General features: G+C 39.8%; 8 protein-coding genes and 1 pseudogene across 8 annotated transcripts; 3 read left to right on the top strand and 6 right to left on the bottom strand.

The window, feature by feature from the left end:
* The window catches only part of LOC114553550 (transcriptional regulatory protein AlgP-like), a 4,805-nt pseudogene extending 3,067 nt beyond the window's left edge, over window positions 1–1,738 (bottom strand).
* Window positions 1,739–4,194: 2,456 nt separating this feature from the next.
* Window positions 4,195–11,496, top strand: LOC114553946 (keratin, type I cytoskeletal 50 kDa). Its single transcript, XM_028575426.1, has 7 exons — window positions 4,195–4,539; window positions 6,623–6,705; window positions 6,818–6,974; window positions 7,052–7,213; window positions 7,718–7,843; window positions 8,407–8,621; window positions 11,117–11,496. Exons 1-7 carry the CDS (start codon window positions 4,195–4,197, stop codon window positions 11,139–11,141), a joined length of 1,113 nt encoding a protein of 370 aa, XP_028431227.1. The 3' UTR covers window positions 11,142–11,496.
* A 7,013-nt stretch (window positions 11,497–18,509) lies between these two features.
* LOC114553955 (histone H2A) lies at window positions 18,510–19,102 on the bottom strand. Its single transcript, XM_028575435.1, has one exon. It carries the CDS (start codon window positions 18,975–18,977, stop codon window positions 18,594–18,596), a length of 384 nt encoding a protein of 127 aa, XP_028431236.1. The 5' UTR covers window positions 18,978–19,102; the 3' UTR covers window positions 18,510–18,593.
* A 254-nt stretch (window positions 19,103–19,356) lies between these two features.
* Window positions 19,357–26,858, top strand: LOC114553549 (histone H3). Its single transcript, XM_028574754.1, has 3 exons — window positions 19,357–19,767; window positions 22,177–22,210; window positions 26,487–26,858. The coding sequence occupies exons 1-3, from the start codon at window positions 19,363–19,365 to the stop codon at window positions 26,807–26,809; spliced, it is 762 nt and encodes a 253-aa protein (XP_028430555.1). The 5' UTR covers window positions 19,357–19,362; the 3' UTR covers window positions 26,810–26,858.
* Window positions 26,859–32,700: 5,842 nt separating this feature from the next.
* LOC114553957 (histone H2A) lies at window positions 32,701–33,144 on the top strand. Its single transcript, XM_028575437.1, has one exon. The coding sequence runs from the start codon at window positions 32,709–32,711 to the stop codon at window positions 33,090–33,092; it is 384 nt and encodes a 127-aa protein (XP_028431238.1). The 5' UTR covers window positions 32,701–32,708; the 3' UTR covers window positions 33,093–33,144.
* A 670-nt stretch (window positions 33,145–33,814) lies between these two features.
* Window positions 33,815–34,266, bottom strand: LOC114553952 (histone H3). The gene has a single exon (XM_028575431.1). It carries the CDS (start codon window positions 34,242–34,244, stop codon window positions 33,834–33,836), a length of 411 nt encoding a protein of 136 aa, XP_028431232.1. The 5' UTR covers window positions 34,245–34,266; the 3' UTR covers window positions 33,815–33,833.
* Window positions 34,267–36,673: 2,407 nt separating this feature from the next.
* Window positions 36,674–37,833, bottom strand: LOC114553948 (histone H1). The gene has a single exon (XM_028575428.1). It carries the CDS (start codon window positions 37,816–37,818, stop codon window positions 37,201–37,203), a length of 618 nt encoding a protein of 205 aa, XP_028431229.1. The 5' UTR covers window positions 37,819–37,833; the 3' UTR covers window positions 36,674–37,200.
* Window positions 37,834–41,446: 3,613 nt separating this feature from the next.
* Window positions 41,447–41,891, bottom strand: LOC114553959 (histone H2B). Its single transcript, XM_028575439.1, has one exon. It carries the CDS (start codon window positions 41,872–41,874, stop codon window positions 41,497–41,499), a length of 378 nt encoding a protein of 125 aa, XP_028431240.1. The 5' UTR covers window positions 41,875–41,891; the 3' UTR covers window positions 41,447–41,496.
* A 19,931-nt stretch (window positions 41,892–61,822) lies between these two features.
* LOC114553945 (uncharacterized) lies at window positions 61,823–70,130 on the bottom strand. Its single transcript, XM_028575424.1, has 12 exons — window positions 70,039–70,130; window positions 69,783–69,809; window positions 69,348–69,629; window positions 68,899–69,195; window positions 67,217–67,291; window positions 66,800–66,853; window positions 64,945–65,019; window positions 64,796–64,849; window positions 64,278–64,352; window positions 63,341–63,442; window positions 62,566–62,606; window positions 61,823–62,484 (listed from the first exon to the last, which is right to left on the bottom strand). The coding sequence occupies exons 1-12, from the start codon at window positions 70,070–70,072 to the stop codon at window positions 62,392–62,394; spliced, it is 1,209 nt and encodes a 402-aa protein (XP_028431225.1). The 5' UTR covers window positions 70,073–70,130; the 3' UTR covers window positions 61,823–62,391.
* Window positions 70,131–70,837: the final 707 nt, after the last annotated feature.

Below are 70,837 nucleotides of genomic sequence, written 5' to 3'. Positions count from 1 at the left end.
ACATGCTAACACATGCTAACACATGCTAACATGGTAGGCAAGGCAGGGCAGGGACATTATCCCTCTACTTAATCACAAAGCTGCGTGAAAATGTGTGAAAATTTGCACACACATCAAAATCCAGTTAAAAATCTGATATTTTATAGATCTTATTCAAATATGTAGCCCCTGTAGTACATTTCACCTAGATAGATAAAATTTGGAAGGCATTTGTATCATAACCAGACCTACAACAATGCCTTTTGGAGCCATCCTCCAAACCCAACAGAAAGTCATCCATTTTAAATTGACTTTGCCTTTTTAAATGTTTTTGTCCATTTACAGGGATTGTACTTTAATGAACTCCTCCTACAGATTCAACCCAATTGCAATAAAAAAAAAATATATTGTGTGAGCAAAGAGAATCAATAGACTTTATTTTTATTGAAGAAACTGAGAACGACTCTGTTTAAACGTTACAGCAGTTGGTTCTGGTTTCCTTGTCATGCAACTGCTGCTGATAATTTTACTGTGTTTGTCCACTTCCTCCGTGATCACCACCTTGGAGGTCATAGTGCTGGTCATGGTGCTGGTCTTGGTAGTGCTGCAGAACAGAAAAATAAAATAATTCATTTTGTTTTGACTTTTTAATTTCTTTATTTATCTGAGACTTAAACTGATGACTTTTCTTACTATGAAGATAAAGTAAGTACATGACTTACATGACTTTGAAGTTGTTGCCGGCCATCAGGGCGTCATTGGCAGCGAGTACGAGGCTGGCGTCTCCACAGGCAGGAAAGTTAATCTGAAAAAGTTAAAAACTTTAAACCAAAATGAACTAAACTAACGTAAACAGTTTAAAAACCCAAATGTTAAAATGTTAACCCTCTGAGGACGAAGTATGCGCCTAACCCTAACAGACAACACTCCTACTCAAAAAGTGATTTTACTGACTTTAATTTTATTCTTATATTACATACTTTTGTGAACCTAAGACTATGATATACTCATGTCAAGCACCAAAACAATTCCTCCACACATAGGTGTCATTTACAAGGGGGGATGGGGGAGTTACAACCCCCCCAATAATCAAAACTGGCCAGTTTTGAATATAAACAATCTATTATAATTTCCTTTACATAAGTAAAGACATTTGAACCATAAATTGATGCAGAAAAGGCACAAAATGTTGCAGAAAATGAAGTGTGTACATGGACATCTCAACCCCCCCTCATGTTGAACCCAAAGATACGCCCTTGCCTCCGCATGAGTAAAGGTTTCAACTTTTCAGGGCCATATTATCTCTTTACACATTGCTCAGGGACACATTCAGGCCTCACTTTACAAAAAGCTGAGATTGTTACAAACATTTTGATATTAAACATCAGTTATATGCAAATACCCTTAAAATTTGAATTTAAGAAGATATGTAAATACGACAAAATGCTCTTAAATTTGAAGATTTCTGAGTTTCTGTGCTTACATGATCCTGCAGGTTCGTCAAGTCGTGGGCCTTATCCAGGTAGGTGGCCAGGCGGTTGTTAAGGTTCTGCATGGTGGCCTTCTCGCTGACATTCACATTGATGGTGTTGGCCAAGTTGAAGGCACCACTGGCAGAGGAGGAGTAGGAGTCCTTTGAGACAAGATTTCCAGTCCCTCCGGCTCCTCCATACACGCTGCCGACCCCCATGCTGTTGACCCCGCGGGCGGGGGTAGTAGCTTGTAACTTGTAGCTGCTGTGGCTAGGGAAGGAGTTCATGGCTGAGGGTTGGTTGTTGGCTCTGCACGGAGAGTGAAGAGCTGATGGGGCCGAGGCTACTTTTATGCCTTAAATTGAGGGGGGGGGTTGGGGCGGTGGTCGCAGGGCAGGTAGGGATGCAAAACATGGCAGGTGGGTCACATGAAAGGCCAAAGAGCAAACCTGTCCGAGCGGAACAGGCGAGACACTTTCTTTCATGTCTCTCTTGCCTTGGGAAAGGAAACAGTTGGATGCAGAAAAAAAAGTTCATCAATCAAATCAAATGATTTTCTTTGACAATAAAAAAGGTAGGCTGATGCTTAGTACTTACTTTGATTCTAGAGGACTAAAAAATTAGAGCTGCAACATATAATGGATTAATTGTCAACTATTAAATTAATTACCATCTAATTTGATTATAGATTCATCGGTTTGAGTCATTTTTAATTTAAAACAAAAGTAAAACTTCTCTGATTGCAGCTTGTTAAATGTGAATATTGTTCTAGTTTCTTCTTTCCTCTGTGACAGTTAACTGAATTTCTTTGAGTTGTGGACAAAACGAGACATTTGAGGATGTCATCTTGGGCTTTTGGGAAACACTGATTCACATTTTCTGACATTAGTGATAAAATCCCAACATACCACGGCTGTTTCATAATTGCCTTGCCTGAGGATAGAGCTGTGAGCTGTGAGGCGTTTGTGGTCCGACTGGATTTCTGGTCCTCTGGCCTCCGTGTGGACTGACAGGACCGGACAGTCAGGTCATCCAGGGAAGGACAGGAGGAGCCGACAGGCGAGGCCCCATTCCTGCTCCTCCATCCATACGTAAGAATTCAGTTTAAATAAAGCCATACATAAATAAAAAGCACACAGGGCAACTTGTGAGAACGGGATGCATGGTAACAAATAATTCTATTTTACTTTTATTCAGTATTTCATGGGAAAATGGGGGAAAAGTAAAAAAATATTATACATAATTTTAGCATTAAAAAAAATATTTTTCTCAATCTTATATGAATGTATTTCCAATGGACTTGTGATGTTAAAATTAAAAATGAGGGGCTCCAGTCTCAAATGTTTTCTCAGCCCTGAATAATTAAGTAGCTCTAGCAGGACCCATTTTAAAGCTACAGAGAAACTATATTGGTGTCATGTGAAACTAAACTTGTAAAGCTACATTTTGGCAAGGGAACAACAGGCATGGCCATTTTCAAAGGTGCCCCTTGACCTCTGACCTCCAGATATCTGAATGAAAATGGGTTTTCTGGGTACACACAAGTCTCCCCTTTACAGAAATGCACACTTCCAATCAATTCCCATTTTTCCTCGGCAACTTTGCCGCCACGGCATCACTATTTTATGAATGAAACAAATGGCGGAGAAACGTAACAGTGCTGATAACTGCTCTGTATCAAAAAGGAAAGTAAGGCTCTATCTTGAGAGTTACCTCAACTTCGGTTTCGACAATCGGTTCGGTTTTTACAATCAAAATCTAAAGTTTTTCCAAACAATAGCTCAGTTTCCTTGTTTGACTAATACCTGGAACAATCATTCCCATCACATAAGGTTCTTATGCTATGCAAACGTTGTTCACTGCTCCAGGAAATAGGAAGGACCGATACCACTTGCCACCCTAAGCAACGGGAGATATTTATAGTCCACTCAGCTCATAGAACAATTAAGTTCAGCTATGAGCCAGAAAGCTAACGCTATGCTAGCAAGATCCAAAGTCAATAAAATTGTGTAAAGTCGGCAATCAGTAAATATAATTTGACAGCATGTTGAACATCAAGACAAGCTAGCTATCCAGCCATGTCATTGTCCCCAAAACAATATAACGACTTTTACGAACAACTTTATCCGTGGCGTGTAACGTTACTGTCGGCCACAGCCTGAAGTAACGACCTGAACAGTGAATGGTTTGTGAGATAAGTTATTCGCTGTGAAAGAGAGTCAGTTCAGAGAAGCAGGGCAACTTACTTCGTGCAGCTTGTGTGTTAGTGCCAAAACCACAGTTTTAATGAAACAGATTAATCGATAATCAAAATAGTTGATAGTGATTAATTTAATAATTGACAACTAATCCATTAATCATTGCAGCTCTAATTTTTTAGTCCTCTAGAATCAAAGTAAGTACTAAGCGCCAGCCTTCCTTTTTCATTGCCGCAGAAAATCATTTGTCTTTGTGTAATTAATTAACTTTTTTTTCTGCATCCAATTGTTTTCCTTTCTCAAGCCAAGCGAGACATAACAGAAAGTGTCAGAATGCAAACCACCCCAACCTGCTAGACCTCGCCTGCTCTGCTCAGACCGGTTTGCTCTCCAGGCCCCGGGGCTAACCCACCTGGCATGTTTGGCAACCCTACCTGCCTTGCAACCACCGCCCCGTCCCAGCAGCTCAGAGCCGCCGACGCTCAGCCATGACCTCCCTCTCCAGCGGCAGCAGCTACGTGTCTGTCCCCACGAGGAGCTCCGCCATGTCCTCCTCCTCCTCCTGCCGGGTCAGCGGCATGGGGGCTGGCAGCGTTTATGGAGGAGCCGGAGGGACTAGAATCTGTGTCTCCAAGGCCTCCTTCTCCTCCCCAACTGGTGGGGCCTTGAGCATGGCTGGCGTGAACGTCAGCAAGAAGGCCACCATGCAGAACCTCAACGATCGCCTGGCCACCTACCTGGACAAGGTGCACAGCCTGGAGAAGGCCAACGCCGACCTGGAGCTGAAGATCAGACTGTTCCTGGACAACAAGACCAAACCTGCGGTCCAGTCGTGCTCCGCAGATTTGGGCTTCGGAATCTTCATCCGCATCAAAGACCTGCAGGACAAGGTGAGCACAGAAACTCAGAACTCTTTGTTTTTGGAATATTTTTTTGATGTTTACATACAGTATCTTCTTAAATTCACCTTTTAAGGGTAATTACTATGGAGTTAGAATCATGCCAAAACCACACACACACACACACACACACACACACACACACACACACACACACACACACACACACACACACACACACACACACACACACAAAACGTGTTTTACTCACACCCAACGATTCACAAACAAACTCAGTGTGGTTTGCAAATACAAAACATCATTCACAAACTAGTGCATTTTGTTCTGCAAATAAGAAACCTACCTATCAAACAAATACAGTATGTTTTACATATACAAAGAAACGTATTTCTTCAATGACAAAAAATATCCTGCAAGTACAGGTGAAGCTGGGTAACTGAAATAAATCCAGCATGTTGATCTTGCTTTGTAGTAGCCTACAGGCTGCCGGTCTCACAGAATTCTGTGAAATGAACACGGCCTCTTAACTCAAAAACTGTGGCAGTTTCACAGATTCGCCGAAAATTCTGTGACGGGCCCACGGATGCAATGTATGTAGGTCAATGACAGGCATCATCCGTGGTCCACGCACAGATTCCCTGATCACAGCACGTTTCTTTCTGTACAGAGAAGCTGTATACAGCTTTGCTATTATTGGTATTTTTAGCCCAATAACCGCTGTTTTAATCAACATTTATTCACCAGATCTTATCATGGTTTAATTGCATTTCTTTTAATGTTATTATTTCGGTCTATTTCGGCCAGGGAAGCTGGATTGCTTTGTTGTTTTGATATTTTTTAAACTATAATACTACATCTAGCAACATATATGTAGATATTATCATAGTATGCCTTTCTTTATTATAATAATATTATTTTGGTCTTATTACTAGTGAAATATTACAGTATGCTGTAAGACAGAACAGATATGATTAGAGTTGGGCGCATGCAAAGCCGATTTCCCACAATGCAATGCCGGCATTCATTTCAGAGAATCAGACAACGATCAGCGCGTCTTTAACGCCAGTATCGCTACAATATACATATATATAATCAGTGGTTTTGTCACAGCAACAACACGTTGGTCAGCTTTGTTCCAGTAAGTTATGAACCGTAATAACATTTTAAAAAATCTGCGTGTATCTATGGTCCTGGTAGGCTTAAATTGACTTAACAGCGCCACCTGCTGTTGTGGAGTGCAAATTACAGAACATTTGTTAGTAAATTTACCTGCATTTGTGTGTGGATCAGCAGGCGGAAAATTAGTGCCAAAAGTCACGTGACAGTTTTTTGTACTTGTAGAATTTGTTTTGTACTTGTAGGATTTTTTTTTGTACTTGAAGGATTTTTTTTCTTCGTACTTGTAGAATTTGTTTTGTACTTGAAGGATTTTTTTTTGTACTTGAAGGGTTTTTTTTTGTACTTGAAAGATTTTTTATTGTACTTGAAGGATTTTTTTTCTTCGTACTTGTAGAATTTGTTTTGTACTTGAAGGATTTTTTTTTGTACTTGCAGGATATTTTTTGTCATTGAAGAAATACGTTTCTTTGTATGTGTAAAACATATTGTATTTGTTTGATAGGTAGGTTTCTGTGTGTGAGGTTTTGGCATGATTCTAACTCCATAAATTTCATGTAACTGATCTCGATGTGTTTTATACCAAATTGTCCAGAACAAACTCAGCTTTCAGCAAGAGGAGGCCAAACAAGCAATGTGTAAAGAGATAATTTGGCCCTAATGCTGATAAGGTGATAGTCACTTTTTGGAATTCCTTAAAATCTCTTTATTGTGAAAACAAACCTTTAATCATGTTAAAAATATTTTTTGGTGCTTGAAATGAGTAAACCAAATTTTTAGGTTCACAAAAGTAGTGTAATATATATTAAACAGATGGTGTATAATAAATGTCTAAAATAAAATTTTGCAATCACTTATGAGTAGGAGTTGTCACGTCCTTTGTTGTAAGAGGGTTATCATTTTTTTAACATGTTGTTTTTTAAGTTTTATAACTTTTTGTGTCTTTTTTTTTTTAATCATTTTAAGTTTAAAGTTTTTAACTATTTTAACTTATTAGATCACCTTTGCTGCTCATGAAAACGCCGGCCTTGTTCTCGCCGTCGACGATGCCCAGCTGGCTGGCAACGACTTCAAAGTCAAGTGCGTGTGAGACTTTGTTTCCTGTAAGATCGAAACATCATCAACTATCAACCAAGTCATTTCAACATTCCGGCGAGTCTCTGGAAGTCATTGTCGTGTTTTTTTTCTTCAGGTTTGAGCACGAGCTGGCCACGCGTCAGTCGGTGGAGGCGGACATCAGCGGGCAGAAGAGACTCCTGCAGGAGCTGACTCTGAGCTGGAAGGACCTGGTGAAGCAGATCAATGGTCTGAAAGTGGAGTTGATTGAACTCAGGATGAACCATGAGGAGGTGAGACCACTGAAACCACACAGAAAGATAAATTCAAAGCTTAAAAAGACAAAAGTTTAACCGCCGTCTTCCTGCAGGACCTGCTGGCTCTGCGGGCCCAGGTGGGAGGTCAGGTGAACGTGGAGGTGGACGCTGCTCCTCAGGAGGACCTGTCTGCCGTCATGGCCGGAATCAGAGAACATTACGAGACCGTCGTCAACAACAACCGCACAGAGCTGGAGTCCTGGTTCCAGGCCAAGGTAAAACCACAAAGTCCTGTGTCCTGCCCTGAATGGGCTCATCGCTGATTTTTTATCATTCAAAACTATGTGTTTTTTTAAGTTTGATAATTTCCAGTTTTTAAACTTTTTAATATTTTAACTAAATCTTTGTACTATATGTGTAAGTGTTGTTTAACTCTGTGTATTTATATTTTATCTTGTTTTTTAGTGGAGCAGCTTGGGATCGCAAAAGGAATTTCAGTGTATTTCATGACTTATGAAGTTTTTATACTAGTTCTTTTGTTGTTTTACATTTTTTTAAACGTTTTATTTTCTGAAGTTCTGTTGTTCCAGACCACAAACCCTTTTAGTTTCTTTCATTGTTTTAACGTTTTTTTTTTTAAGTTGTAGTTATTAACTTTTATAACTTAAAGTTTTTGTAAAAGACATTTTTCTAGTTCTAGTTTGGCAGATAACGCTACATCACGCTGCTGTCTGATATCCTGATATGTGATCGATATCATCATTGATTGTTCTTTACAGTCAGGCGAGCTGAACAAAGAGGTGGTTGTGAGCACCGAGATTCTGCAGACGACCAAGACTGAGATCTCAGAGCTCAGAAGAATTTATCAGAGTCTGGAGATCAGACTGCAGGCCGAGATCAGCAAGGTAAGAAAACACTAAATCTGTCAACGTCATCGAGTCATCAAATGTTAGATTGTTTAAGCGTTTTGGGATCAATTTCCAAATCGGAAACAAAATAAAAACCCCAAAATGATCTGAAAAGGTTTCCCTTCAGTCTGTTGTTGACAATTGAATTCTGATATTTAAACCATTAAAGTTACCCATTCTTGAGCTAATCAACAAAGCCCATTTCTGCCAGGAAAAGAGAGAAAAGTGAGGAAAGGTTAGAACTAATACAATAAAATAAATGCTTGAATGACTTTGATGATTAGTTTTATTTTTAACTTTTCAATTCAATTTTCAATTTTATTTATTTATAGTATCAAATCATAACAAGAGTTATCTCGAGACACTTTACAGATAGAGTAGGTCTAGACCACACTCTATAATTTACAAAGCCCCAACAATTCCAACAATTACAGTAATTCCCTCAAGAGCAATTCATTTTCATTAATTTGTTAATGAAAAGTTGTTTTGGGAAGTCAAATTGACAGTAAAAGAGTTGAACACAGCTGACCTGACTGTTCCTCCCTCTTCCTCCTGAACAGAAAGGAGCTGTGGAGATGACTCTGGCTGAGACCAAGAGCCGCCACGCCAACATGCTGGCAAGTTTCCAGAGGCAGGTGGAGGATCTGGAGGCGCACCTCGCCCACCTCAGGGCCAACCTGGAGAACCAGAAGGCCATGTATGGTAAGCTGCTGGACATCAACACCAGACTGGAGCTGGAGATCGCCGAGTACAGGAGGCTGCTGGATGGAGAGAGGTGAGCCGGGGGGAAAGTTCAATGAGCTCAGTGTGTTTTTGCTGCTGCTAACTCTTTTGTACATAGAATCAGAATCAGAATACTTAGAAAAGAGAGAGTCAGTAAGTGTATAAAGTAACATAGCTAGAGTAAGGAATACAAATAAGTAAAGGCTAAACAGATTGTTTCTAAAACAATGGATTATATTGTAATCCAGTGTGAACATAAAGTACAGTGTCAACATAATTACAGTAGGCCCTACAATCATATATAAGTACAGTGTGAATATACTGTAAGTAGCAGTGAATAATAACGAATATAATAATCGAGTCCACGGCAGTGACAGGATAAAAAAAAACTAAAAACTTTGTCAATCACAGATAAGTTATCTTCTTATTTAATGTGGCCAAAACACAAACGTGTTTCAGCCATCATCAGTGTTCACGATTTCTTAGTAAATAGGAAGGTTACTTAAATAATAATGCAAGAAGCTTGAAACACGTTTTACTTAATGTTATGTTTGTGAGGGCCAGCACTCAGACAAACTCCTCTCTCGCTGATGGGCTGTCAGCTCCGCTGGGGAAATGTCTGCACATGCTGCTGAAGAGCTTGTCCTTATTTCCACTGGATTCCATCCAAGAAAACGGTCCATACCCTTCAAAGAGAAGCCATTGTTGTCGCGGTAACTTTTAACAGTACATTGCTTAACACATCCATGGTACATTGTCTAAAAAGCCAGCTAGCTAACGTTAGCTGCTGAAGGTAGCCCGGAGAGTCTGCCTGTTGTTACCATAGCAACCAATTACATTCCGAAGGCTTCCTAATTGTTTGATCCTCAATCTATGGTTCAAACCATAGATTAAGAATCAGAAGAGAAGACACATTAAACACTTTTGTTACTATTTCTTTTCTTTTTTTTACATGCTTTTGAATATTTTTCACAACAAAAACATATTTTGATCAAACTTGGCTGGACAGGGCAGTGAGTAAAGTGGGCGGGCCAGTGCCGCCCTGGCCCATTACTGACTACGCGCCTGGTGCATCGTGGATGTCTGAGACTCATAGTTGGTCTTGTTGGTCACGATAATCCCACCCGCAGCCCCTGACGTAAGCAGGACTTTGTTGGAGACCAGCAAAGAGTTGGTGCAGCTCTGGAACCAGTTTTTGGCCGAGAGCCGGTTCTTTGGCCGTTGAATCTCAAAGAACTGGTTCGAGATTAGGCACCGGCTCCGAACTGGCCCTCAAAAATGCTTTGGTGGAAGCAGGGTAGTTGTAAACATAGACAGTATATAATGGACCAATAGACTCCGTTCCTCTGGAAGGAGACCAGTGAAGGATATTAGAAGCACGTTTCCAGTGATCTCTTGCTTTACTGCGCAACCTCCAACTGAGAGAGACAACGTAGATGTGACGTGAGCAACGTGTCTGAAAGTTGTAAGTCTTCTGGTAGCTGTGACAAGAGAAATCTCAATCATTCCCAATCTTACAGAGACGGAGAGTGTAGGTATATGTAAGGAGATAACATGGGCACAGGCTAATTATTATTGCTAACTTAAATGCTAGTTAACATTAGTAATTAAACCTAAACAGCTCATATAAGTCGAAACTGCCTGCAAGGTTATCCTGTACTATACGGTAATTCCTCTACTATGTGACACAATCGTTAGCCTATTTTTACAAAAGCGTCTGCTACGGAGCCATAACGTGAGGTACAAGGTAATGGAGCCTTTTATACATTGTCGTGTTTCTTTAGAACTAAACAATGGAATAATAGAGTCTTTAAACGCTTCAAATGTAAAGTTATTTGCTCTCAAGTGACGTCCAAATGAATGCTAGTCAGTGGAATGCTAACGTGAGGTGATGGCTAGGTAGCATCAAAATGGCGCCATAGGAGGTTCGAGGTCTGAAGCGAAGCTTACCCCCTTGGTTGTAAACCGGGGACAAATACTCACAAAGTAGCTTAGCTTAGCCTGTTAGCATGCTAACATTAGCGAAAAATCCAACTCTAAGAAATGTCTGTAAAATAAGAGAAAAAGTTCTGGCAGCTCATTACACGGACTTTGACTCGTAATTAAAAACAGAAAATGTGCGTGTAGCTACCGTAAAAATACAGAACATAAAGTTCTCTCATACAAAGCTGCTCAGTTACAAAAAGCTCTGAAAGGATATCTGTTCTTGAATCTCCCTAACCAAGTGCTGTTGATTAATAATTTACGATAAAGGTATTGTGAACAGCTCACTACGTTAGCTAACATTAGTAAAACCAACACATGTTACACAACATAACTAACCCAAACAATATAACATTTAAACTGCTATACATCCAATAAAACTGCACTTTGTTAATTTCCCCGTACAAGCTACTCTTTAAAGCACGATGTCAAGATAGTTTTATCCACTTTGTCAAAGGTTACTTAAGTTATCTGCATAGTAAGAAATTAAAAAGTCAAAATGAACTGAATTATTTGTTATAAATAATTTTTATAAATTCAATTGTTATAAATATTGTTTTGCAGCACCACCAAGACTCCGGTGTGGTGACCATCACACAGGAAGTGGACAAATACGGAAATGTGATCAGCAGCAGATGAATCAGCTGAACGGATCAGCTGCTGCTCTGACTTTATTAAACAGAATCATCTCTGATGTGTACGTAACTGATGAGGAAAGTTTTTAAATTGACTTTCTTGGCTAAATAAAGGCTACATGACCATATCAGCTGACCGATGCAGCACTACACACAGTCTTGTATTCCAGATCATTTCCCTCAGAAACACATCCAACAACGATCATCGGAGAACTTCTGGATGTGGCAGTGGGTGGTGTTGTGAGTGAAGTCTGAGGTGTAGAGGGTGAAAAGGAACTAGTGGGCCTAAATTATGATAACTCATGGCTAACAAATAAGTTTCTTTGTGAAACATCTCCTTCCTGTCAGGTCATCTTTCTCTGTAAATAAAGTCCTGATAACAGTTTGATATGTTTCAGGTTTCTTGACTTTAGTTCACAGCTAACTGACTTTTTCAGTCTAATTTCAGGATAAAGACTTTACATTACCCTTAGAACACAATCAGTTTAAAAATGTGTTATTTATATATATATATATATATATATATATATATATATATATATATATATATATATATATATATATATATATATAATCACACAGAGGTTCATAATGTATTGTTTTATTGAAATAACTCAAACCAGTAAGGAAAACAAATCTTAATTTAACAAAATAGAGATCCAGTAAAGAACACACATATTGCTCCAAATTTAAGATCAGTTTTATTAAGGATACAGAATTATTTGTCTTTTGGATAATTCAAAAAAGTTTCAGTATAGATTGATGGGCAAATTTTATCAAATTAAACTGACATCTATATTTAAGTCAAGGTGTCAATACAAATAATGGTTTAGAAACAGTAAATATACTTCCATGGATGAATTGTTTGACCATTAGAATCACACTATTAAACATCTATATTTAAGTGAAGGTGTCTCAATAGTTATCATGGATACACAAATTTATTCACATTTTAAGAAGAGTAGTAGCCTAGAAATCTAGACGCACCCTATTGGCAGCAAATTTATTTTGCAGCCAGGGGAGTCTAGGCACTCTCCATTGACTTGTGAGCTGGAAAAACCAAATTTTGGTCAGGCCAATCACATCGTGTATAGAGTCGGTGGCCGGGGCTTATGGCTGCTGCTGCGAACAGCGGTCTTCTGGAAGATTAAGCTTTTCTTTGAGAAAAGAACAAAGAACGGCACAGAAATCATTCTTAAAAAAGGAAGATGTGTTCGGAGTTTTGCCAACCGGATACGGCAAAAGTTTAATCTATCAACTAGCTCTTCACCTTCTTCGTTGCTCTGCCTGGTTGTAGCGCTATCCTATTACATGCAAAGGGAATTTGAAAGACAACCGTTTATCCCGCCCCTCGGATTGAGCTCCGTCAATGGTGAGTTCCCAGACCCAACATCTTGACCTGTTTCAGCACCTTGTACATGTAGATGACGTAGCTCTCCTTCCTGTTCTTCCTCTTCTTCTTGCCGGTCTTGCTGACGGCCTTAGAGACGGCTTTCTTGGAGCCCTTCTTGGAGAAAAAAAAACACCATAACAAGCTTTTGCCAACTTAAAAACCACTAAAACAACGTTGGGTCAACCATTTCTTTAGACTGTCAGCGATCTTCTAACAAAATTAAAAATATAGCCTATTTTAACCATCTGCCAACTTCATAAATAGTAAACCAATCTTCTGCAAACTTAAACTTATAGGCTTTACTATTGTGACATGGCCTATTCATTGTTTAATTGCATTAAGAGACGGCACAACAGATTATAGTTATAAAAATGAACCTATTTATTGGTAACAAAATTAATTTATTTATTGCAATTTAATGCAGTTAACAGCGTGTTGTGGTGCTGTAGTTGGAAAAACTAGAGCAGATTATAGATAAATAACACTCCAACTGTAGGCGTTACTTACAGGGGGAAGGAAGGGGTTGCAACCCCAAAATCCTATAATTTCCTTCACAAATAAAGACTTTTGCATCATAACCTGATGCAGAAAAGGAGAAAAAGAATTGGTGCTCTTTGTCGCCAAAGGAAGTAAGAAAGAAAGTTAAAAAGTTAAGACCGGTGAATGAAATGAGTTCCACAGAATTTTCTGCGGATTTGAAACATATGAACAACATTTCAATAAAACTCAGGATGTTAAAACATCTCCACCCCGAGCAGAACAGTCCAAGGATACATTCTGCAGATTTTCATTCTGGATCTGCAGCGGTGAGTCGATCGACACAACAATAACCGCCAAATGTGAAGGCAGGAAAGGCAACAAAAAGGCAGCGTAAAAAATGCAAAGAAAAGGCAAAAAAAAATTGAAATAGGCGGAGAGAAAAAGCGTAAAAAAGCAACAACAAAAAAGTGGAAAAAAACGACACAAAGGCAGCGGAATAAAATGCAAAGAAAAATCAAAAATAAAGGCAAAGAAATCGACAACAAGGCAACCAAAAAGTGACAAAAAAGGCAGCAGAGAAAATGCAGAAGAAGACCAAAAAAGGCGGCCAAAACCCCCGCTGAAAACTGAGAAAATTAGCAGATTCTCATCCGTATTCATCCGTTTTTGGCAGATTTGAAGCGAATAAGCGATTGTGTGTGGCTCTGATGATGACGACGGAGTGGAGGAGGAGAAGTAGCAGCATAAACATCTCCTGTAAAAAAACAACAACCATAAGGGAACATTTTAGAACATTTAAGACATGTCTTTATATTTAATTACACAACCCAAAACAGAAAAAGTTGGGGTGTTGTGTAAAATATAAAAACAGCAAACAGAAAAAACAAAATGTGATCATTTGGAAAAAAGGACATATAGTAACATTTGACATATAACACAAATGTTGAAAATTACACATTTGACTATTTCATGGTACATTTTTATGTCCATTTTGAATTTGATGCCAGCAAGACATTTCAAAAAAATGTTGGGACATGTTGGGGTAGCAAATATTTTGATACATCTTATACATCTTCGGTGAAGATAAAATACACATCTGTTTAATGGTGGGTTAGACAGAGGAAGAAAAAAAAAATCATTGGAAAACACTTACATTCACTTTCACAGCTGCTGGAATCTGCAGGAGGGGGGGGAGCCATCTGCTTTTCTATAAGTAGTAATTATCAAAATGTAAATTAATTAAAACTACAACCACTTGCAAAGGTATTTGATCAACCTTGAAAAACATTACCATTACTTGTTAAAGGCCTTGTGTACCTTTTTCCTGTTGCTCTATTTTGTTCTTCCTCCATTACGGTCTCCACCATACTTCAGTAAGGTTTTTATTTTTTCCTCGGCTTCCACCACTTTTGCTCCTTGTTTTTTGGCTGCATCTGTCAGCATGAAATTAAAGAAAATTAAACAGAGAAAGGGTTAGCCAACAGGAGTTCAAGTACCTTGGGGTTTTGTTCGCGAGTGAGGGGACAATGGAGCGGGAGATTGGTCGGAGAATCGGCGCAGCGGGTGCGGTATTGCATTCAATCTATCGCACCGCTGTGACGAAAAAGAGCTGAGCCAGAAGGCAAAGCTCTCGATCTACCGGGTCAGTTTTCGTTCCTACCCTCACCTATGGTCATGAAGGCTGGGTCATGACCGAAAGAACGAGATCCAGGGTACAAGCGGCGAAATGGGTTTCCTCAGGAGGGTGGCTGGCGCCTCCCTTAGAGATAGGGTGAGAAGCTCAGTCATCCGTGAGGAGCTCGGAGTAGAGCCGCTGCTCCTTTGCGTCCGAAAGGAGCCAGTTGAGGTGGTTCGGGCATCTGGTAAGGATGCCCCTGGGCGCCTCCCTAGGGAGGTGTTCCAGGCACGCCCAGCTGGGAGGAGGCCTCGGGAAGACCCAGGACTAGGTGGAGGGATTATATCTCCAACCTGGCCTGGGAACGCCGATCCCCAGTCGGAGCTGGTTAATGTTGCTCGGGAAAGGGAAGTTTGGGGTCCCCTGCTGGAGCTGCTCCCCCCGCGACCCGACACCGGATAAGCGGACGAAGATGGATGGATGGATGGATGGGTTAGCCAACAGATCGTCTGAGGTGTATTTTGTGGAGTTCTGTGTGATTAGTTGGCATTCTTCCATTGTATTTCATTCAATGACACATTATGTGAGACTGTAAGGGATTGTTTCCTCTGTTGCTATTTCTAAGTTATGTCTAAGTTTTGAATGTTTGAATGTTTTTCTAAAACATATCACCAATGACAACTTTTGCCAGCAAGAGCGTAGAAAAGGGGCTCTTCTGTCCTCTCCCTTGCCAATTAAAATTGTTGGCCAACCACCATTATCATTTCCCTCATGATTCTGTGGACAATGTCTTTGGCAGATGTTCCACCCAAGCTAGTAAGATATCTTGTCTATGAAAATAAATCATGTGTGCAGCAATAAATCAGGTCAATGTCTCTACATATGTTAGTATTATTTTAAGTGAAGTTACAGAACATCATTAGAATTGACCAGAGAACATTGTTTGTCTCGTTTTGACAGCCTATCCTCCAGATTTCTTATGCCTGCCATGCTCCTTAATGGAAACTGAAACTCCTCATTTACAGCTTCAGCTGCATTCTCTCATAGTGGCCTGAAGAAGGAGCGTATTCTGGCCGACTTGACCCTTTATCTCTTCCAGCATCTGGCCGACTTGACCCTTTATCTCTTCCAGCATCTGGTAGAGCAGGAGTTCTCTTTCTGAATCAGACAAACATAAGATGCAACATTTATGCATTATAACTACACAGAATTAAAAGTTAATTAGCTTGTTAATAACTTTTGTAGACATGTATGCTAGTGGTAATGAGATGTTACTTTTGTTAAAGAATCTGTTAAACATAAATGTATACCCTCTTTTATAGAAAGTTATGGTAACTGATAAAAAGTGATATTAAAATGGTTGGTGAGGAGAATATGTAAAGATTCAAATTAACTATACCATTACACATCCTGCCATGACTCTCATTGGGATATGATTCTAAACAACAACAAAAGAAAATGTCAGTCCAAATTTTTTGGAATGAAATATATTTGAATCAGTAATTTTGATCAACATTTGTGTTCCTTTTATGAAATAATAATAAATTAAAAAAATAAATGATAGGTGCTCGGTAAACTTTGAAGTCCAGTTGACAGTCCCTTAAAGGGAAACTTCACCGATTAGCATTAAGCTTTGTATCAGTAGAAACCTGGTAGTATTTTTGAATGACGTGCTTCCCTCCCTCATGTCCCCCTGAGAGGGGAGATCTCTGTATTGAGGGTCTGGAAAAAAACCTCAGATGACGCAAAATGACGATTTTTGCATCATCTGAGGTTTTTTTGCCCAGAGGCAAAAGACTACAGCCTGTATTCATTGTGTATTAGGAGCCACTTCCGCATTGCCCAAAGGGGGTTGGACTCGGCTTTTTCCGGAGATTGCCGAGGAAAAAATGAGTGTCAGCCATCTTGAATCCTCGCTTAGCTTCCAGCAGGAGCAGAAACTGTTCATCCCGACGGAAATTTTGGGACGCGAGCTTTTATTTTGAAAAGTAGACGGGACGGCATGATATGGGACGCTCCAGGCTGCAGCCATACAGTCTTGGAAATTTTCAAGCTACCACACACGTGTACCACCAGGATACACTGGAACACATCGGAGAATATGCAGGACACTTTATCACAGACGCAATACTCCACACACTACGCAAGCTTTGCCTGCACGGACACCAGCGGTGGTGCTCGATTCCTCTGGCCGGTGAGGAGACCTCATCAGTGGGGAGCGTTGAACGAGTGTGCCGGTGGAAAGCTAACGCTAGCCGGCCACCTGTTCAACAATCCTGCTTGGAAATGTCCGCTCATTAAACAAACTGGACTACATCCAACTTCAACGAAACTCCCAACGTGAGTTCAGAGACTGCTGTGCTGTGTTTTTGTTGTTGTGGAAATATTGCTGTGGACAATCCAGCCTGCTGTCACCGGGTAAGACTACTAGTGGAGGTGGGCTGTGTTACCCCGGACTGCCTGTTGCAGAAATGGGGTGATTTGTATCCAACTAACTGCTAACTGCTGGTGGAGTTTGTGACTGTAAAATGCCGACAATTCTAGCTACATCCCACGCAAATGTACGGCTGTGTTTATACTCAATGTTTATACCACAGCCCACCAAGAGCTAATGCTAGTAGCTATGTGTTAGCTTTCTTTTATTACATGGCTTGGTTGAATTCTAATGTAGAATGCGGTCTGTTATTTCTTGATAACAGACCGTTGCTAAGGATAACACACCGTTGCCATGCATAGCAGAGCGTTGCCATGGACACAGTTCTGTTCACTCTGGAGCTATCAATCAATCCGCTGAAAGAAGTCCGGATAATGTATCAGCTGTGTCAAAAAAGTATATGTTTTAAATGTGTAACACCACTTGAGCCACGGTTTAACGTTTTTTTTGTGTATATGGTTGAAATGACAATAAAACACACTTGTTGAGTTGATCGTCTCACTGTGTGTCTGTAAAGGGTAGGCGTGGCTTGGGAGTGGCCTCATACAGCAGCAAAGGAAGTGCATTCTGGGATTTGGTGTCTTTCATCCATATGAGCCAAAAACACATTTTCTGGTTTATCTCGGCCTAGAAGGCACCAATTTCAATTTTCTTTTCACATTTCTACTACATACGTGACCCAATTTAAAGATATATTCAGCTTTCCAGCGGTGAAATTTCCCTTTAAGGCGTCAAGCCACTGTGTTGGTTGGTTTTTTGAGTTCTAGTTTTGGGTATTGTTGCAATGAGTTTAATTGCTTCATGGAAGTTGTTGTGGTGGAAGAAGAAGTCCGATCTTTTTTCTCAAGTGCAAGTAGTAATACTAGGCATACTCTGTTACAAGATACAATCCTCCATAAAGTACAAAAATATAGGCTACCCGAAGTGGCAAAGATAAAAGGTATGCCTAGTAACTTTGCAGAATGACACATTCCAGAATATGAACTACTGTATTGTAGCCTTGATTGTATCATTGATAAATTGTGTTCATCACTCCAGTTCACTTGTTTTATCTACAGGGTAGTTTATGAATTTCCCATTGAATCAACTAAAGTTGTATCATAAATCGTACTGTTGATTATATTTAGGGTTATTAATCAGAATCAGCAAAGAAAATGAAGTCAGTGAGGGAGTGAGATACCAGAGTTGAAATTTGTGTCTGATTTAGTTCTTATCCTCACAAATATAAGCATTTTCTAACGTAACCACCCTGTAATGTTTTTTTCTCTAAGTTAGGCAACTAGTTACGGTTTTCGACTAGAGATGAAGAGATTTCATGAATAAGAACCATTTCCGCAGTTGGGTTAAATGACTAGCAGACCTATTTTATATTATATTTTTAATCAGACAGAGGAGGGAAAACCGAGCGCTTTATCAGGAAAGTGTGTGGCTCTTAAAAGAGCCTTTTTTGGGTCTGGTTTTCAGTAATCAGCGAGTCTCCAGTTTTACTTCTTGGCGGGTTTCTCGGTCTTCTTGGGCAGCAGGACGGCCTGGATGTTGGGCAGCACGCCGCCCTGAGCGATGGTCACTCCGCCCAGCAGCTTGTTGAGCTCCTCGTCGTTGCGGACAGCCAGCTGCAGGTGACGGGGGATGATACGGGTCTTCTTGTTGTCGCGGGCAGCGTTTCCAGCCAGCTCCAGGATCTCAGCGGTCAGGTACTCCAGCACAGCCGCCAGGTAGACGGGGGCGCCGGCTCCTACACGCTGAGCGTAGTTTCCTTTACGGAGCAGTCTGTGGACACGGCCGACCGGGAACTGGAGCCCGGCACGGGAGGAGCGGGTCTTTGCCTTCGCTCTGGCTTTTCCTCCGGTTTTCCCTCTTCCAGACATTTTTGGATGCTCTCGTGAGTCTCGACTCAGAAAAGTGTTTCCCCAACAGCCGAAACTCTCATATTTATGTCCACGGAGAGGACCGCGCAGCTTCCTGGCCCACCAACCAGAAAAGAGGCTTCCAGCAGAGCAGCAGAAGGCGGCCCGCTCTCACATTTTGGCGGACTTTTTGAAAGGATTGTCCGCCAATAAGCGACGGAGATTCGGGCGGTGGGTTGCTCATTGAGGCGGTGCTAAGCTCCAAAGGAGCCCCTCACCAATCAGGAGCCGCCGAGCCGGAGGTCTTAAGCTGCGACACCAGATCTTACATCCGGTCCCACACTTTAAGAGTCGTGGGTCTCTCCTTTTCGCTTTAAATTTTTCTTGATTGTAGAGAGAAAAAGCCATGGCAAGAACCAAGCAGACCGCTCGTAAATCCACCGGAGGAAAAGCCCCCAGGAAGCAGCTGGCCACCAAGGCTGCCCGTAAGAGCGCCCCGGCCACCGGCGGAGTGAAGAAGCCTCACCGTTACAGGCCCGGTACCGTGGCTCTCAGAGAGATCCGTCGCTACCAGAAATCCACCGAGCTGCTGATCCGCAAGCTGCCCTTCCAGCGCCTGGTCCGAGAAATCGCTCAGGACTTCAAGACCGACCTGCGCTTCCAGAGCTCCGCCGTCATGGCTCTGCAGGAGGCCAGCGAGGCCTACCTGGTCGGCCTGTTCGAGGACACCAACCTGTGCGCCATCCACGCCAAGAGGGTCACCATCATGCCCAAAGACATCCAGCTGGCCCGCCGCATCCGCGGAGAGAGGGCTTAAACTATCTGCTGCTTGTCCACACACCACAAAGGCTCTTTTAAGAGCCCCCAAATCATCCTCAAAGAGTGTTTACATTTTATTCTTAGTGCGTTTTGGGGAAAACGCAGAATATCTGTAGGCCTACCCATTATGAAATCTTGACACATATGAGCTAAATGTAGGCTAAGTCAAGGAAAGAAACACCAATTAATACAAATAACGACAACTTGTATGCTGGTAACATTTTCACTTGGATAATATTTACATACCGTTATCTGAACAGAATTCAAAACAGGCCTACATAAGCTATATAGATTGATATATACCTACAAATACAATGACCGTGTATTTAAAGGGTCCATCCTCATTTGGGCTCATTCCTCTACTAACATGTCTCACCATCAATAACTGATCAATAATATTTACGGTCAACTGCTCCTGTAAAGTTTAATCTATACACTTAGAAACCTCTTTCATAGCTTATTTAAAAAAAATATTTGTTACCAAGCAAATGGGAACACTAAGGAAAGCCACGTTAAAAGTGTCAAGATAAATATAGTGCAAAGTGCTTGTAGACTTAATGTGATCACTTGAACAAAAATCTGTACTTTATATAAAATATTCACACATGAGCTAGATTTGAAGTCACAGGATTCAATTCAATTTTATTTATAGTATCAAATCATAACAAGAGTTATCTCGAGACACTTTACAGATAGAGTAGGTCTAGACCACACTCTATAATAGATACGTGTGCTTATAGGAAAAATCACAACTTGCATGTTGAAATTTTACTCCGAAAATGTTCACACAGCCGTGTTGTGAATGTGAAGTCATTTAGTCACATATTTACAAATGTGTAGATTGATATTTACATAAACACAATGACAGCCTATTTAAAGTGAAAAATGTTCAATGAACTAAAAATTTGTTCAATGAACTAAAAATTTGCTGTACCACCAAATTCAATCCAATATTAGTCAGAGCATAGATGTGTATTGATTAGTAGGCTATATATTTATATGCAATTTAATTCAGCACAATGAGGGAAATAAACTCCAACGTCTAACATATGTATGATTAAAGCCAATTATAGTGAAATATTAATCCAATTAAACGAATAGGAGTTGAACATAAACAGTTAAGTCCTTTCCAGTGGAACACTTTGACCAGCAGAGGGCGATAAAGCATCAGCAGAAAGGTCCTGCTGCAAGATCCTCTCCTCAAAACACACAACATTTAAGGACACTATACAGGTGAAAAGGATTTGATAAGTTGAAAAGTTTTCTAAAAATGTTTATGTGTATATATATATATATATATATATATATATATATATATATATATATATATATATATATATATATATATATATATACACACATATATATACACACACATATACACATATATATGCTAATGAGGCATTATCTGATGCTAACTTTAGCTGAGTTTTGAAGAACTCTACAAACACAAGTAGACAAAGTGTAAAATAAACAGTTTCAACCTGCACTTCCTGTCTCCCTCACACAGAGAGAAGAGCCTCCTCTCTAAGTCAGCTGGGCCTAATTGTGCTTAAAACATAGGCTAAACGTAATTACAACATGAACACAATGTGTATTGAATAAACACCAACCTTGAAATATAATTGACAGTGAATCTTGTTAAACTTACAGAGAGAAAAGACGGTGTGAGGGACGTATATGATCTGGATCCCACGGTGTGATTAGGGAGGTTACATTTATCTGGTTTCTTGATTATAACTGACTACATTACAGACATTACAAGACTAAGCTTATCAAAACAATATCTAATAAAGTATTGACACTGAGAGTGTACTTTTCCTCCTACAATGATCTTCATTTCTACACACACATACAAGTCAAAACAATAAAACATAAACAATGCAAAATGAAACAGTATCAATAGAAAAGAATAAACAAACCAAAAGATCATCACAGGAAAGAAGGAAATTAAATAAAGAACAACTAAAAGGGAAAAGCGAGCGAAAAAAGGCAAGTCAATCTCGGTCGGGCTTTTAACCGATGGAGATAATTAAGGGATTGTAAATGATTCCAAACCGTCCCCAAATTGGCCCTCAGGTATGTAATATATCTATTTAATTCATTAAATAACTTCACAATGCACAATGTGGTTGTTCGTCAGTAGGCAACATTGAATTACACTCTAGGTGACAGGTATATAAATTATAAACACATAACACACAAGGAAGGAACTCAGTTCCTGAAATAATTATGGATTACTGTGACTATGGCTGTTTTCCAGGGCAAGGGAAAGTAACCAGTGGTAAAACAGGTGGTGAAAAGGAGAGAGAGATGGTTGAAATATACTTCTGGTGCTTGCTTGATCAGGATGGTGTATATTTTGTCTTGTCCGGATGCTTTGTTTTTAATTTTTTTTCAGGTGAACTTTGATTTCATGGGGGGTGATGGGTTGTGTTAGTTGGTCATCTGCTGAGGTCAGTGATGTGGGGGGGGGGGGATTTGTTGTGGCCATGTCAACGGTTTTCTTCAATTTCTGGTCAAAGTCTGAATGTGAGGGGCAGGAATGGGTGTTTAAAGTTGCTTTTTCTTGATTATTTTCAATGTTTTGGCCTTGATATGTGAGTCGATATATGGTTTTTGTTTTGTGCACCATTCATGTTTTTTTATTTTTTTGCCAGAAACTATATGGATTAGTTCTATAGTCACTGTCCAGTTTATTGTAGTATGATTTCCATTTTTCTTGATTACGCAGAATGAGTTGTTGTTTGATATGGTTCTGAAGCCAGTTTATTTCTGCTTTTGGTCCCAGTAATCCGTATTTGAAGTAGTGTTTGCGTAGTTTTTTAAAACTGTGGTGGGAGCTGTTGCTGTGATTTAGTGGAGGTATGTAGTGGGATGCATGAAGAACGTGCCTGGGTGAGTATTGATCCAATGTGTCCAGTGAGTGGTGGTCTTTTGGGATCTGAGTAATGTCCTTGATGACCAGCAGTGGAGAATATATGCAGCGGGAGAATTAGAACCCCTGATGCGGATTGCATTCAATCTATCGTTGAAGACAGGCAGCCTCAGCCCAGCCCGCCACTTTTCCTCCTCCTCTTTACTAGCTAACTACTGCATTTCCAGTTAAGAAAAACACTTTTAGATTTAAACTGAAGCCTGTTTGGCTGATTAGTTGAATATATGTTTCAATATTTTACAGTTTGATTATTCTTTAGAACAAGATAGGAGCAGTTGATACAAATCGGTTATCTAGAAGTCTAATTCAAGTGTTTTGCTTAGTCTTTATTTGGTTATCTTATTTTATCTTTTTGTTGTTGCAATTATGATATTAACATCTTAAATTCACACTTTTCTTGTTTTATTAGAATCACAAAAATCAATTGAATGCACCAAATCACCTCCTTAAAAAAATTATGTTTATCATATAAGATTCACAGATTTACTTCAACTGATCAAGTTAGTCTTTTAGTCTTATATTAATGATCACAAGATGGAACATATCCACCTCTTTTCCTCTGTGTCTTTGTACAGTTTAATCACCACTGGCCAAAAAGACATTCAATTAAATAGTAGTATATTATATCCCCTTTCTCCATAGTGATCTACCACCTAATATAGGCTGCTCACTTCTCCACTGGTTACAGTTCCACTGTTTAACTGATATCATTCCCGAATATTTAAAAAAAATTACTTACGTGTCACACAGCAGTTATTCTGTGTATCCTCCTAAGGTTCAAAGTGAAGACTGACTGAAATTTGTATTCCAGCATGTGAGATTCTACAGAGCTAAGATTGATTAACTGGTATTTCTTTAACAGCTTATATTTGAATCCAGATATTTATCTTACTGTGGTGAAAAAGTATCTTACCCATGGCATGTAATGTTGTGGTTCCAAAATTTGAGTTATTTGGTCATATTTCCTTCCTGCCCTGACTTTTCCTAAATATGCACTCGCAACCAAACCAAGGAGAACTGTGCAAGGTGCAAACCATTAGTTTACAGGGTTTGCTCACAGAAGTCTCACAGGTTTTGTGTTGACTGAACTGAACAACACACACGCAATGATGGAGAGATGGGTTGACAAGTCCGACAAGACAGACAGGTGCAAACGCAATATCCATCCACTCACATAGAATAAATAAAGGAAAGGGACAACACTAAGTTCATTTTTACAAGGTTCCGATCATATAATATTATGTATATGTAAATACTGTATATTTTCTTTATAGACTCTTAAAATCTCTCTCTGCTTCGGAGTTTAAGAAATACTGGAAGTTTATTCCATTCACCTGCAGCTGTGTATAAAAAAATATTATGTCCATTGGACTCTTGAATCTAAAAATGATAACATGAGTTTAATAACAGGATACCATGATCCACAGTATCAAAGGCCTTTTGAAGGTCTAATAAAACCATTCTACAGAATTTACCTGCATCAACTTCCTTTCTGATGCAGCCTGTTAAATATCAAAGGCAGCTTTCAGTGGAATGGGATTGTCTGAATCCTGACTGCTAAGAGTTTACCAGTTTTTCGCCTGTACCAGCTGTCAGATAAGCTATTTAGCTGTGTTTGTGGGGGCTATACCTATCCAAAGATCTCTATAGAGATGCAAACATTGGCGCAGACTGAGTCTGAGTGGATACTGATGTTGATGATAAATGGCCCATCAGCACAAACAAAAGGATACAGACTTGGGCGTGGGACATGAAACTAAACAAACGTTCCCATTTGGCCTGATGTGGAACAATGGTGGCTTCAAGTCTCCAACGACCGTAACGACTGTCGTTACAACAGCAGGAGCACTATCCAACCAAGCTAGATAAGGTACCTGCTGACAGTTGTTTTTAATAAAAGAACTAATTTCAGTTCTTTTATAAAAAACAAGCTAGAAACAAGATAACTGACATTGGTTTTGAAATGTCAAAGTGATCTACAAGGGATGTCAATTAATGTGTTGTAAATACTTTGCCTCAAATACAACACTTATCTCCATACAAATCCGTTTAAGAAATACAAAACTAAAGAAAACTAAAACAATGACAATTTTATTGAACATTCACATTAATCAAATGATCATGTGCCATCTACCTTGCTAACTGACCTGTCATATAAATATGTTCCCCTTAAGCCTCTATATTTTCTGGACTTTTCAGCTATATAGCTTGTTACACTCAGTCTTCAAACATTGTGTAACAGTATAACAAATTAGCAGTAAAACAAATTAAATATATGTATATTTGTATTTGTATTGTATTGTATTTGTGTTCCTCATATCATCTTCAGACAATGTATTTTGGGGAGTTCCAATGTGGCAGGAACATTCATTTTTGACAGTTTGTCAATTGTTTTAAAGGAACACGCCGACTTATTGGGAATTTAGCTTATTCACCGTAACCTCCAGAGTAAGACAAGTCCATACATACTCTTCTCATCTCCGTGCATGCTGTAACGCTGTCTGACGGCTCCAGCATTAGCTTAGCCCAGCACAGATCCTGCAGGTAACTGGTTCCAACTAGCCTACTGCTCCGAATTGTGACAAAAGTGACAAAATAACGCCAACATGTTCCTATTTATATGTTGTGATTTGTAGAGTCACAGCGTGTACAAAAAACAACATAACATGAGACACAGCCATCTTCTAACAGTAAACAAACTGGGAACTATATTCTCAGACAGGCTTGCTGGGAGCATATCTCTCCGCCCAAGTGCTGTCTTCTGAGCTTTTAACAGCATTTCACTATCTTTTGCCCTTTTAGTCCCTGCACACCAATGGCAAACCCATGGTAAAAAAAGATCATCGCTGGCTCTGAATGTCTTTCTTTATCTTTCTCCGACCATCCGCTGACTACTGGCCGAAGACTTGCAGTCAAACGTTTGTATTCGGGGAAATGTACTTTGTTGTCACAAACTGTATTACTGGATGGATACTCCCTACCCTGCAGACCATAATTTAAAGTGTTGTGTTTCTTTTTCTTTTGAGGAGAGTATCAGATCAAATGAATTTCCCCATGGCAGGATAATAAAGTTTAGGCTACTTTGACTTTGATTAAAATTGTCAAATTGCATTGAGCTAAATGTTCCCTATGTGAACTTGTAACTGTAAGTGTAGGCTACAGTACTTAGTTTGTATCCTTTCAAATGTGATCGTATCAAGTGAGAGGAGGCTACCTCTCTGTGATTTGTTCCATTAGGAAATGATTCCCTCCCAGCTCACCATCATGTTATCTCCTGCTGCCATCTGGTGTTCACCAACGTAACACATTATAGCCATCATCAACCTCTGTGTGAACTGGATACTATCAAGAAATGACACCTTTTAAACTGATTGGATTCCAATGGTGATTTAAAGTAAAATATTTATCCTGAAACTGGACTGAAGATGGCAGGTCGCTGTGAACTAAAAATAAAGCTTGATTTTAGAAAACCCAAAGAAATCTAAATATTATTAACAGGACTTTTAGGAATTATTTACAGAGAAAGATGCCCTAGCAGGAATAAGACGGTATTTGTAAATATTATTGAATAAAATCTTAACCAAAGGTCAGGTAGACACGAAGGAATATAATATAGTTCTACATAAAGGAAATAAAAAAAAGTCAGTTTTGAAATGGCTGCTGAGTTTGGCTCCGCCCACAGAAGCTCGCGCCATCTGTCCTCTCTTACGTCCGCAGATAAGATGTAAATACAGCCGGTCGACGGCAAACAGGTCATTCGTTTCTAACGACAGCTAGTGTAAAGATGAGTGGACGCGGAAAAGGAGGAAAAGGACTCGGTAAAGGAGGCGCTAAGCGTCACCGTAAAGTTCTCCGTGATAACATCCAGGGCATCACCAAGCCCGCCATCCGCCGTCTGGCTCGCCGCGGCGGAGTGAAACGTATCTCCGGTCTGATCTACGAGGAGACCCGCGGCGTGCTGAAGGTGTTCCTGGAGAACGTGATCCGTGATGCCGTCACCTACACCGAACACGCCAAGAGGAAGACCGTGACCGCCATGGATGTGGTGTACGCTTTGAAGAGACAGGGCCGCACCCTGTACGGCTTCGGAGGTTAAACGTGATCCGGAGAAACTACAACAACCCAACGGCTCTTTTAAGAGCCACACACAATACCTCTAGAGAAATAATTCCTCATATGAACTGTATTCATTATACCGAAATCCTCGTTTCTGGCCACACAATTGAAATCGCAAACATTGAAGTTTATAATTAATGTTGATGTTAATGCTAAAGTTATTCAAACACTTGTAAGTTACTATGCCATGTTATCTGTTAGTTCACGCATATTCCATCTGCTTTAGACTTCTCTGATCCTGTCCTTTTATGATGACTCAGTCTCAACTCTGAATAACAATGTCCTATTTTTTTTTTTTTTTTTTTCTCATACATTGCTTGGTTTGTGATTGCTACTGTGTAGTACAATGAGTTGGAAACATTAAGGGACAATGGTTATTTTAAAAAGCCACACACTTATTTTTAAGACTCCAAACTGTTGTCCTAATGTATCTCTTAATACATTTTAATTCCATCGAAATTTTAAGATTAAACTCCTATCCTAGTTTATCTAAATTCACCCTGGCATTTAAAAATTAGGCCATAGTTTGGCCACCTGTGTTTGTTTGTTCCCAAACTTTTTCAGGTCAATGACTCCTAGACTGCACACTCTTCTTCAGGATGCCATCAAAGTGAGATGTGGATATGGCAGAACAAGCTCTGCCGAAATGTGTGCTCAACTTTGAGAAACTGTATGGTTCTGCTTAGGGCTGGGCGATATGGAGAAAATCAAATATAACGATATTTTTGACCAAATACCTAAATGTCGATACCACGATGTTTGTAGTGTTGACTAATTTTGCTTTCACAAAATGTTTTTACACAATGAGATTTTTGATAAATACTCATCAGTAATGTGGATATGAGTAAGTGGGTAAAAGCAAATGATAGAACAGTTACAACAGTCTGGTAAGTTCAGAAAATGACATCACTTTACTGTAATGCAGCCTTTAAAGCCAGGAAAAGACAACACTTATGCCATATTACGATATCCAAAATCTAAGATGAGATCTAGTGTCATATCACAATTTCGATATATCGATATATTGCCCAGCTCTAGTGCTGCTAATGCTTCTTTTAATGTGCATTTATTAATGCACTTGGCAGTAGGCGTGCGTAACTGGGGACCAACTCTTAAAAAGAGAAATAATGATGGAACATTCTGCGAAGTTATGGCCCTGGTGGCTTTTACATCTGATGATGGGGCCTCATCCACATCCACCAACTTCTGTATTTTAGTAAAAGAGCTTTCCAAGAGTGGAGGAAAGGTGTGTAGAGATACTCAGTTAAATGTATCTTCCACATTTATAAATGAGGTGTCTCACATCCATCATGTATTTGCCGTGCATCCACAATCACTCGAGCGTAAATGTGTAATGGTTAAGTCCAAGGACAAAATGTATGTCATTTCACTTCCTAACAATGTTGTACTTTACAGACATCAACGCCAAACCGACCTCTACATATCAGTCCTATACGCAGGAATATTGTCACAGACTTTTTGATTTGTACACTCTCCAATTGGTCTTATTTGCAGTAGCCCTGCTTTTTCTCCATTAAACAATACCAATGAAATGTTCTTTTTTGAACACTTGTGACATTGTTAACACAGTGTGAGGGAACTTAATTTTTTTGCTTATAATTTAGCCAGCACTGCACCAACTTTAAACTATTTTCTTTTCAGCAGAACACACATTTTTTGTGCACCTGTACTTTTGTTTAATGTCATTTTGTGTGTAAGATGTATTGTATCATATTTTTTTTGCCAAACTGATTAAACATTACAGAACAGCTGCAATAATTGCTATCTGTATACTTTACACACAGCATAACATTTCATAAATGGGTTTAATTGCATTTTCATAGTAATACTATTTTTTTCAATTCAATTCAGTTTTATTTATAGTATCAAATCATAACAAAAGTTATCTCGAGACACTTTACAGATAGAGTAGGTCTAGACCACACTCTATAAATTCCAAAACCCCAACAATTACAGTAATTCCCTCAAGAGCAAGCATTAGCAGTGGCTATTGCGACAATGGCAAGAAAAAACTCCCTTTTAGGAAGAAACCTCGGCAGACCCAGACTCTTGCAGCAGGACGCAGCAGGATGCGGCCGGGAAATGCAGAGAATGAGAAAGAAGAAACATAAGGACTGCGGGGAGTAAACTCCCCAGAGCTAGATTAGTAACAAGCATTTCTGGGACAGGATGCATACAAAAGTAACAAGTAGAGATGAGAGAGCAGCTCAGTGTGTCTTAGGAAGGAACAGCCTCCCCGGCAGTCTAGAATTGTAATAGCATAACTTAAGAGAGGCAGGTTAAAGAGAGGTGCCTGGTCGGGCTAGAACTCCCCCCAACCGGATCGGGCTGTACTGGCCTGCCTCCCTCTACTCTCGCTAGATTATTAATTATACAGTATATAAAACTGATGACTACGAGGAGAAGCAGTGGGCCGGGTTAGGTGGACGCTTCAACTCCTTGTTCCCTAACTATAAACTTTATCAAAGAGAAGAGTTTTCAGTTTACTCTTAAATGTGGTGACGGTGTCTGCCCCTCGAACCCTGACTGGGAGCTGGTTCCATAATACTGGTGCCTGATAGCTGAAGGCTCTGGCCCCCAGTCTACTTCCAGAGACTCTAGGAACCACAAGTAGCCCCGCATTCCGGGAGCGCAGTGCTCTAGTGGGACAATAAGGTACTATGAGCTCTTCTAAGTATGACGGTGCTTGACCATTTAGAGCTTTATAAGTCAGGAGGAGGATTTTAAATTCGATCCTAGATTTCACTGGAAGCCAATGCAGTGAAGCTAATACAGGAGAAATATGATCTCTTCTCTTAGTTCTCGTCAGAACACGTGCTGCAGCATTCTGGATCAGTTGGAGAGTCTTAAGGGACTTATTTGGGCAACCTGATAATAAGGAATTGCAGTAATCTAGTCTAGAAGTAACGAATGCATGGACAAATTTTTTAGCATCGTTTTGAGACAGGATATTCCTAATTTTGGCAATGTTACGAAGATGGAAAAAGGCTATTCTTGAGGTTTGTTTTAAGTGGGCGTTGGAGGATATATCCTGACAAAAAATAACTCCTAGATTTTTGACAGCAGTGCTGGAGGCCAGGGTTATACCATCCAGAGTAACTATATGTTTCGAAAACGAAGTTCGGCGGTGCGTTGGTCCTATCACAATAACTTCAGTTTTGTCTGAGTTTAACATCAGGAAATTGTGGGTCATCCAGGATTTTATATCCTCAATACACGTTTGAAGTCTTGCTAACTGACCACTTTCATCTGGCTTAATTGACAGATATAATTGGGTATCGTCTGCATAACAGTGATAGTTTATTGAGTGTTTCCTAATAATATTACCTAGAGGAAGCATATATAAGGAAAATAGAATTGGTCCAAGCCCTGAGCCTTGAGGAACGCCATGGCTAACTTTAGCGTGCTTGGAGGGTTTATCATTAACATTAACAAATTGGGATCGTTCAGAGAAATAGGACTTAAACCAGCTTAGGCGATTCCTTTAATGCCAACTAAGTGTTCCAGTCTCTGTAACAGGATGGTATGGTCAATAGTGTCAAATGCAGCACTAAGATCTAGTAAAACAAGTATGGAGACAAGTCCTTTGTCTGCAGCTGTTAGAAGGTCGTTAGTAATTTTCACCAGTGCCGTCTCTGTGCTATGATTCTTTCTAAATCCTGATTGAAAATCATCAAATAGACTATTGCTATGTAGAAAATCACATAACTGATTAGCAACCACCTTCTCAAGGATCTTGGATAGAAAGGGAAGGTTAGATATAGGTCTATAGTTTGCTAAGACCTCAGGATCGAGGGTGGGTTTTTTCAGAAGAGGTTTTATCACAGCAATTTTAAATGACTGCGGTACATAACCTGTTAATAAGGACATATTGATCATATCTAGTAGTGAAGTGTTTACCACGGGTAACGCTTCTTTGAGTAGCCTCGTTGGGATGGGGTCTAAGAGACAGGTAGATGGCTTAGCTGAGGATATCTTTAACATTAATTGTTGGAGGTCTATAGGATAAAAGCAGTCTAAATATATGTCGGGACTCGTTGTTCTTTCTAGCGGTCCTGCATTTAAAGATGAACTGTTAGAAGTTAAGGGCAAAAGATGATGAATTTTATCTCTAATTGTTATAATTTTATCATTAAAGAAGCTCATGAAGTCATCACTACTCAGAGCTAGAGGAATAGATGGCTCAGTAGAGCTGTGACTATCTGTCAGCCTGGCTACAGTGCTGAAAAGAAACCTTGGGTTGTTCTAGTTTTCTTCTATTAGTGATGAGTAATAGTCTGATCTGGCTTTTCTTAGGGCCTTCCTATAGGTTTTGAGACTTTCTTGCCATTCCAAACGGGATTCTTCCACTTTGGTGGAGCGCCACTTACTTTCGAGGTTTTGCAAGATTTGTTTTAATTTGCGAGTTTGGGAGTTATACCAAGGAGCTATTTTCCTTTGCTTTATCGTCTTCTTTGTGAGAGGAGCGACAGAGTCTAAGGTCGTCCGTAGGCAAGTTGTAGCACCGTCTACAAATGTATCAATTTGAGAGGGACTGAGGTTAGCATAGAGGTCCTCTGTTATGTTAAGGCACGACATAGACTGGAATGCTGTAGGAATACTTTCCTTAAATTTAGCTATAGCACTGTCAGATAGGCATCTAGTGTAGAAGCTATTATCTGGTTTAGTATGGTCAGGTAGCAAGAATTCAAAAGTAATTAAAAAATGATCTGATAATACCAGATTCTGCGGAAATATTATTAAATCCTCAATTTCAATACCATATGCCAGCACAAGGTCGAGGGTGTGGTTAAAACAGTGCGTCGCCTTGTGCACACTCTGACTGAAACCGATTGAATCCAATAATGAGTTGAAAGCAGTAGTAAGGCTATTGCTGTCAACGTCCACATGGATATTAAAATCACCAACAATAAGTACTTTGTCTGATTTAAGGACTACACATGATAAAAACTCTGAGAATTCAGATAAAAATTCAGAATACGGACCTGGAGCTCGGTAGACAACAACAAATATAATTGGCTGTACTGACTATTGAACACTTTCTAAAAGAATGTCCTGAAGTACTAGCGTGAATAACTTCACTTCATAATTAGACTCAAATGTAACTTAAAATACAGTCAAACTTAATATTACAGTGTTACAACATTAAAATGTGTACTAAGTATGTATGTAAGTATATACTAAGTAAGTATGCTTTCAGTTTATGTTACAATGACAATTTTGAGCATACAATTTAAAATATATCAAAGATATGTGTAAAAACAAATTTCAAATAAGTACACTTTAGAAAGTACACATAACTTTCACTTAAAGTATATTTTAGTATAATATATTTCTATAAAGTGTATTATAGTATAATTATTTTGTAAAGTGTGTTAAAAGTGTTAGCAGGAAAGCGTGATGCTAGTATACTTTTTATATATTTACAAAAAGTACAATTTGTGTAAGTACATTTTCAACATACTATTGGAAATATAGTAATAATATAGTTTTTTTTTTTCGCTTTGGTGATACCTATGGAAGAAATTATAGGGAAAATAAAATATTTTCCTAACCCTTGAACGTGCTTTAAAAAAAAACTACAAAGGCAAATTAAAGAATAAGAAACGGAACAATAAAAATATGATGGGATAATTAGGGAACATCCGGTTTAATCAGTCACGCTTTATTTTGAAACGCGGTGCAATTTAAACGGAGTCTTGTTGTGAATACAGAAACTTGACTGATCTCGTCACTGATTGGACGATCATGCTTACGCTCACTCTGGCCAATCACGAAGCAGCAAGGTAGATATAAGGCCGGTTTAGGCAACGTGACTGTACTTTTTCTCGTATTCGAAAATATAAGAAACACGAAAAATGTCTGGAAGAGGGAAAACCGGAGGAAAAGCCAGAGCTAAGGCAAAGACTCGCTCCTCCCGTGCTGGGCTCCAGTTCCCAGTCGGCCGTGTCCACAGGCTGCTCCGTAAAGGAAACTATGCTCAGCGTGTAGGAGCCGGCGCCCCCGTCTACCTGGCGGCTGTGCTGGAGTACCTGACCGCTGAGATCCTGGAGCTGGCTGGAAACGCTGCCCGCGACAACAAGAAGACCCGTATCATCCCCCGTCACCTGCAGCTGGCTGTCCGCAACGACGAGGAGCTCAACAAGCTGCTGGGCGGAGTGACCATCGCTCAGGGCGGCGTGCTGCCCAACATCCAGGCCGTCCTGCTACCCAAGAAGACCGAGAAGCCCGCCAAGAAGTAAACACCCGGAACTGGCTTTTACCGACACAACAAAGGCTCTTTTAAGAGCCACACACATCTAACTAAAGAGCCCTCCTTCTTTGTATATCTATACTGTGAAAATCCTTATAGTTCATCTATCGTTAATGTAATTAACACAATGTGTATTAATATTTGTGTGTGCGTTAAGTGAGGTTTTTGTTGCGACGTGCATTAACTTGCGGACAAGTTTTCATCTCTAACTGTCCCCTGTCAAGAAAAGCCCCCGAGCTCCATTAACTTAGATTAGTGATTAATTACAGATCATTGTAGTAATATGCACGTTTCTTTGCAACCTAATGGGTATATGTCATGCAGGAAATCCGACGGGGTGCTTTTAGTACAAGGTCTTACAGCTTGCTTTAAGTTCAACGGGAACTATGTAAAACGAATACCAAAAGTGGTACTTGTCAGTTTGCCATTATATTTTAGTCACGCTTTACAGAGCCTCGCGGTGGCATTTCCGCTTTCATAACAGGCGGGAATATGTTGAAGTTGTTCGACTGACACTGTCTTCATGAAGCCTCAGTGGAGAGCATACACACATCTTGTAGAACATTGTGAATTGTTCTAAAGATTAGTGTCCACAGGACCGAATACAATTCCATAGCTTTATCATAGACAATATCATGAAGAGTATTGTTTCAGGACTGTTGCTCTGTTAATGTTTGTATGTGGCTCTTAAAAGAGCCGTTTTGAGACTGTAGGCTGGTCTCAGATCAGTTTAAGCCCTCTCTCCGCGGATGCGGCGGGCCAGCTGGATGTCTTTGGGCATGATGGTGACCCTCTTGGCGTGGATGGCGCACAGGTTGGTGTCCTCGAACAGGCCGACCAGGTAGGCCTCGCTGGCCTCCTGCAGAGCCATGACGGCGGAGCTCTGGAAGCGCAGGTCGGTCTTGAAATCCTGAGCGATTTCTCGGACCAGGCGCTGGAAGGGCAGCTTGCGGATCAGCAGCTCGGTGGATTTCTGGTAGCGACGGATCTCTCTCAGAGCCACGGTACCGGGCCTGTAACGGTGAGGCTTCTTCACGCCGCCGGTGGCCGGGGCGCTCTTACGGGCAGCCTTGGTGGCCAGCTGCTTCCTGGGGGCTTTTCCTCCGGTGGATTTACGAGCGGTCTGCTTGGTTCTGGCCATTTTAATTTCTCAGTTTTCTCTGTGCTTGATAGCTCAAGAATGAATACCACTCGGAGTGAACAGCGGCTTTATAAAGGAACTGCCGGAGCCAGGGCAGCGCTGATTGGTCCAGACTGGGAGACACGCGGGTTGTAGCTGAGTAACTATTGGACAAAGTAAAACTCTCACAGCAGCTGGAGAACGGCTGCTGTCGCATCAATGTTAGAAATATACGGTTCTCTTAATACATCAATGGTTAAAACAGTAAAGCAATATGTTTACTAACTTTCTTCTGCCTTTATTACTTTCATCTGTGGTTTATTTTTCCTGCTGTTTTTCTTGATTGAACTGAACACTTGATTCTGATTTCTTGAAAAAATTGAATTCTCTCACATTTTACATTACCAGTAACTTTCAGGTTATATTTAATTTGAGAAATCTGTAGAATGTATAAGCTATTACATTGCATCATTTTATTGCACACTTTTCATGTGTAATCTGGGAGGATTATATTTAATTTCTTTGTAGTTGCAATTAGGGGGGCAGCGGGTTCCTATGGCATCTGCCATGTCACCCTTATTATTTAAAAAAAAAAAAGAATGCAGGAGCTGCATGGTGGCAACCCACCATTGCCAACCATGGATTATTCAAGCCACAGGAAGGTTTTTTCAACAGAGGATGAGGAAAAGTTGAGAGACTTAATTAAAGTGTCATGGAGTTGCTATGTAACAACAACAAAATGTCCCATGATTAACTGCGACGAAGATGAGACTCTACAGCATCTCTTAATGGATTGCTATAGAGCTAAAGAAGTCTGGGAAAAGCTAAAAGTGTATAGTGTAAATATTGATCTTTCTTATAAATCCGTTATGTACTGTATTATTGATGAGATTATATCAGAGAATCAAAAGGAACTGTTAATAATCATATGTATTGTATGCATCAAGCTGTGGAAAACAACAGACTGTCATCAACAGTGATGATGTGTGCAAACAAGTTCTCACTGAGCTCAGGAGAAGAAGAACCATGGATAAAAAACAGCTCCTTCCTTGGGACACCTTGATCTTGTGAACTTTAGCACTTTATGAAATACTCAATGCACTTAATAAAATACTGCATGCACTTTACAAAAGACTATATGCACTTTATGAGACTTTCCATGCTCTGGACACGCCTTAAGCTAAATTTTGCACGTTTTACTAGTTACATTTTTTGTAATTGTTTTATTGTTTATATTGATTGCTGTTTAACGTTGCTTACTGTATGTTTTAAATGTAGCCTATAATTTGTAATTTGTAAAACCTTAAATAAAGCTCTTAAAAAAAAAAAGAGAAGTTGAGAGACTACTTAATTAAAGCGTCAGGAATGTGCTACGGGCTGAGCCCAAGAGAGGTAGGCCTAATGCTCTGACCTTAAATGCAGATTCATATTATTTCCCAGTTATAAAGTTAGTTTGAATGATTTAAATAAATAGTTACCTAAATAAATAAAGTCATATTCATGATTAATTTGTGTGAAACAAATGAAAAAGCAATTCATCTATTTACTGTTTTATTATATTTGTTGTTTTTTTATTTATTATTTTTATGTTTCTCAGGTCAGGAAACTTGCATTCCAGTGTGCAGTTCAGTACAACTGCAAGTTTCCAGAGTCGTGGCAAAAGTCCCAAATGGCAGGCAGGGACTGGTTTACAAGTTTCCTAAAAAGGAATAGGTCTCTTTCAATCCGGAAACCCCAGGCCACCAGTTTTAACATTCACACAGTGGGGCATTTCTTTCAGAACTTACAGCCTGTATATGAGCGCCATTCTTTCTCGGGAAGAGAGGTGTGGAATATGGATGAAACCGGAGTGACTACAGTCCAAGCACCGGAGAGGATCATCGGGCCAAAAGGACAGCGGCAGATAGGGGCATTAACATCAGGGGAGAGGGGTACACTGGTGACTGTTGCTATAGCCCTAAATGCCTTGGAAAATTCAATCCCACCTTTTTTTTGTTTTTCACCGTAAGAGGTTTCATGCACACTTATTAAACTATTATATTATGCAGAGTTAGTAAGGAAGTGTTTTATTAGGTGTATAGCACAATGCTATTGAATTATATCCAAATTTTTAACTAGTGTTACAACTAACCCCGCATATGGGGCAGGTTGTAACATTTCACCTATCGCCACTCTCGGTGGAATTGTTCAAGAACGGTAGGTCCTACAAACAAACTTCCAGTGCACATTTTTGCAGAAATATGTATGTTGCTTGTATAAAAATATGAGCAGTAAAACTCAAATGGTTTTAGAAATATTTGGCCAAAACGAAAAAGTGTAACTTTGTGCCCCGCGCTCCCCTACACCGTTACATAGTTCATCCACGCTTATATAGGAGTTATAGTACAGAATTAATTAAAACTTTTATTAATTCAATTAAATTATTTCAAATCCTACCCTAGTACCCAGGCTTACTTTTTAAAGGTTTTAGACAAGTCTTCCTTGAAAAACTGTTCAATAGCTTAAAGGTTATTAGGTATTAAGTTGGTTAAGGGTTGATTATCAATTGTTTTCTCCTTTTGAATAGAACAATATTAACGGTGACTTTAATATGTATGCTGTTGCCGGTCTTGTCTTTCCTCTTGAAAAACAGGATTCTCAATGGGGTAATATTAAAATTCAAAAAGGTGGGCCATAATCTGATTTACAAATCAGAAAAAGATACGTGGAGTATGAACTTTTTTTTTTTTTTTTTTAGGTTTAAAAAGGAAAACATCTTAAATTCAGGTTGTTTTTGTTCTTTGAAAATGTAGCACATTGATTTAACTGGAAACAAATTACTCTTAACCAACAATTCGTGTTTTGGTAGAATAAAATAGAAAACAAACAAACAACAGAAACAGACGTGATAATGTTGTAGGAAAACAGCTCTCTTGTGAATCTGTAGTGGCTCTTAAAAGAGCCTTTTGGTGCACTGAGTGCAGGTTAAAGAGCCACTTTACTTCTTGGACTTCTTCGCTGCAGCTTTCTTTGCCTGAGCTTTCTTCACAGGGGTCTTCTTCTTTGCCACCTTTTTAGGGGCAGCCTTCTTGGGAGTAGATTTAACTGCTGGCTTCTTGGCAGCTTTCTTCACAGGAGACTTCTTGGCCGCCGGTTTCTTGGCCGCTGGTTTCTTAACGACGGTTTTCTTGGCTGCGGTCTTCTTCACTGCAGTTTTCTTAGCTGCGGTTTTCTTCTGCGGGGACTTGGCAGCGGGTTTCTTCACCTTAACGGGAGCTTTCTTGCCCGTTTTGGCGGCTTTAGGCGAAGCCTTGGGGAGCTTGAAAGATCCGGAAGCACCAACCCCTTTATTCTGGACCAGCTTTCCGTCGGTCACCAGCTTCTTCACCGCGGTGTTGATGCGTTTGTTGGCCTTTTCCAGGTCGATGCCTTTGGTGGCCAACGTCTTTTTGATAGCCGGAAGCGAGGTCCCTTTACGGTCCTTGGACTCAGTCACGGCGTCGAGGATGAGCTTCGGGAGGGAGGGCCCATCACTCTTTGCCCGGGGAGCTGCCTTCTTCTTGGGGGCTTTGGCCGGAGCTTTCGCCGCGGGAGCTGCTGGAGCTTCTTCTGCCATGTCTGTGTCTTTCTCCGTCACGTTACAGTCTGCTGTGTTCCTACTCGGGCAGGAGGCGGGACTTATAAATCACATGAGAACCGTGGAGAGTCAATCCACAGCCGCTCCCCTGCCCTGCTGAAAATGTGGCCACACTTTGTGTTTTCTCTTCCACAATTTGGGGATAAAATTCATAGAAGAGAAACGTTTTATAGCACAATAGTTGCTGTGGCGGTGATAAAACATCCCCCCCTTCACACTGAGCTCATGTTTGGCGACGAGGACTCGTTCATTTTATTACAGGAGGCTTCAAACCTCTCTGATACACAGTCATTTTGGACTACTCGCAGCGAGTTTTCCTCCCATTTTGTCTTTAAAAATACCTAAAAGTAAGGTGTATTAAATGTGACAGTGGTTTTCAAGTAAGCAGAGACATGTGAGAAGAGAATGAAAGTGAAATAACTGCATTAATGTGTTTTATTTAGTTTAAATTGGGGACGTTTTCAGTGGTGGTAAACACACTGGGTGCTGGGTGTGAAGCTATAGGCCGTTACCTGACACAGGTTTCTCGGCTGGCATTGATCCTTAATGGTGTAGACACATATAGCCGACGGCCGACCGTTGACAGAAAACCCCGTCGATATGATCAGTCGCGTCCCCGAGGTCCAAAAAACTGCCTCGCGACACATCAAAAAGACGAGACGTAATACGCCTCCATAACAGCAGGCGGCGCTAATCTGTAATGTTGCCCAAGAAATGAAAACCGGCAGCTGATTGGACGAACAGGTCACATGGGTTGGTTTTCTCCGGATATTCAGACCTGGACTGTCATGGCGGCCGTTCAGAATACGATCCCATATTGTACTAAAATAGTTCACTGAAACGTTTTTCTGAAAACATTTTAAGCGAGAAATAGGCCATGCAGTTGCTGAATCTGTATTCATATCAGCTCAACAAAGGTCAGTTTAAAAGATTTTCATCAGATTTTGAGAGACTGTAGTCACCTCATTCCGCTCGTCATTTCCGGGTGAGTCCCGACGGCCCTGCTGCTGACCAAACATGTCAGGTCGGCCAAAATGAACGCCGACAGCCCCCCAGACAGCCGACGACACGGGACACACTGAACCGATTTGAGTCACTGACCTCGCCAGACTGTCCCAAGGCCGATAATCGGCCTGATGTGTCTCGGCCTTAACATGATGGGCCTCATAACCAAGGGGGAACTCAAGCCATCTATGGCGCCATTTTGTTGCTAACTGGCCATCACCTCCTATTAGCATTCCGCTGACCGTCACTTGACTGCGAATAACTTTACATCAGAAATGTTTGAAGACTCTATTTGTCCGTTGTTTAGTTCCAAAGAAACACGACAATGTATAAAAGGCTTCATTACCTTGTACCTCACGTTATGGCTCCGTAGCAGACGTTTTTGTAAATATAAGCTAACGATTGTGTCATAACCAAGTGACTTACTGTCGCATAGTAGAGGAATTACCGTATAGTACAGTAGAAGCTCGCAGGCAGTTTCGACTTACATGAGCTGTTTAGGTTTAATTACTAATGTTAACTAGCATGTTAGTTAGCAATAATTAGCCTGTGCCCATGTTATCTCCTTACATCCACCTACACTCTCCGTATCTGTAAGATTGGGAATGATTGAGATTTCTCTTGGCACAGCTACCAGAAGACTTCCAACTTTCAGACACGTTGCTCACGTCACATTCTCTCAGTTGGAGGCTGCGCAGTAAAGCTGGCCATCACCGGAAAAGTGCTTCTAATAGCCTTCACTGGTCTCCGTCCAGAGCAACGGGGTCTATTGGTCCATTATATAATGTCTATGCTCATAACACAGGTTCATATTTCTCTCTTCTGCTGTACACAACCCTGACTCTGTGTCTATCAACCAGCTTCAGTTTGCTTCAAAATCTTTCTGTAACATGATCTGATCAGGTCACAATTATTTGCGATCCCACATTTCCTTGCATTTTTATTTTATTAATGAGTATAGGCTATATTATCACTGTGTTTTGTAAAATATGACACTTAACATGAAAGATCAGATGGTAATGTAGGTCGATGGAAGCTACTTTCCGCCAATGTGATTAAAAAAAAAAAAGACTCTAAAGTCTTTATAATTAGAAACCTAGAAGCCAATTGTATCTCAAAATAATGACAGGCTAGGCCTACTATATACTTTTTCAAAATAACGGGTTAGTGCAGGATACTACGTCATTATTGTGAGTTATTATTTTGAGAAGGTTTCTCATAAACAGCTTCTTTTGGTTTCATCACATTGATGTGAATAGGCTTGAGTTTTTTATTTTTTGTTTTCAATTTCCTTTCCACCTCTGTTTTTATGTGTGAGCGATTACATAGTGTATACAATCCATGACCAAAATAGTCATACATTGTGTCATGGTGTTACTTATGGATGGAATTATAGTAGGCCTAAGAATAAATATTTCCCCTTTTTCTGGGGACCCCTCAAGGACCCCTCCCCTTTGGGAACTACAGCTTTGAGACAAATGTGGTGCAGTAAAAAGCAGAATCATTTCTTTTAAAATGTAGTTAAGTAGTAGTTTGAAATGAAAATAATATAACCTGACCTCGAAATGATCTGAAGTAGCCTACAGTGCTTGAGCACATAAACGGATTAAAAGCATTTAGCAAAAAACTATTAGTACTAATAATCATGTTTCTTCTCATGAAGGCCATCATCAAACCACCTAACTTGAATACTTTGAAAAGACGCACAGCACATCTAAAGACAATCTGCAAAATCTTAGTCTGTGACTCAAATCTCAGTGACATTATGACAAAGACTGGGGATCTTGCAAGTTCACAATTTGCAAGACTCCTACTGGATTTGTTTGGGAAAAGTTTACCGTGCTGCTCCTGGGAAGAACTTCACAAGAAACGAGCAGAAACCGAAGCACTCTTTGCCCACAGCTGTCCTTGTGTGTGCAGTGGTTTCTTCTTGGTCGTAAAGACTAAAATGCAATCCATTTACAATTACTGTCAAAGCAGAACAAGTTAAAGAAACTGCATGAACCCTAAATAAATTAGGAGGTTCAAAGCACCCAAATTCTTTGAAATGGATAAATGCACTTCCAAAACATTGTTTCACATGGCCTACTCTGAATGCAGATGCAACAACCATATATTTCATTTTTTAAGAGCACAGATCTTGGAGAATTAAACATTAAGCTTAAATTCTGCAGGAAAAGAGCTCTTATTCAAGTCATTGTGTGGCCCTTCAAAGAGCAAAGTTGTTGGTTTAACAGCAAGTTTACGTGGACACTGGAGAAAAACAAAATAGTAACCCATTGTCTGCAAGGAGGGATAGTTAATGGTTGTAAAGAAAAGTGGTAGGCTACATTTGTGGAGATTACAAGGAGCTTTTATTGTAAATGTCAAGGCAATTTTAATGTGAATTCAGCAATATGTGCCAGACAGAGGAATTGACAAGGTTTCCCCTCTGACCCACCGTAAAATAAGCCAGGTTCAACAAGTATATAAAAATATATATAAATACACAAGTTAAAAAACGCAAAGTAGCCTATACGTTGAGAACAAGGAATAGAAAATTGATTGAAATCGATACTTTGGATCACATAACTGAAAGAAACTGCTCTCCAAGAAGAAATGCGTGGCTCTTAAAAGAGCCGTTGGTTTAGTGGATTAGAACAGCGTGATGGTTTACTTGGAGCTGGTGTACTTGGTGACGGCCTTGGTGCCCTCAGACACGGCGTGCTTGGCCAGCTCCCCGGGCAGCAGCAGTCTCACGGCGGTCTGGATCTCCCTGGAAGTGATGGTGGAGCGCTTGTTGTAGTGAGCCAGACGGGAGGCCTCACCGGCGATGCGCTCAAAGATGTCGCTCACAAACGAGTTCATGATGCCCATGGCTTTGGAGGAGATACCGGTGTCGGGGTGGACCTGTTTCAGCACCTTATAGACGTAGATGGCGTAACTCTCCTTCCTGCTCTTTCTCCTCTTCTTGCCGCCCTTGGCGGCGGTCTTAGTCACGGCTTTCTTGGAGCCCTTCTTGGGCGCTTTCACGGTGGCTTCTGCCGGCATATTTGCTTCGGATTGGAGTTTCTGAAACAGATGACCAAACACGCTACGGACGCCTCCTTTATATGCATCTGATGCAAATGAGACTGCGCTGTTACTCGCACAGGATTGGCTGAGCTTTTTGACTGAGACTGAGCATGCGCCAACACAAAGTAACCGTCCCAGAGCCATTAGGAGACAGAGAACGGCTCTGAAGCTTCCTAAAGCTGATGTTATTTTAGATATCAGACTTGTAACTTGAAAAAATAAATTATGTTTAATAGTGTGATTCTAAAGGCCAGACGGTACTTGAGAGCGCGTAAGCGCAAGCTTATCTGTCCTCTCTGAAAATTGACAGAGAGCAGAGCTCTGACACAAACACACACACTTGTACACACGCAGAGCTGCAGACGATGCAAACTACGTCAGCTCTGCAGTTTTGTTGAAGTCACAGAGAGTCACGGCGATGCCGATAAAGTGGTTTCAAGTGTGGTTACAGTTTTTCATAACTGCGATGTGATATTAATGGCTAGCCAAAAGCGGTTGCGGTGCTGTTGATGTTACAACAAGCCTCCTTCCTCTGTCCACCTTTGTTTGAGCGCGCCTGAAAATGGCATCTTACTCCGAAAAGTTTGGCTCACACTGGGCAAGATTAAAGTTTGGAGGAGAAGGCCCTGCTCCCAGCAGAGATTTTGTGGCTGAACAGTTATTGTTTCAGTTGTCATGGGTGAGTCCTACGGACATTTACTCCATAATCGCCCTGCCTAATCGGAGAGATTTTGAACTGGTGTTTTACCAGGAAGCCCAACTCCGACGCTTTTTGGAGGTTGTTTCCACCAAGGGGGTAAGCTTCGCTTCAGAACTCGAGCCATCATGGCACCATTTTGTTGCTAACTGGCCATCACCTCCTTTTAGCATTCCGCTGACCGCCATTTTTTTTTTACGTCACTTGACTGCGAATAACTTTACATCTGAAGCGTTTAAAGACTCTATTTGTCCGTTGTTTAGTTCCAAAGAAACACGACAATGTATAAAAGGCTTCATTACCTTGTACCTCACGTTATGGCTCCGTAGCAGACGTTTTTGTAAAAATAAGCTAACGATTGTGTCATAACCAAGTGACTTACTGTCGCATATAGAGGAATTACCGTATAGTACAGGAGAAGCTCGCAGGCAGTTTCGACTTACATGAGATGTTTAGGTTTAATTACTAATGTTAACTAGCATGTTAGTGATCAATAATTAGCCTGTGCCCATGTTATCTCCTTACATACACCTACAGTCCGTATCTGTAAGATTGGGAATGATTGAGATTTCTCTTGGCACAGCTACCAGAACACTTCCAACTTTCAGACACGTTGCTCACGTCACATTCTCTCAGTTGGAGGCTGCGCAGTAAAGCTGGCCATCACCGGAAAAGTGCTTCTAATAGCCTTCACTGGTCTCCGTCCAGAGCAACGGGGTCTATTGGTCCATTGTATACTGTCTATGGTTTCCACCAAGTCTAACGATCCGAAATGGAATGAGTGGAGCGTGGAGTCATCTGTGGCTATAGACGTCATAGCAATAGTGGTGAAATTCTGGACAGGAATTCTGGACAGGAAGAGTTGCTGACCATGATATTGAGCTCTACCTAAAACGTTACTGTGACATCATACAATCTGTATATAGACCAGTAGACAAGTATGGCATCTGGTACGGTGTCCGAAAGTACAAAGTCCGAATACATACTGATACCTCCGGTCACTTAGTCCAGTTACCCAACTCCATCTCCCTGGGTCCATACAACGGCCGCATCATATACACTGGACAGTTAACCAAATGCTTCATTTGCGAAGCTACCGACCACCAAGTGAAGGACTGTCCGACGGTGAAGTGCTGACGATGTGGTAACTTAGGCCACAAAGCCAACAGCTGTGAAAGTGAGAGCGAATGCTCCCTGTGTGGCGAAAAAGGCCACACCTTCTTCAGCTGCCCGAAGTCTTTCGCCAACAAAACTAAAGGCTTTGCTCAGCGGGGAGACACCGCTGCTCCTCCCCCCCAGCTACCCAGCAGCCTGGAGGAAAGCAGCGAGAGACAGCTACCCAGCAGCCTGGAGGACCGAAACAACAACAGCCAGCGGCGCAGCAGCAGCTGCATCTCACTCAACCCACCTTTCAGACCAGGAACCCCCATCCTGAAGTTTCTCATCATTCAGGTGAGGAGAATGATCTGAGTATAAGTGGCATAGAAAGCATGAGTGACGATAGTGATGGTGACGAAAATGAGGAACCGAGTTATGAGAGCGCCAGTGAGAGTCCCAGTTCAGATTTTAGCTCTACCGGGCTGACAGCCGGTCAGCGGGCCAGCAGCACCCCCGCTGCTGAGAACGCTGACTCCGCTCCTTGTGTCAGTAACTCTGGTTCGTTCTCCACGACACCTGATTTCCCTTCTCCAGAGTCTCAGCATGATCTTCCCTTTGAGGAAGTTAAAAAGAGAAAAAAAAGAAATCGTACTGAAACATATAAAGAAAACAAACGTGTGGATGATAAACCTTCACCATAGACTTAGTCTCTCCCCAAAAACATCATGCCCTGTTTAAAAATATCCACCTGGAACGCTCGCGGCATCCAGTCTAAATCTTTTAGATCTATGAAATTGAAATACCTTTTAGACACCGATTTTGATATTCTGTGTGCTCAAGATCTCAGACTGAATACCCATAATGACGCCACTGATGTGTGTAATATGTGGAAAATCTGTGTAATATCTATTGGGGAAAGCAGAGCCGATGGTGTTGGTATATTTTTTTTTAAAACAAATGATATTGTTATAATACGAAGAAGAGATTTAATCCCAGGTTGACTTCTTATGATTGACTGTTATTATAGGGGTGAAAAATACCGTGTCATTAATGTGTACACTGCTCCTGATAGAGTTAAAAAAACTCAATTATTTAAAAGACTTAGAGAGCTTTTAACAGTAGGCTATAAACTTATTCTGTGTGGTGATTTTAATACAGTCACTGATAAAAATGATATAGTTAGTCACAATGTTTTTAAACTACTAAGGGAAGGTAAGCTTTTAAAAGAAATATGTGATGAAGCTAAATTAATAGATGTGTGTCGTTATATTTATCCTGTCGGGGTCCAATTCACCCGCTATGACCACAAGACAAAGACTCGAATTGACCGAATTTATGTTTCTAATCATTTTAAAATCAAGCATTATGGTACAGTAATAAATGACTTCTCTGATCATTTAATTGTTATAACTGTCTTGTCATCTGAATCCTCAGAAACAAGAGGCTTCTGGAAGTTAAATTATCAGTGCCTTAAGGATTCAGATTTATTAATAGAATTAAAACAAGATATTCATAAAATCTTACAATTAAAATGTTTAACTAAATCCAATGTCGAATTGTGGGAATTATTAAAACGAAGATTAAAAGATTTCTTCAGATTTAAATGTAGAGAAATAAATGAGATTAAAAATATATATAAAGCTTTAATGGAACAATACGTTAACTTAAAACAGATGAAGAAAAGATCAAATTCAGATGATGAAATCATGTTGGAATTAAAAACACAAATTGATCATTTTAATAACGAAATATTGTATAACATTTATAAACCAACAAATACAGATAATAGAGGAAATTTAATACATACTCTTAAAGCTGGACAACGGCAAACTCAAAGTAAATTTATTAAATCCATAAAGAAACAGGACGGTGATGTAGTGTTTGATGAAAAGCAGAAAAGACAAGTGATCAGAGAATTATGTATAGAAGCTAAACATATAGAAATAGATATTGGTTGTGCAAATATTTTATTAGATAAGCTTCCCTCATACAGCTCACTGAGCTTTACGGAACTTGTGGGAAACATAAGAAATGATGAAGTGACACAAGCCATCAAACAACTAAATGTTGGTAAAAGCCCCGGCCCTGATGGCCTATCTACAGAGTTTTATCAGTTAAATATCGACGGTGTAACAAACGTCCTTACAGAGATGTATAATGAAGGTGTAAACAGTGGCTGTATGGGGGAATCCTTTTATCAGGGTGTAATGTGTTTATTATATAAGAAAGGGGATGAAAACGACATAAATAACTACAGACATCTGACCATAATGAATACTGATTATAAAATATTAGCTAAAGTAATTTTGAATAGATTAAATAATATATTAGATGAAATTATAGAAAAAGAACAAACGTGTGCCATTAAAGGCCGATTGATGTGGGATAACCTTTGTATATTGAGAGAAATGATAAATAAACCTGATAAAAAATACTTATATAATCGGGCTGGACCAAAAAAAGGCCTTTGATTATATTTCTAGAGACTATTTATGGACTGTAATGAAGTCTTATGGCTTCCCAGAAAGTTTTATCCACTTGATCAGATGTCTGTATGTTAAGTCTAGTCTGTGTATTAATGTAAATGGTGTGTTAACAGAATCTTTTAATGTAGAGAGAGGCGTGAAACAGGGCTGTCCTCTTAGGCCACGTCCACACGTACCAAAACGATCTTTTTTTTACCCGTTTTCCAAACGTATCCATATGTAAATGACTCAACGCGCTACTTCATACTCCAGGCCTATAGGCGGCGCTGGTTACTACAGAAATTCACCCAAAAACGGAGAAGAAAGGAAGTTGCACGCTGTATACAGAGAGGAAGAGGAAGTGGCGCGCTGTATACAAAACAGACAAGTAAAGAGGAGACCATAACACAAGACGAAGACGACGAAAATGGCTAGTTCAAGGAAACCAGAATCCTTTGTGTGGACCAATAGTGAAGTCGAACTGCTGCTGCGACTCACACTCGACTACAAGACGAGCAAATTACAAGAAAATGTTGACTGGGAGTCGTGCCAGTCAAAATATATGGATTTGACCAACGCGTTTCGGGCACAGTGTCCGGCGGAGGCAAACGAGGACTTCCCTCACAAGGCCACTGCACTCTCGAAAGCACAGGTGACCACGAAGCTAAAGAATATTCGTGGAAAATACAGACGGGCCGTGGACACAGGACGTCGAAGTGGCCAAGGACGGGTGGTAATGATATTTTACGAACTTTGCCAGGAGATCTGGGGTGGGTCGCCCGCTACACGCTCTATCGCCTCAAGCATTGAGACGGGTGACCTGGTGGAGTTGTCGTCAGAGTCATCAACAACGACAGAGGAGATGCCTGCATCCCCAAAGTCAACAGAGTCACCCGACTGTCTTCCTCCTGCAGTGTTGAAACAGCGCCTGGATTTGCTCCAGGTATGCTCATGATTTTAAGCTTAGCTAGCTATCTATGCTACAGTGCCGTGTCGTTGTGTTTATCTAGGTGTGTTAGCATAAGTATTCACAATATAGTTTTATATTAACTTGCCCAATACTAATGCTATGCTTTGCTTATTTCTAGGCCAAGCTGGACAGCCACAGAAGGGATTGATTAAAGAGGAAAGCACACACTGACCCAGCAGAGGAGGATCTTAAAATAAAGAGGAGGATGTTGGAGCTGTCTGAGGAGTCGGCAAGAAGTCACGCTGAAAACATGGCTCAAATAAACACAAACGTTGCAAATATAACGAGCACAATACAGGATGGCTTTTCCCTTATGAGGGAATTGCTTATCAGACCCCAGTTCGTACCCCCCCCACAGCAGCAGCGGACAATACCATGGCTACCCTCCATCATATATTCATTCCACACCACACCCAGTCTTTCAGCAGACAGCTACACCCAATCAACCTGGACAATACACACCCACACCAAGACACAGCCCGGAGAATGAGCGGTATTCATTCAGAAGAGCACTGCTGCAAGACCATGTGGAGTGACTTGACTTGGAGTGATTTATAGTTGCACTTTTTTAAAACTGTACTATTTAATAAAAAAGATTTCTGGAAGTGATTGCAGTCATTTGTTTATTTTCACTAGACACACATTATTCACAATACTTTTCAAAATGACAATCAGTACACTATACTGCCAGAATCATGTTATGACCTACTGGAGTTTAGAAACATTGAGCAGCAGGTAGGAACTGATGACATTTTTATGGGAAGACTCAAAATATGTTTCTCACTATCTGGTAACAGTTTGTATTTTGTAGCGACAGTTAAGTGAGCAACATAGGTCAAACACAGCGTTCATGGTAAACATGAACGACACGGTCTTCATAATCTTTTTAAATACACACACTGTAAATAATTTTCCTGTAAAATAACAGTAAAGAGCTGGCAGCAGAGACGCCAGCAGTATACCGTTATTTTTACGGTATTCATATGTAAAATGATATTACGGTAGTAGTCTGTAAACCAGAAAAACAGCATATTTCTGTATTTCTATAATTTACAGTAAAGAGCTGGCAGCAGGGACGCCAGCAGTATGCCGTTATTTTTACGGTATTCATACGTAAAATGACTTTACAGTAGTAGTCTGTAAACCAAAAATGCAGTATATTTCTGTATTCACACTGTTAAATTATTTCACAGTCTAATACAGTAAAAAAAATAAATCCAGCATATTTCTGTGATTATTTGGAAATTACAATAATATTCAGTTTAGGTTGTTACTTTAACTTCTCAGTTTACTGTAGACAGGCACAGTAGATAATACAATAACTAAATTTAGCAGTTTCCTAAAACATCAGTCTTCACAATCAATATTGATTGCAATGAACTTCATTATTCTCAGACAATTGCTTACGATATGCATTATTGTGAATATTATGCAAAATACGCAATAAAAACTTAAAAATCAAATACTTTTATTTCAAAGAGCAATGTCAATGTCAACATGAATACTGCTACTTTCAAAAAATGGAAAAAAAAAAAATAAACCATGTTGGACGACGCTGAAAAGAGATTTCTATTAGCAAACAGAAACAGCCTAGTAGTGTCTGCTTTAGACTATGGCAATAAACTTAAATTCTTAAATTGCTCGTCAGAGAGTTAGATTAAAATTTCCTCAAAAGTCAACTTAAAAGATTTACATATGTAATCTGCAATGTATTCTCTGCTGTATGTAAAATATACTTTCATAATAACATTTTGAACATATGCAGAATCAGCAACATTTGGAAAACAAACTTGAAAATGTGCATTAAGGCCATTTTGAAACTATTATAGTACAGGAGAACATTTGGACAATATGCATCAATAAAAACATTTAGGGATGAAACTGTTAGGTAGGCACCTGTGCCACTGCGAGCTAGACTCGCAGGTTACCTCTTAAAATTGTCCTGTGAGGCAGGCTTGTGTTTTTACGTCTTAGTTCTTGTGGATCCAGGAGAGATGACCATCACTTTGGTAGCCGCTGTACCTCTCTGCAGCGTTATTCCAGTGTTGCCACTGTCAAACAACAACGAACAATCATAATCATAACTATACAATCAGGAATGTACAGTATACACCCCAAGCTAATGCTTATAAAGTTAATAATACCAGTTCTCTAGTTGCTCCAGAGGCGTGCGACCTCTGATATACAGTATATAGCAATTGGAGCAAAAGTCGCTTTGGATAAAAGCATCAGCTAAATGACATGTAATGTAATGTGGCAATACCAGACTGTCAAAACAAAGAGAGCGAGATTAAAGAGCTCACCAATCTATATGAAGTTCCATTCAAAGTCAAGGAGATTCTTCAGTAGCATGGCGACGTGTGTATTGACTGCAGAAGACTTCTTCTGGACGATCACACCTTTCTTCTTGGAGACAACCTTGCCCCTTTTGGCCTTTGTCCCTCTCTCTGGATTTATACCAATGAAGCGCCTGAAATCAAAATAGTCTTAGATCAGAGTGAGGTTGCAACAACATACTGTTTTGTCTACATTCAATTAAATGCAATGAATTGTTTTTTTTCTCTTTCATCATTGCACAAATAGAATGGACTTGAATGACATACAGAAGTGACATTAAATGGAATTATAATAAATCCTATAGTCCAACAAAATACCGTGTGTGTGTGTGTGTGTGTGTGTGTGTGTGTGTGTGTGTGTGTGTGTGTGTGTGTGTGTGTGTGTGTGTGTGTGTGTTGTGGCTTGAAATATACAGTACTAACACCATTTTATGCAAAAAAATACATTAATTTAATTGTATATATCCATATAATGATGACAAGGAATGAAAGGGTTTTACCTCTGAATGAATTCCAGAGTGCAGGCTGGCTCATCTTGATACTGAAGGTTGAATATGTAGTAGATTGCAAACACAGCAGCAAGTCCCGTTGCAAATGTTGGTGTGATGCCCTCAGAGATTACACGGCCCTCAAAGGTGATCATCCAACCTCTAATTGTGACTTGCCCTGTTGCACCTGAAACTTCAAGTCATAGCAACATGGGAATGCATGTTAACTTGTGTAAACATTTGTAAACTCAAGATGAATGGCTGATATGATATATACTGTGTCTATCAATGAATCTAAATGAAATGTATACCAGGCAGTATCAGGCGAGGACTTGCAGGAAGACTGAGAGTTGTCTCAACGTCAGCTGCAGTGGCAGACACCTGTAGGGAACAAAAGCATTATAAAAAATTATAAAAAGGTCAATAATTAGTAAACACTAGGTGAGAGTAACCTAGAGGCGAATAATGTAGGCTTCTACAGTCACCTAAAGTCAAACTGCTATAATAGATTTGGCATTCAAAATTAAAAGGGTAACAGTTTTATTTGTACAGGTCTCGGGGAGACCCTTTTGTGGCTCCCAAGGAAACTGCACATAATCTGATAAATTGCCTCCAGGGATGTCACTCAGTGGTCAAGTTGCATTGTGGATAATGTAGGCACCAGGTTTTGAAAAGGAGGAAGAATATGTCGAATAAAAAAGGTAATATTTCTGTTTCTGCTGTGTTGATCTGATCATTTGCTTTTAAAACGTTCAACAGTGTCACAGTAGGGCAAAGAAGACAAGTGAAATACTTTTTAAAACCTTGCACCTACTTTACCCATAATACAATTTAGCAACTGTGTGACAACATGGAGGTAATTTATCAGCTTACATGCAGCTTCCTCTGAGCCACAAAATAATTGACACTACTGTTTTCACATATGTAGTAGTACTCCCCAAAACTAGTACACACATTAGGTATCTGGACACTTAAGACTGGTGGAGACACCCTTTAAAACACAGGGTTAGAAAATAAAAATAAAACTTACATCTGTAAAAAGGATCAGCCCGGTTAGGTCCTCTCCAAAGTGTGCCATGAGCAGCTGAACAACACAAAGTGCCATCTCATTATCTTCACCATTAGAGAGGATATCCTTGACATCTTTGTTGGTAGGTTTTCCCCTGAAGTATTCTGTGATGGCTCTTCCACATTATTCCATACTGAGTTCCAAGCTATGAAGCACATTGATGTCTGTGAGCAACTCAAAATGTGCGTATATATACCTTGGCGTGAAAAGAAAAGGCCATTTGGTTTTCAAATCTTCAATGTCTGGTGGTGGAAGTGTATTTATATGGCGACATTGTAGAGAGAATGTGAGCTCCATTAGATTTTTACCTTCTGCTCTTTCTGCTCCACTTGCACCCTCCTGTCTGTAAATCTCTTCCAGTCTCTGGCTCTCCAGAAAGGCACTATTTTCACACCAATTTTCCGTTTAAACAGAAAAATACAACGCCTTGATTCAAGTTTCTCTCTTTAACCGAACTAACTTAATTTTCTTGTTAACTCTTTGTAAAACACGCTTCATTAAAAGCCGACACAAAGAAAATAAAATTCACCAGACCATCTCGGTTAGCCGATGTTCCAATAATCCTATGGTTTGGTTGAAATAAATCCTTAATCACCGGGCAAGATGTAATTATTCCAGTAGCCTAATACTATTTTCCTGCTGCCTCCATCTGCCGATTGGCCTCATGTTGTTCCTGGGATACAGACGTTCGGCTAATGTTACCAAAATTAAACAAAAATACACCCAAAAGTTATATTGTTTTGGCTATTCAAATCTAAGCCTCATTGATAAATGACATGTTCAAATGTTAATAAGATTTTAATTACCGTTTATTTGTAGATGCAAGACCCGATGGATGTTGATGAAGAACACTCGATGTGTAGCACATGTCATCTAAATGTTGCGTCCTCTTCTGGAAAATCTCCTATCCAAATGATGGTTCCTGAAGTCCCTCCAGGAGTTGATGGCAAATTATTTTTGTATTTTATAAAGAAAATTGACCAAAAGCACTAGCCTCAATTTAAAAGACTAACGTTGTATCAAACTTCTGACCGTGCTCCAAATTCCCAAGTCAACACTCCAAAAAATACTGTAGTATCCTGTAATTTAAAACATCAGCATACTGTTTAGGGCCTCTTTCGTGTTGCTCCAAGTTAAGCAGCCCACAATGCATTGCTAATTACAGTACTAAACTGTTTAACATGAAAACAGTATTTTAGTGTTGAAAATTGGCTGTAAATTTACAGCAATTGCTTACAGTGCAGTCTGTACACTTATGCATGTCTCAATGCTTCGATTTACATGTAGGCACCCTCATTATGCTACCATTGAAGTTAGTACATATGTTAATAACCCCTAGGTTCATGTTGCGTTATAGGACCAAGAGCTAACTTATATTTAAGTAGCAAGATTAAACGTTAGTCTTTTGTTAAGGGTCAAGGTACTTTGTGAGTACTCTTCTCACTCATCACAGTCTGTGATGTAGTTGCGTTGTAGTGGTGGCTGCAGGTCGCTATCACATTGTATTGTTCCCGACACAGAATGATCAGCCACAGTCTCCTTACTGTCCTCACAAAAGTTATGGAGAACAAAGCAAGCGTAAATTACATGGGGCAGGTTCTGCAAATTGATATCCATAGGCCTTCTCAGTGTAGCAAATCTGGCTTTAAGGCGACCAAAGCACACTCGATAACCATGCGTGCCCTACACAAACATAGGCCAAAGTATTGTTCTTGTGGTGTGGAGCCACCACTGGAATATTCCTTCATCAAGTAAGGAAGCAGAGGGTAGGCTGGGTCACCCAGAAGGAAAATGGGTATGGCCTCCTCATCGTCCACAATCTGCTTTTCCAGAGCAGGGATCTTGCCAGTCTTAAAATAGGAGTTGAGCTTTGAATTAGCAAAAACTCGCTCATCATGTACACTCCCAGGCCACTTTATCACGACGTCCATGAATTTAAACTTGTAGTCACAGACAGCCTGTACATTAAGGGAATTCTTGCCTTTCCTGTTGATGTAGTCCATGGAGTTGGTAGATGGCTGCTTTATTTCGATGTGGGTACCGTCGACCGTTCCCAAACACTGTGGCATGCCATGAGCGCGATGGAAACCCAAAACCAAATCCTCAGCCTCCGTAAAAGGCAGCTTTACATATTTTGGACCAAGGTGGATAGCGATCGCTTTGCAGGTCTGCCTGACAATGACGGACACAGCCTGTCGCGACACGCCAAAGCGTTAGCAGTCTTTCGTAGCCGTCCTTCGTCGCTCAAATAGTAGAGCGTCAACGCAACCTTTTTCACCAGTTCAATTGGGGCACGCATGGCTGTTGTTTGCCCATCGATGTATGGACGGAGTTCTTTGCTCAGGGCGAGGAGAGATGTCCTGGACATGCGGAAGTTCTCCTCCATTCTTCGTCCACAGCAATGCCATTAACGACGTTGTCCCTCCAACTGCTGGTTCTACCTGGTCTAACCCAAAATCTTCTCCTGGCTGCCCTCCTAGTAGCCCTTCGCGGTGGATTTAAAATGATGTGGCGTATGCGGTTGTCCATAAGATGTTTTTGCTCAGCGTGGTGGCACAGGAGCATAATATTTTGCCCTAGTAATCCTAATAGGGTCAATATCTTCTCCAACAGAAACACAAGCATGTAGTCCGCCATTGTTGTTATGAGGAGGGGGGAGCCAAGGTCGGAGGCTATGAGGTTAAGGGGTGTGGCGATGACATCATCGATGCGGGGTCGTATCCGTATTCACCATCCATACGAAACCAAACGAGAGCCGTTTTCGAATTTTTTCACACTGAGACCAGGTTTCAAAAAAGTGCGTTTTCAGGCAGTGCGTTTGCAGGATTCGTCTGGACGGTTGGCCCAAACGATGCAAAACATGTCCGTTTGCACAAAAAAACGTTTCCGTGTGGACGGCCCCTTAGTGCCGCTCTATATGTCCTGGCCATCAGCCCCCTTATTAAAACCATAAACTCTGAGAGGCTCATATCTGGTACTCGTGTTGGCCTTGCGCCCAAAATCACTGCCATGGCCTATGCAGATGACGTCACTGTTGTTATCAAAAATCAGATGGAGATGGATGTCTTAACTAATCACCTAAACCTATATGAACTGGCTTCAGGAGCTAAATTAAATCATGATAAGACAGAGGGAGTTTGTATCGGAGCTGAAAATAACAAACGTGATAACAACATTAAAGTAAAGGATGAAATTAAAATCTTGGGCCTGACCATTTGTAATCAAGACTGTAGTGAAAAAAAACTGGGAAAATAAACTATGTGAAGTTAAAGAAGAAGTTAAAAAATGGGAAAATAAAAACACCAATTATAAATCAAGAGTCAATATTGTTAAACCTTTCATCTTATCCAAACTCCTGTTTTTAGCCAATATCTTTCCTCCATCTCACAAAATGATAATGAAATTAAATAAACAGTGTGTAAATTTGGTCTGGGGTACAACTAGGGAAGTAACAAAAAGAGAAATCATGTATAAAAGTAAAGAATATGGGGGGCTAGGAGCAATAGATATGAGAATTAAATTGTACATAGCCTTTATTAAAAACATGTCAGCAGCCATCTCCAGGAATGTTCTCTGGACCGGAGATCGCTCCAAGTGGAGGAAACGGAGAGGGAGAGCCAGACAAGGTCCAGAGTACAACCTTATCTACGGTGATTTTATGTATGAATATGTAAATCTTAAAATTGACTAACCCAAGTTAAAGTAAAGTAAAGTAAAATGATTTTTTTTAAATTAATGATTATAAATATGGTGGATATATTAATTATAAAAATGTAACGCATAACGAAGGAACCCAGTTCCTGAAATTTTTAAAAATTAAAATATTTCAGAGAGTATCCGTGACATGAGATGGCTGATGTCTGTAGACTCGCTGTTAGAGCTACTGTTTCTTGGAGTTGCTATGTAAAATCAAAAAAATGTCCCATGCTTAATTGTAATGAAGATGAGACACAGCAGCATTTATTAATGGACTGTTATAGGGCTAAAGAGGTCTGCGACAAATTGGGAATGTATGGTATAAATATTGATCTTTCATATAAATCTATCATGTACTGTATTGTTGACAAACCTCTACCAGGGAAGCAAAAGGAACTGGTAAAAATAATCATATGTATTGTCTGTTTTAAGCTTTGGAAAACTAGATGTTGTATGACTATACAACAGATTTTCATAAGCAGCGATGAAGTGTGCAAACAAGTGATCACTGAAAAAGACTGAAGAAAAACAATAGACAGAAAACAGCTCCTTCCTTGGAGCTCTCTTACTTTGTGAACTACAGCACTTTATGAAGACTCTGAATGCACTTTATTGAAGACTCTGAATGTACTTTATGAGAGACTATTTGCACTGTACGCACTTTTAATAGCCCAATTTGCACTTTTGTCTCTGGTATTTTTTTCTCTTATATTGTGATATTTAATGTATAATTTGTAATTTTGGAAAAAAAACATTGTTGTTTTGTATAATGTGATGTTTGGTGTATAAACTGTAATCTTGTAAAATTTAATAAAAGCTCTTTATAAAAAAAAAAAAAAGTAAGGCAAGGCAACTTTATTTCTACAGCACCTTTTTGTTGTGCCCCTAAAATTTTCAGTTAGGGACCACTATGCTCCTAGTGAAAAAAGTTAGTCTAGAGCCCTGCTGCCACCTTTTGCGCGCATCCCACAGTGACAGGATGTAAGCAGTAGGGCCGAGATCATTGATGTAAGCCTGCAAAAGCAATGGATACATTTTTAAAAAGGAAAAATGCAGATTCTGATTATTAGGCTACAATGTGTCATTTTTGGTTGGTGGTGTGCTGCGGGATTTTTTTTATGTAAAAAATGTGCCGTGGCTCAAAAAAGGTTGAAAACCACTGCCATAGAGAGAGAGAGAGAGCGCATTTAAGTCCCGCCCCCATCGGCAGCAAAAGAAACTCCTCAAAGTGCCGGTAGTGATTTTTAGCATGTCAAACGATTATTTTAGCACCCTTTGTCTACCAGAGAGGACTTGTTAGCTGTTAGTAAGGTAATGTTAGTTATGCATTAGTAAGCTAAGGGACTTGCAAACTATAGTTTTCTGATTTATCCACATTCCACAATAACACAAACAAATGTACTAAATGCAGCTTTAGCTTAATATACAGACTTGTCATTTGTTTACAATACAAGACAGCCATGCTCCACCCTCAACCTTTAGCCATCTTGCCATCAGCCTTTTTGAATTAGTGAGTAGATTATCATACTCTCTTACTTACCACTCAGCTAAGTAGCAGTATTAGGGACTGGAATGCAGGGTTCAAAATTAACTTTTTGTCCACCAGGTAAAACTAGTGAATGTTAAAATTTAACTTAATTTTGGCTGGTGACTTAAGCATCTTTTACCAGCCACTTGCATATTTTGCCAGCATTTGGTTGCTAAATGGTGCTAATTTTTGGATCCAGCTTACATGTGTTGAAGGGGAGTGCAAGGACAAGTGGTGTCCGGCAACAAGATGTTCACGTTGCGTAATTGTGTCACTTCATAACGTTCCCATGGCAACAGGGGAAAATTGCTGCTCTTGTGTGAAGTAAACGCAACAAATACGGCCCCCGCATAAATATGCGGACTTTGGCTGATTATGCGTTGAATTATGTGATTGCATAATCACATTTTTCTGGAGGGACTGATATACCTAACCTGACCTTTGGTTAACATTTAATTTAATAATATTAAATAATTTGTTAGAAATTAGTAGGATAAATGATGATACGTTTCTGAGTGAAATGTCTCCTTCCTGTCAGGGCATCTTTCTCTGTAAATAAGTCTTTAAAGTCCTGTTAATAATATTTAGACTTGTTTTGGGTATTTTCTAAAATCAAGCTTTATTTTTCTTGACTCTAGTTCACAGCAACAGCAACCTGCCATCTTCAGTCCAGTTTCAGGATAAAGACCTTTCTTAATATCACAATTGGAATCCAATCAGTAAGGTGTAATGTCTTGATATTATCCAGTTCACACAGAGGTTCATGATGGCTGTAATGGGTTACGTTGGTGAACACCAGATGGCAGCAGGAGATAACATGATGGTGAGCTGGGAAGGAATCATTTCCTAATGGAACAAATCACAGAGAGGAACTCTCACTTTATATGTTGGATCATGAGCCTGATCATCAACATCAGGAAAACACATCTGAAAGGATACAAACTAAATACTGTACAAGTGTGTTTATTTAAAATTTGGCAATTTTAATCAAAGTCAAAGTAAACTTTATTATCCCGCCAGGGAAAATTCTTTCTGACACATCTCCTCAAAAGAAAAAGAAACACAACACTTTAAAATATGGTCTGTAGGGAGAATCCAGTAATGCAGTTTGTGACAAAGAAGTAAATTTCCCCAAATACAAATGTTTGACTGCACTCTTCGGCCAGTAGTCAGCTGATGGTCGGAGAAAGATTGGAGGACATTCAGAGCCAAACCCTACCTCCACCCCCATTAACCAGGTTTACCTTCAGGCCATGTGATGACCCCAGCTCCATTCACTGAAAGCTCCTGCACACCCCCAACAAACACACAGGTATTCCAGTTATTTGGGCTACAGTCAGGCAGAGCTGTGCTGCGATGTATGTGAAGTCACCACTTGAACTACAAAGAATGATAAAGATATAATTTGTTCCACTCTGACACAGATGCAATAGAGCCAATATAAGTCAGGGAACTGTTCAAATAGCCTGAACACACCCAGCCAGGAGTCCTTAGATGAAGTTTAAAAAACAAGATTTTAAATTCCTGTTTTGTTACATACAGTCCCCTCCAAAAGTATTGGAACGGCAAAGCCAATTTCTTTGTTATGTTGTTCACTGAAGACATGTGTCTGTTAAAGTGATGGTTCGGAATAATTTACCCTAGGGTCCTTTGCACCATGACCTCGAGCCAAACACCCCCCCCAGAAGCTTTTTTCACCTGGGTCTAACATTGGTCGAGTTAGCGTAGAGTAGCGTTAGCCGCTGAATAGCTTAGCGCAGGGGCTAATGGACCCACGTTTGTATCTCGTAAATGACCCCACTAATAATGCCCGAAATGATACCAAAGGTCTACGCTAGTACATATAGGTTATGTACTCATAAAACGATGGATTGGAAAGTTTGTAAGTACACCAGAAGTTTATGTAAATTAGGGCTGGGCGATATGGACCAAAAGTCATATCCCGATATATTTTGGCTGAATATCGATATACGATATACAGTATATCCCGATATTTTTTTCCGCAAAGTGAGAGCAAATGTTCAGTCAAAGCCAAAATCAAATATGACATGTCACAAGTAGTTTCATAGAAACAGTTGCAAAATCAAATAAATAATAAACCGGTTTCTTCACCTGGTTCATGATTAAATGCTCAGCTGTTCAAATAATAAAATGTAAACCTAAATACTGTATAACAGGAGTACCTTTTTTGAAATCAAAGCTCCATATTTGTGATTCGTTCCAAAGGTCAATTAAGCTTTTGATATTAATATAATCTACTTTGTTCAAAATGTAATGCCTCATGCCTGTAAGCCTAGGTTTATAGTCCCATTCTTCCACTTGATACTGCTTCCACTTAAGTAAACTAAAAGATGAACTATCGACTACAAAACAAAGAAACTAATTAATGTGTTAATACAAAGAATATTTATTATGATCGGTTCACAGATCTGAGTCCAAACGTAAACTTCACCCTTCTGAACTAAGAGTTTCTGCTTCAAGGTGAAGTTTAAAACAGACTGAAATGTCCAGGCTCTTTCCTCCACTATTTATTTCTGTATGTATTTATCGTTACATGTCATTTTAACGGGCACTGAGCTCCAGATCCTGCAGCCGCAGACGGTCTCTGCTGCCCCGCTGTAGCTTCTCTCCGTCCGCCTGCCGCCCGGCAAACTTAGTGGAACTTTCCGCCCGATATCGACATACAGGTCGTCCTGGACTACGTGTAAGATCCTACCGATCACCACTCTGTCTTTGGCTGGTCCAATTTGGATCAGTGGGGACCGGCGCAGCAGCGAGGCAAAGCTGTGTTTTTCCGGGGGAAGAGACGCTGCGGCCGGCCCGGAGCTCTCCGCCCCCGCTGCCGCCGGAGCTCAGATTGCTGGTCGGGCGGCATACATAATCATAAAACACATTGTCACCTGTTAAATGTTATTCATTGCTGAATTTCCTCTATCGACCCCTGTTCCAAGATGGCATCTTTTTTGATCGGAATGCGTATGTTTAGAACCTCAAGAACCTCAAGCGACATCTGTGTATATATCTATGGGAGTAAGGATCACATTTGAACTATATCGATATATGCGATATGGTCTAATTCCATATCTCATTTAAAAATATATCGATATATTTTTTATATCGATATATCGCCCAGCCCTAATGTAAATAACACTTGCCTGCTGGCTTCTGCTCTCTGCTGTTGTTGTTGCTGCTGTGAGACAAGTGCTTAGGGCCGTCTACAAATTACAACACCGAAAAGAGATGCAACAAAAATATTTTTTAATTTAACTTATATAAAGTGAGTGCTGTAATATAACTAGCAGGAGACAAGTAATAATTGAGGTAAGTTTGGAGACATTACCTTATTTAATCATTAAATTAATAAATATTTTTGTTGTATCTCTTTTCGGTGTAGTAATTTGTAGACAGCCCTAAGCACTCGTCTAACTGCAGGTAGCAGCAGCAGCAGCAACAGAGAGCAGAAGAGAGCAGGCAAGTGTTCATAAACTTCTGGTGTACTTACAAACTTTCCAATCCATCGTTTTATGAGTACATAACCTATATGTATTAGTGTAGACCTTTGGTATCATTTCGGGCATTATTAGTGGGGTCATTTACGAGATACAAACGTGGGTCCATTAGCCCCTGCGCTAAGCTATTCAGCTGCTAATGCTACTCTACGCTAACTCGCCCAATGTTAGACCCAGGTGAAAAAAGCTTCTGGGGGGGTGTTTGGCTCGAGGTCATGGTGCAAAGGACCCTAGGGTAAATTACTCCGAACCATCACTTTAAGTCTCTGTTTTTTTGGTCCCTGTTATTTCCGTTTTTTACTTTCACGTGGGTCGTGTAATTATGACTTTCTATACTACATGTAGCTACATAGTGGAAACCCTGTTGTGCGTCTGCCCTATTTCTGATTCTGTGGCGGCAGAAATCATCATAGAGGAAACACTGGGTAGCTTTTGCGCCTATTATTATTATTATTATTATTATTATTATTATATATACTTTTATAACAGTACCCATAATAATTTGGAATATTTTTTCTTTCCTTTTATTTTTACTGCACAAGCTCCCGGCCACCATTGCGAAAACCTTTGGCCTAGGCTATTTCATTATATTTTATCCAGACAATGCATAGTATTAATTATTACACACACACAAAGAAATACTGAATTAAATAAACATTTTTTTATTTGTACGAATTTATATGTCATTTATCAGATCAGACTCCATCCCCACCCAAACCCCTGCCGCCAAAATCTCACTCTGAACTCTGTTCAAAACTTGAGAGCCCTGTTTTAGTATTTTGTATTTTCTGTTACCAGCTGTTTTGCTGGACACCTTTTGTTTGTATTTAGTTATTCATTAAATATTCAAGCTCTACTCTGACTGCTGCCTCTGCTTTTGGGTCTGCCATACTCCAGAACCTAACAGTAACACCCTTCAACGTTAACGATCACAACTAGCCTAATCTAGCTCCACCTCCTATTGGACCAGCGTCTGCTGCTGCCGATCAGGGAAACCCCAGCTAGCATTAAACGTGAATTGCATTAAATTAACCGACAGTCACAGAAATAAACTCATACAACATCCTCTTTAAAGTACATGTGTGTTTAATTTAGCTTCATTCTACCACACTGAAGGCTCATCGCTGAAGAAAGATGAGTAGGTCTATGTGTTTTCCATTGATTCTGTTGCCTGGTAACTAGACAGCAGCTCTGTTTCAGTTTATATCATTAACAGAGTGTCATATCTGTTAATGTTGTTGCTTTTTCTAAAATGTCAGGTTAGTTAGACTTATTGTTGGAGCTAAGGTTGAACTTCTAAACACCCTTGCCAAAATGTATTCCTGTGCATCAACACAGTCAAAATGATCAAAAAGATTAAAAATGAAAAAAGCCTAAAATGTCCCTAGTGATGGACAAGGGTTAAATATATTTAGAGCAGGTGTTAACTGAAAGAGATATTTCTGAAAGAGCTCAAATATGCGCACATTATTCAAAGATAAAGCATTCTAAAGCCGGAGCATGCAAAAGTGGAACCCAAAATTCGACCGTGAGGAGGCAAACGTCAGGGAATGTTGCGAGGTGTGAGCCACAAATTTCCCCCATTTATTGAGTTATATGCCAAAACGCGTCTACCACGATTATAGCGCCCCTTAGAGGGCCGATTTGTTTGGGTACAGAGCCTCTGAAGTGGCCTGGCCAACAGTAATACCAAGTTTACGTTGATAGCATTTGATTTTGCCGAGATGTGCTTACGTTTGTGTTTGGACGCTAGCTACAAAAACTTGTTCTTTTGTAATTTACGCAATTTTTTACTGAGCAAGATTCTTTTGATAAGTTTTTGTCAGGTAAACATCTGAACATATGGTAAAATGAGGAACATTTTCTCAAAAGTGCCTGCAAATGGGCCAAAGGAGCTTTACTGAATTTTGTCATTAGCTGTTTCGTTTTATTGAAAGCACTTATTCAAACAAACTTCTGATCTTCTCCCATTGTATGAACAGTGTATTTAAAAAAATAAAATAAAATAAAATATGCAATAGGGCCCCATGAGCAATTGTGGGCCACTTTTTTTTCTTCAGCTCTTCATCAATGGCAATTAAAACAAACTGTTCTTTCATCTGGACCTCTTCCGATTTACACAACCTCCTATTTGTATGTGTGTCTGACATGAACCAATTAATGACATTTAAAGTGACTAAGAAACATAATTATTACATATATGCATGTGTAGTCACAGAAGTCTCAGACGAAATATATCCAGATACAAAAACAACATAAAAACATATCAACAAAAACAGAACACACAACAAATAAAAGTAAAACAAATTATGAACAGGAGTAAAGTAAACGTATGCTTAATATATGAGTAAATCTAAATACATGTTAAATCTTGATCTACAATGAAGCTAAATCGAAATGCAGGTTGGAAACCAAGCTGTGCTTTGTCCATCATAAAACTCAACTTGAAAGTTGCATTAAACTAGGGAAACTTTTGTAAAAGTTTGGTTCAGAGAAGTTGGGTTGATCTGATAAAAAGTCATTACAGTCGTCCAACATTAGTCTGGAATAGACCACTCAACTTCAAACACAAGGTTTACATTTCTTACAGTCCTTGAGGCTGCCTGCCTCTCTTTCACTATCCAGTATAAAACAGTGTCAGTGTGGCTGCACCGTGCTGTACACCATATCCTTCAGGCCTGATGCAGCTGGCTCTTCAGCAATAACGGAGTACATATGGTATGTGTCAAACTGGGAAAAGAAAGCAACACTGTAGCAGCTGTTATTATATATGGAAATTGTATTTAATATTGCCTCTCACGTCATACTTACATTCTCGTTTTGAGGCTCTTGCCTTCTTACTTTCTCAGAACCTGCCAGTGAGAGAGACACTCAAATTAAGATGATTGCAGGGGTTATAATGTATATACAATTCTACATTTCTCTTTAGTAAGACAAGTATTCAGTCCGGCTGATTGCAGCGTTGCTCTCCCTCATGCAGCGTTGACTTTCAGATTGAGATTCAGGTCTTGTGTGTTTGTTCTGTGCAAGCTGACACAGCAGGCAGGTCACAGACAGACAGATGACTACATTGAAACATTGCAAACTGGCAAGGAACAAAGCAACTGGACTGGTATAAGTAGAGCAGGATCTAATGAGAGCGGATTGGAAGCAGGCGGGTGATGCAGGTGAGGAGGTGGGGAGGAAAAGTCAGGCAGACAGATGAATGAAGTGGAAGCACATGTGTAGAGTAGATTGGTCTGGCAGTCAGGTGATGGGGGAAGCAAATGTGCGTTTCCTCTCTCTGTAGGTCGGGACATGCCTTCGCCATCCTAGGAAACAAAAAATTGCACAGGGGAAGGAGGGAAAGGCCAAGAACATCTGCTGGATGAAAGGAGAATAGTTATGGAGGAGCCGGGGGAATAGAGAATGGGGCTGAAGGGACAAAGGAACAAAGTGTGACGCCCTCTCAAACTGAGTGAATCTTAAAATGCAATTCTCGAGTTTAAGTACAGCACATATGTGATAATCAGAAAGAAACAAAAAATAATGGTTTCTGCACCCATGTAAAAACATTGCTTGACTAACAAATGATCCTATTTCTCACCAGTTCTTCTTTTGTTGCAGAGAATTGCAGAAACGAGCAAGATGACGCCCACCATGACTCCACAACCAGCCACAACTGCTACGAACTTCCATATCCAAGTTTCTGCAACAATAGAAGCCATAAACAAGTCAGTTTTGCTTCTCACAACATTAACACAAAGCAGGAAGATATGTTCTGTGGATGTTTTAACCACCAATACCAGTTCACGCCAAATATTTAACGTGTAAATCAAAATGTTGCTACTGATGTTCATGGTAAATTAGGTTCCAAACATTTTATCACTGAATTCAAGTTGAGGACATGTTGAGAATAAAAATAACTGAAAAGGTATTACTTCCTTGTAGCACTCTGGTAAGTCTTCCACTACAGCAATGTGCAGTGTGTCTACTGAAGATGACAGAGTAACCATTTTCAACTTTTCAAATATAAAATCTTAGCTATTTCTTAACCTTTCGCACAAATGACATCACATCTAATATTTAACCCCCAATTTCTAATGTGATTTGGGTGTGCAATATCCACAACTCAAGTTAACTATGAAAGATACATAGTACCAGATAGTATGTTACCGTAATATGTTTTTATGTTTAGTGTCAGACGTATTAACACTCGAACATGAGTACACAGCAACAAACATCAACAGAAAAGCATGTTTAATTTTCATGTGCTGCTTAATAACTTTATTTTACTTTAACAATGTGGGCTAACATCTGCACTAGAAAGGCTAACTTCACATATCCAACTGCATACAGCATCTATCACACACTACATGAGTAACCAATCAGCAACCATCCCTTCAATATGCACTTTGACTGAGATTCAGGATAATCACTTTTTGTATTGACATATTCAGTGTTTCACATGTCAATATAACATAGAGTATGTACAAACACTTAGTAAAGAGTGTGTGTGGGTTGTTAAAAAACGGAATAATTACCTGCTGCTGGTTTCACTGGTGTTGGGAAAGTAGAAATAAAACTATCAGTGTTACTTGATGTACCAACAGTCCTCCCTGGTGAATCAACAAAGTACATTTCAGAAGTTATAACACTATGAAATCAGAGCTGTATAGTAACGAAGTAGAACTTCACTACTATAAATAACTAGCACTGTGGTAATTCTTCCACTACAGCAATGTGCAGTGTGTCTACTGAAGATGACAGAGTAACCATTTTCAACTTTTCAAATATAAAATCTTAGCTATTTCTTAACCTTTAGCACAAATGACATCACATCTAATATTTAACCCCCAATTTCTAATGTGATTTGGGTGTACAATATCCACAACTCAAGTTAACTATGAACGATACATACTACCAGATAGTATGTTACCGTAATATGTTTTATATGTTTTTTTATGTTTAGTGTCAGACGTATTAACAATCGGACATGAGTACACACCAACAAACATCAACAGAAGAATGTTTGCATTTTGATGCAATAATAAGAGTTTACCTGTTATTTCATCGCCAGATTCTGGAGTCATAGGAGTCATACTAGTATCTGTTTCTTGAAGGCACAAAACATATTAACATCACAAATAGATATGTTCTCCCTTTGTATGGGTACCGATGTGAAGTTATTAAGCCGCACGGAATAATTACCTGCTGCTGGTTTCACTGATGTTGGGAAAGTAGAAATAAAACTATCAGTGTTACTTGATGTACCAACAGTCCTCCCTGGTGAATCAACAAAGTCAAAGTCATAATACTATAAAATACATATGATTTGTGATTAATCAAAGTCACACTTAATATTTCTGAACTTTAGTGGACCTGATGTTAGTTTTGTAGGCTTTACAGGAGTGGAAGCACCCAGGGCTTGACTGGGGTAAAAAATCTGCTCTGGACTTTTGAGACTCAGACCAGCCCACCACAATCTGCCGGACACCACCTGTCTTTGCACTCCCCTTCAACACATGCAAGCTGGGTCCAAAATTAGCACCATTTAGCAACCAAATGCTGGCAAAATATGCAAGTGGCTGGTAGAAGATGCTTAAGTCACCAGCCAAAATTAAGTTAAATTTTAACATTCACTAGTTTTACCTGGTGGACAAAAAGTTAATTTTGAACCCTGCATTCCAGCCCCTAATACTGCTACTTAGCTGAGTGGTAAGTAAGAGAGTATGATAATGTACTCAGTAATTCAAAAAGGCTGCCTGGCTCCTGATGGCAAGATGGCTAAAGGTTGAGGGTGGAGCATGGCTGTCTTGTATTGTAAACAAATGACAAGTCTGTATATTAAGCTAAAGCTGCATTTAGTACATTTGTTTGTGTTATTGTGGACTGTGGATAAGTCAGAAAGCTATAGTACTATGTTTGCAAGTCCCTTAGCTTACTAATGCATAACTAACATTACCATACTAACAGCTAACAAGTCCTCTCTGGTAGACAAAGGGTGCTAAAATAATCGTTTGACATGCTAAAAATCACTACCGGCACTTTGAGGAGTTTCTTTTGCTGCCGATGGGGGCGGGACTTAAATGCGCTCTCTCTCTCTCTCTCTCTCTCTCTCTCTCCATCTGTCTATGGTAGGTGATCTCTCTCCTCTCTGTGGGCTGGTGTGTGAAAGACCAAGGATGTGAATGGCCAGTGCTCACATGAAAGACACACAAGTGGGCCAATCATGTGATCTCTATGGGCCGATCGATTTTGTATATTACACCTGTTTGAAGTTTCACTGTGTAGATGGTTGAGCAGAATATGTGGACAGTGTGAGTCAATGTTTAATAAATCCACAGCTAATGCTAGTTGCTAGCTAAGTGTGGGTGTGGCAAGCTAGCTTAATCCAGCATTTCTGTTATTCATGTTAAACAGGAACATGGAGCTGGCTAAGTAACTAGCACTTACTGCCAAGAGGAGCAGCTAAGGTTTATTTTATATTGTATGTGATTTATGGGCCAAATTGTTCTTCTAAACTGATTGTCTGATATTCTCTTGTCTCAGCCACCATTTGGACTCCTGTTTTCCCTGTCCCTGCCACATGCCCTGGTATATCCAAGATCCTAAATAAACACAACGCAGAGTCAGACTTTGCTGGGGCTTGCGGCCTGACAGATAGGGTTACATTGAGAATAAAAATAACTGAAAATGTATTACTTCCTTGTAGCACTGTGGTAATTCTTCCACTACAGCAATCTGCAGTGTGTCTACTGAAGATGACAGAGTAACCATTTTCAACTTTTCAAATATAAAATCTTAGCTGTTTCTTAACCTTTCGCACAAATAACATCACATCTCATATTTAACCCTCAATTTCTAATGTGATTTGGGTGTGCAATATCCACAACTCAAGTTGTCTCAACTATGAAAGATACATAGTACCAGATAGTATGTTACTGTAATATGTTTTATATGTTTTTATGTTTAGTGTTAGACGTTAACACTCGAACATGAGTACACAGCAACAAACATCAACAGAAAAGCATGTTTGCATTTTGATGCAATAATAAAAGTTTACCTGTTATTTCATCGCCAGATTCTGGAGTCATAGGAGTCATACTAGTATCTGTTTCTTGAAGGCACAAAACATATTAACACCACACATATATATATATTTTACCCCTTTGTATTGGTACACATGTGAAATTTTTCACGTGCTCCTTAATAACTTTATTTTACTTAAATAATATGGGCTAACATCTGCACTAGAAAGGCTAACTTTACATATCCATGAACAACTGCATACAGCATCTATCACACACTATCTGAGTAACCACTCAGCAACCATCCCTTCAATATGCACTTTGACTGAGATTCAGGATAATCACTTTTTGTATAAACATATTCAGTGTTTCACATGTCAATATTACATGGAGTGTATGTACAAACACTTAGTAAAGAGTGTGTGTGGGTTGTTAAAAAACGGAATAATTACCTGCTGCTGGTTTCACTGATGTTGGGAAAGTAGAAATAAAACTATCAGTGTTACTTGAAGTACCAACAGTCCTCCCTGGTGAATCAACAAAGTACATTTCAGAAGTTATAATACTATAAAATACATATGATTTGTGATTAATCAAAGTCACTTAATATTTCTGAACTGATGGACTTGATGTTAGTTTTGTAGGCGTTACAGGAGTGGAAGCACCCAGGGCTGGACTCGGGTAAAAAATCAGCTCTGGACTTTTGAGACTCAGACCAGATCACCACAATCTGCCAGACACCACCTGTCCTTGAACTCCCCTTCAACACATGTAAGCTGGGTCCAAAATGAGCACCATTTAGCAGCCAAATGCTGGTAAAATATGCAAGTGGCTGGTAGAAGATGCTTAACTCACCAGCCAAAATTAAGTTCAATTTTAACATTCACTAGTATTACCTGGTAGACAAAAAGTTAATTTTGAACCCTGCATTCCAGCCCCTAATACTGCTACTTAGCTGAACGGTAGGTGCAGAGTGATAGAAAAAACAGAGAGGCGACACTCCCATTGGACTCCATTGTATGCATTTTCCCGCCTACTTCCGTCGTATGGAGCCACGCTTAGTTCCAAATATCCATTCTACGGCATTGGACATCATTCATTTTCATTGCTGGCCATTGAGTTACTTCTGAGGTAAGTTAATTAAATAGCTACCTCTTTTGAATTGTCAACTGTCTATATTTTATCAGAGGCAATTTATGATGCATATAATGATCTTTATTCGTATGTGGACGGCATAATTATATATACTTTTTATTTTGGTAGACAACCGATTGCCTGCTTGTTTGTTAGCTCCTTTGCTAGTTTGTTAGCTCGACTTCACCAGCTGTGAAAGTATTCCTACAACCAAAAATAGAGTCTCTGACAACTTTTATTTAGTTATTGATGTTAGATTACTAGGATCATTAAGGTTGATAAAGGACAGGTTTTATTTAGGTTTTATCTGCTGAACCTGACGGTCAGCTGAGTACTGTGTGTCTGATGCTATAGCTAGTAGAAATAAGGTTGCGTTTTTGTTTAATTATACCCTGACAGGAAAATGTCTCGGGCTGCGGAAAGACTCAGACTGATGATCAATCACCTTGATCGATCCTCTGCCACGATTGTATCCTTGTGTTCTGCTTGTTTAAATGTTCGATCATCGGGGGATTCGGAGCTGCACAGAGCAGAACAGGCTAAGACGTTATCCGCCTGCTGCGCACCTAACGGCGGACAGCTCTGGTGGGATAGACCGGTGTATTGCAAGCCTCCGGGATATTGAGGAGCAATACAGGAGTCATTTAATGCTAACTATTATTGTTTAGTTCAAGGTCATCTTGAAAGGGCTGTTGGATTACATGTATGAATACAAATTATTCCCCTCAAAAAGTAGCATGAGCCATAATGACCTTTAAAATGTTTACTACACAGACAGTAGTGTGACGAATTTCTTCCCCAATTTAATTTAAACACTAATTTGGTCTCTGTTAAACATTTGTGTGAACTTCTGGTTAACTAAATTGTTCCTCATTCTTAGCACCACATTTATTTCTTCTTTTTTGTCTCCTTTCCCCACCGTTTTCCTCTCTTCTTAACACAATATTCGTCCCTGTTTCTTGTGCTGACACTGCATCGAGATATAATAACAGACACTCACTGTGTATGGTGATGGATGACGTGTCACTGTGTGGCGATGGATAACTTTTCTCTCCAACCTTTACAGTGTAGAAACACGTCACTTGAACCTCAGCGGGTGAACTCTGATGGGCCATGTTCAGCAGCTCAGTTCCTGTCAGGGTCTGCAGACATGAGGGTCCTCTGACACTCCCTCCACTTAGAGTGAAGAAATAACACAGAGACACAGAAACAGATGAAGGAGTCTGACAGTTCAGGGTGACTGAGTCGGTCTCGTTGATCGATGCTGGATTCACTGTCAGTTTAGATGGAAGAAGAGCTGAAAATGAAGCATGTGTTTGATTAAATAAATAAAAAATGCATTTATTCAAAACAATTCTAATAATACATATCTAAGAGCAGATGATGTCCACTTTGTTGTTTGTGCTCAAACTGTAGCAAGACATCATGATATTAGTAGTGTTCACTCACTTCGAATGATGATGGTGGATGGATCACTGTCGGGAGATTGTGACATGTAAAGGTAAAAACACGTCACTTGAACCTCAGCAGGTGAACTCTGATCGGCCATCTTCAGCAGCTCAGTTCCCGTCAGGGTCTGCAGACAAGGGAGGCTTTTGCCAGTTTGTCCTCTTACTATTCGAAAATAACACTCGGACAAATTAAGATGTGATGGAGTCTGACAGTTCAGTGTGACTGTTTCTGTCTGTGTGATCACAGCTGGATTCACTGTCAGCTTAGGTGGAAGAAGAGCTGGAAGGTAAACAAAGGTTTAGAGGTAAACGTGTTATATCACATACCTAATAGTTGGATTAAGATAAGATTCCTAATGGGCAACTGGGATTTAATGCATGGTATAGTAAAAAAGTACTGCACAGGCAAATTGTCAAATTAAGAGAGACTGACCTTGTGCTTTCATGTCAGAAAAGGAATCTGTTGGAGAAAAGAAAACATGTTAACAAGTGAAACAGATGTAATAGTAAAATAAATCCTTGATGTCTAAAACCAGATTAAAAAGTGTAATTAAACATGCCACTACCAATACATAACGGCTTGACTTTACATATTAATCTGGCTCTTGCAAATCAAATGGACCTGTATTGGTGTGTATCTGCCTACATTTACAGAAAAATTAAAGAAACTGACAAGAGGTTTAACTTACACATGAGGACGACTAACAGCAGGTGTCCAGCCATGATGAAGCTGAACAATGTCAATGTCCAAGAAGACTAAACTTGTATGTCTGACTACGTGGACTTTGGCATACTGAAAGTGTCATTTTGCAGAACATCTTCTCAGGAAAACCACAGAAAGCCTCGGAAATGAATCACACTGACAGGCAACCATGCATCTGAAATCATTTATAAAGCCCCAGTATGTGTGGTACTGTATATTTAGATCACATCTACCTTGGAACTAGTTGGAAGACTGCTTCAGAGAAAATACAATGTGTTCATAATTTGTGTTGCTTTCTTATTGTCTTTTTTTTTTTTTTAAATATTTGTTTTACTTGTTGCTTGTTCTAAACTGGCAGGGCTAGTGCTGGCTTGTGCTAAAATCTTATCCTAACAACTTAAGACGATAACTTCTGAGTATGAGAATGGTTCAACTCGGCAATGAAAATTCATATGAAAGATAAAATTGCATTAAGCTTAAATCAGATGATATGACTAAAATAGCCAGGCCAAGGCTAGATACGGCTATCCGATCATTTTGTAAAAATGAAATGACTAAAATCATAAATTAAGGATGTTAATACACAGGTATTAAAGAATTACTCAACATGAATGAACAGTCGAGACTAGTGCAGTTTAGCCACACTTCCTATCAGAGCTGCTGCTGACAACAGCTCCTCTAGATATACTGTAGCCTAATAGTTCTTATATTAATGATCAAACATACTGACAAAATGGAACATATCCACCTATTTTCCTCTTTTTATTTGTACAGTTTTATCACTA

The sequence above is a fragment of the Perca flavescens genome, chromosome 4 (assembly GCF_004354835.1).
Source record: "Perca flavescens isolate YP-PL-M2 chromosome 4, PFLA_1.0, whole genome shotgun sequence".
NCBI lineage: Eukaryota > Metazoa > Chordata > Actinopteri > Perciformes > Percidae > Perca > Perca flavescens.
The sequence above is the reverse complement of the archived record's forward strand: the minus strand, read 5'-3'. Positions and strand labels throughout refer to the sequence as shown.

What these genes read in the sequence shown, in the direction of transcription:
- LOC114553946 (XM_028575426.1), top strand. Translation starts at nt 4,195, where the DNA reads ATGTCCTCCTCCTCCTCCTGCCGGGTCAGCGGCATGGGGGCTGGCAGC. An exon ending in GGCAACGACTTCAAAGTCAA is followed by an intron (nt 6,706 to 6,817) that starts GTGCGTGTGAGA and finishes TTTTTTCTTCAG; the next exon opens with GTTTGAGCACGAGCTGGCCA. An exon ending in TCAGGATGAACCATGAGGAG is followed by an intron (nt 6,975 to 7,051) that starts GTGAGACCACTG and finishes GTCTTCCTGCAG; the next exon opens with GACCTGCTGGCTCTGCGGGC.
- LOC114553955 (XM_028575435.1), bottom strand. Translation starts at nt 18,977, where the DNA reads ATGTCTGGAAGAGGGAAAACCGGAGGAAAAGCCAGAGCGAAGGCAAAG.
- LOC114553549 (XM_028574754.1), top strand. Translation starts at nt 19,363, where the DNA reads ATGGCAAGAACCAAGCAGACCGCTCGTAAATCCACCGGAGGAAAAGCC. An exon ending in GCCGCATCCGCGGAGAGAGG is followed by an intron (nt 19,768 to 22,176) that starts GCTTAAACTATC and finishes ATTTTTTTTCAG; the next exon opens with GTGAACTTTGATTTCATGGG. An exon ending in CATGGGGGGTGATGGGTTGT is followed by an intron (nt 22,211 to 26,486) that starts GTTAGTTGGTCA and finishes TTCTAACGACAG; the next exon opens with CTAGTGTAAAGATGAGTGGA.
- LOC114553957 (XM_028575437.1), top strand. Translation starts at nt 32,709, where the DNA reads ATGTCTGGAAGAGGGAAAACCGGAGGAAAAGCCAGAGCTAAGGCAAAG.
- LOC114553952 (XM_028575431.1), bottom strand. Translation starts at nt 34,244, where the DNA reads ATGGCCAGAACCAAGCAGACCGCTCGTAAATCCACCGGAGGAAAAGCC.
- LOC114553948 (XM_028575428.1), bottom strand. Translation starts at nt 37,818, where the DNA reads ATGGCAGAAGAAGCTCCAGCAGCTCCCGCGGCGAAAGCTCCGGCCAAA.
- LOC114553959 (XM_028575439.1), bottom strand. Translation starts at nt 41,874, where the DNA reads ATGCCGGCAGAAGCCACCGTGAAAGCGCCCAAGAAGGGCTCCAAGAAA.
- LOC114553945 (XM_028575424.1), bottom strand. Translation starts at nt 70,072, where the DNA reads ATGGCTGGACACCTGCTGTTAGTCGTCCTCATGT. An exon ending in TTCTGACATGAAAGCACAAG is followed by an intron (nt 69,630 to 69,782) that starts GTCAGTCTCTCT and finishes TTTACCTTCCAG; the next exon opens with CTCTTCTTCCACCTAAGCTG. An exon ending in ATCAGTGAAACCAGCAGCAG is followed by an intron (nt 64,850 to 64,944) that starts GTAATTATTCCG and finishes TGTGCCTTCAAG; the next exon opens with AAACAGATACTAGTATGACT.